Here is a 71,839-nt window from a genome sequence, read left to right as displayed (position 1 = left end):
TGTCATTGTAAAATATGAACATCCTTGGCGCTTGTTGCAAGTGTCATTGTCTCCTACATATACATAATGTCATTCCTTAGTACTTTTTACAAGGGTCATTGTCTCTCGTTATATATACACAACCCATATTTTCCATTTTCTAAATTAGCATTTCATCTTCACAAACACCATCTCAACCCGACAAACCCCCATTTGTATAGGAAAGCTACCTGTAGACGATTTCACCGATGAACACATGGGCGACCACTAGGAACCAACTGGTGACCACCAGTAAACAACTACAGACCAGTAAACGACTACAGACCACCAGCCATTAGTCAAAGACTTTATCGACAATATTTAGAAATGAAACCCTAATCCATTAGAGACTCCCGAAAATCCATCATCACTACCCTAGCACCAAAACTATCTTCATTCCTGACAAGGAGTGCCAGAAGCTTAACCTCCTCACTACCAATTGCTTACAAAGGAATTCTTTTGAACACGAGCAATCCTCTCATCGACATAGCTGTTGTCGTCGATGAAGACTTCTTTCAAAAGTAACTCAATAGTCTCCTTTGTTCTATGATTCATTCTTTTTTCATGATGAAATGCTAAGTTTTGATTTTGTTCTGTTATTGATCCACTATTAACTGCATTTCTCATTATTTTATATTTGGGAGAACAAGAAAATTTTGAATCTCCATGTTTTGTGTTTGTTTATTTTTTGGATCAGGTACTGATTTTAGATACAGTTGAAGTGAGAATAATATGCTGATGGAGAATAGTTTTCGATCCATTAATGTGGCCATCAGAAACTCTTCCAGTGGGGTAGTCAAAGAAGGTTTCCCCATATGGCCAGAAATTTGCCTGATAATCAGTGGTGGTATTGATAAAGTTATTATTTCTAGCATAAAAAAATGAATCACCAAAGATGAAAAGTGCAACATGCTTTTGGGGCTGGCTGCTAGTTGGGATGATAATACATACACAAACAACCGACAAATAGATTATATGAAAGCTTAGACTTGTCATTTAATGTCTGATTCACTTTCTGTAATCATTCTCCCTACTTCTATATAGCCAAGTGAAGACAATTTTGCAAGGTAGATAAAATAGTGAACAAGTTTTCTTTTTTGTTGAACTAGCAGTGCCATTGACCAATATGCAGAGATTGAATTATGTCTGATCATGACTTTGGCAGTCAGAATATGCTCAGCCATGACGTTTTTTCATTGTTCTTATTTGGTAATCAAGAATTTGCTTTTTCTTCTGTGTATATTTTTGGTCAAGATGGACCAATATTGTTTCGTAAAGTTAGTTTTAATTTGTTTCTCATTGCTGCAAGCAGAACACCTATTTGATTGAACTAAAAATAGATTTGCTGAATCTTGCCATTTGATGTCTCGTTCATTTACTGTAATATTTCTCCCTTGTTCCAACTTTTATATACATTCCCATCTGATAAAAATTTTTTATCAGTTCACCAAATGGTCAATAAACCAGAGTCAGTTCAGCCATAACTTCTCTGAATTTTGTTCTTATCTAGTAATAAAAAATTTTCATTTTTCTGTGTGTTTTTGTTTTGGGTCAAGATGATGTAATATTGTTCTATTAGGGTTTCAATTTTAATTTGTTTCTCACTGCAGCTACCAGAGCAATTATTTGATTGAACATTTTTCTGATTCAGCTGGAAACAGAGATCAACTCTACTATACTGAGAATCTACATAGCACAGGTACAATTTTTCCATCCTGAAGAACATGGAAATTGGGTTTGATTGATTTATTAGCAGGAAAAAAAATCAGTGAAATTGCTTCTGTTTTTTGTTTTATTCTAATTTCTATAACAGTAGCTATAAATATTGAGAAAGCTATACTCTTGGGAAGAATAGGTTTTTGAGACTGTAACAGAATCTTCCACATGATCCTGGAAGAGTTCTAACTCTGATTTCCTTTATTGTTAAGTTGCTGAGAAAAGAAAGTTGTAAATCTTTGTGTTTCATGTTTTTGTTCAAGATTGAGTATTCCATAGAGTATTATAGCAGTTGGATGTTGAAAAATATGAGACTTGACATTTTATGGGGAATTTTTTAATCTATCGATGACTCTGCTACTTATTATTTATCTTTGAATCTTTGTGTTTTATGTTTTGTTGTGTGTTTTATATTTTGTTTTATTTTATTTATTTATTTTTTCATGTAGAGATTTGACAAAGGATTGATTTTATTTTTATTAACTATATATATATATCTCATTGTTGTTATTGGTAGTGGTGGTGGCAATGTGTGTGTGTTTTTAAATTTTGAATTTTAAAAATTATTTCTATTTTAAATTTTTTTGTTGATTGGGTCATGTAGTGGAATTGGAACAGTCGGAGTGAAAAATCTGGGACTAGAAATTTGATGGAGAATTGTATCTGATCAGTCAATGGTTGTATATCTCATTTTTTTTCCTTTTTATAATTCACTTACTTTTAAAAGAAAATTTTGAATCTTTGTGTTTTGTGTTATTTGATTGATTTGAGTGACGTGGTAGTATTACAATAGTTGGAGTGGGAAATATGAGAATCGAGATTTGATGAAAGATTGTTTTTTATCCATTAATGACTGTATCCTTCATTGTGTTATTGTCTTTAAAATTAATCTTTAGATTACTTAGTGCATTTGGTTGCTGAAAAGAAAAAAGACAAGGAAATGAAGTTTTTGGATCTTTATGTCTTCTGCTTGTTTTATTAGTCTCAGTTGCAATGAAAAATCTGAGGAAGAAAATTTTTATTTATTTATTTTTCTTTTTTTTTCTCTAAATTTTCCTGGAGACAAACAGACTATTATGTCATGATTAATGTGTTTTGATGTTTGTTTTGTTTGGAAATATAAGATTTGGATGGATTATATATAGATCTCTCAAAGTTATGATTTTCTTATAAGGCTCTGTTTTGATTGTTGAGAAATATATGCAAAGGAGTGAAATCAAAATCTTTAATTGAGTTTAATATATACACCATGCACATACTTGGCTTAGTTGGATTGATATTTCCATTTGATTGAATTTGAAAAAACAGAATTTGTGAGAATCCATTTTGTTCTTTTTTTTTTTTTTTTTATCCTCTATTTTCTTAGCAACCAAACAATGGGTAAAAGAGTAGAAAAAAGAAAAGCAATATAAGTGTTAACTTAATGACTTGAATAATTATTTTTTCAAGCCAATGTGTTGGATTGTTGAAGTGCTTAATAATTTCAGCATTCTGACAACTCTTAAGCTTATTATTCAAGTTGGGACAAAGTATTAATCTATTACACCAATCCAACCAAGAACTAAACTTGAAATTGTTATGAACCATAATAGCATGAGGAATCAATCAAGTGGACCAACCACAACGTACCATAGAAGAAATGTTTAACATGAGACTCACTGCCATAAAAACAGAATTTATTTCTTCTATGTTGTTGAATAAAAAATCAAACTTTTTTAAAATTTAAGTACATTTTTTTTCCTTATTTTGGGGAAAGCATAATATGGTAGTTGAAATTGTAGTTCAGGGTATTTTGTTGATAGAGTACAAATTTATTTATTTAGTTTCAACTCATTAGTCTCCTTAATGAAATGTTTTGTATGTCTAGTTTTACTTTGATGAATTCTTTTATGAGGTCTTTTTTGAAGAGCTTTTTAGAGATGACAATGGAGAGTTTTTTATCTACATTAGAATAATCTGTTATATTTTATTTTGAAAACACTTCATAATATAATTTTTTTTTCATATAATGAATTGAAAGGAGCACAATCCATGTATGTGAGAGGCTAAGGGGATTCATGTAAGCAAACTTGATAACCTAAATTAATTTTGTGAAGGTTATTATTTCGTTTATGCTTATTATTTACTGTATGTATATATAATTTAGATGTTTTCTACTCTTCCTTATTTTTATTTACAGGTTGCAAAGGAAACTTGTTTGCTAAAAGAAGAGAAACCATTGTGTTAAAGAAGACGAAGTCAAAAACCATGAAGATTACATCAGTGAACTCATTAGGAGGTTGAACTATGCTTTTAAATATTATGGTTTATTTTAGTAGTCTTAGTACCAATGTTTGTTCTTATGTTAGAATTAGAAATTCTTATTGAAATATTTTTATATAATTAACAAGTTTATGTGTTATTAATATATATAGGTGGTTACATTCATTGTTTAAACTAGGTTCATGTGTATCAATATTTGGATATATTTTAATTAATAAAATTTTATTTTATTTTATTGGTTGTAATTGTTTTTTAAATTTAATTATATAAGAAATCAATTGTTTTAATAAGGGAATCAAAATATTATTTTTTAATAGAAACTGTTCAAAGATGATGCTTTTATATGCGTCATTGTTAACATGAAACAAAGAAGACATTTTAAAAAGTGTCATTAATAAGATTAAATCAAAGATGGCGTTTGCATAAGTGTCAAGAGTGGTAATTTTATAAAAATTATTTCAATTAAAAATGTTCAAAGATGACGCTTTCACAAGTGTCATTAACACTTCTTAAAACGCTATTGAAAGCATTAATAAAAGATGGCGCTTCTTGGAAGTGTCATTGTTAATTGTAACATTTAATGACAGGGGCGGAGATGACGCTTGGGGGAAGCGTCATCTTTTACCTTTCTTGACGCTTAAAAAGCGTCATTATTTCACTTTTTTCTTGTAGTGACAAATTGAAGTACTTGGCCTTGAGTTCAATTAATAAGTTTGTAAGGTGAGGTTTTGTGCACTATATAATACTCAATAAGGCGTGTACTCATGAATAATAATTATTTGTAAGTTATAGGTATGCCATAAAATGAGTTCCAATGATCATTATTCATAATATTTTGTAAAATACTAGTCATTAGTAGCATTTTCTACTCAACCAATTGACCAAATGTTTAGTCATTTAACTAGTCGTTTGAGATTTATAGGTGATTATTGGAACCAAAATGTCAACTGATTAATCGATAACGCAATTGATTGTGTTCCCCTTAATTAATTGCAAGATTTGTATATACTACTAACCAACATGTTTAACCTTATAGTGAACCGATTGACCACTTTGGTCAATTAGTTGACTACTTTAATTAATCATTCATAGACTATCCATGAAATTAAAAAAAATAAAAATAAAAATTGTTGCACAAGTGATTTTTAATACCTCCAATTGGTTTGATGTGAAAACTTTAGTTGAAAAACCTTTTTTTTTTTAATTTATAAAAATGCATGCCAAAACATGATTTTTTTTTTAATCATATTTTATAATTTATGGCTTTATTGGAACTATATTTTATAATTTTTACTAAAATATTATTATTTTTAATAAAATATAGTATTTATAATTTTTATTATTAATTTTTACTATGTATAATTACATTATTCATGTAAAACTATTATCTCTATTCATTATTTATTTATTTTTATATTTTAATATTCATCATAATATAAATTAACATTTGTGTAATATTTTAAAATATTATAATTCATTGTTATTATTCTATTTTGAGAAAAAATGATTTTAATATTTATTTAAAAACCTAATCATTAAATAATTTTTTGTAAAAGAAAAAGGAAAAAAAAAGTTTATAAAGAAACAAGTGGACAGTTTATTTATTAATTTTATTTTTTTAAAAAAAATAATGTCAAAACATAGTTTTTGTTTCTTATTATTATTATTATTATTATTATTATTAGGGGTTGCTATTCGCAACATCCCTTTTGTTAAACGTAATACTTTTTTGTCATATTTTTTTTCCACATATACCCTTTTAATAAAGAACTCTCTCTAATATCTTCTCAACATATTAAACCTAAATTTTAATTGATTAAAGTTGCGAATCACATACGAAATACAATGAATGACGAAATTCAATTATCTGATGACAATTTTCAGGTAAGATTTATAACTTTCATTTTTTTTTTATAAAGAAATATATATATATATTTATTAAAAAAAAAAATTGGCGATTTGGGTGGGGCTTCGGTGACCTGAGTAGGGCTCCAGCGACCTAGGAGGCGGCAACGGCGGCGGCGGCGATTGGGCTAAAGTTTTTGCTTATAATAATTATAAAAATGGATTTTTTTTTTTATTGTTTATGATAGTTACTAAATTACTTTTTGTTTATAATAGTTAGAAAATTCTTCATGACATATATTTTTGCTTTTAATAATTATAAAATTCTAATTCTTTTATTTGTTTATAATATTTACTAAATTACCAATTTTCTGTAAGAAATAGTAGCCACATAAAATATTATTAATTTAAACAAGATTTGTTTTTGCCAATTTTCACCAATTTTACTAATTTCAATGTTTTAATGAGTCTTTAATTCGTATACACAAATAATTATTACATTGCTCATGCTCTTAATCAATCTCTAGTTATATGCAATTTTTTTTTTGTTACAAAAAAAAAAAATATCATATTGAACACAATAAAAAATATATTTTTTAAAAAACCATTCCAATTAAATATTGTTTATTTTAAAATTTTTATTTAAAAAAATTGAGTTATGAATTTCACATTAAAACATTGAATATAATAAAATCATTTTACATAATATACTTTTGGTGAAAAAAATCATTTTATAATTTATTATTTAAAGAAATTATTTTGTTTTAAAATATAAGAAGAATATGAAAAACTATGGAAAAAAAAATGAAAAAAGAAAACAAAATTTAAGTGGGGTGGGGGGTTGGGTGGGTAGAGATGAAAAGGAAAATAAAAATAAAAGAAAAAGAATGTCAAAATGTGGGGTTGGGGTTGGGAAAAAAAATCAAAAAGGGATGCAATTGGGACGTGGGGTTGAGGATGAGAGAGGGAAAAAAGAATAAGAGAATGGTATTACGAATAGCAATTAGGTTATTATTTTGTAAATTTTTCCTTATACACACATCAGCTTACACCATAACCTCACCTTCTTGTATAAAATTAGGAATATTTATATAACAAATTGAGCACAAATGTAAACACACAGAAAGAAAGAAAAATTTTGAGTGTAATTAAATTGTAAGCAAATTTCTTAGATGGAGTAGAGAAGTCGTAGAAGGCTACCGCCCATACTTCCCATATCCCTCTCCCCTACGAGTCGGCTCCCCTTTTCCTCCTACTTGTGCCCTCTCTCACTTACGAATCTGCCGCACATTTTCTCCAAATTTATATTCATATCACAAGCAAATCTCGCATGAACATGTGGTGATGAAATTCACATGTCATACTAGTAAAAGTTAAGGAAACTATTAGTAACCAGATTCTTTCCCAATAACAAAAATATAAAAGCACAAAATTTTCTCTAGTGAAGTACTTGGTCTCAAGTGTAATTAATATGATTTGTTTAGTGGTCTATGATGATTTGTAATAAATGAGTTCCAATAATCATTCTTTATAATATTTTGTAAGCTATTGTTGGAGGCAAAATCCCAACTAATTGATTGATATATCAATAAATTGTGGTTTCTCTCGAATGACTGTAAGACTTTGTATACATTATTACCAATATTTTCAACCTCATCGTAAATTAATTAGCCACTTTGGACAATTGGTTGACCTATTTTGTTAACCACTAATCAATCATCCTAGAACTATGTTTTATAATTTCTATTAAAAAATTATTATTTTTAATAAAATAAATTATTTATATTTTTATTATTAATATTACTATTTATACTACATTATTCATATACTCAATTTTTTATTTTATAAATTTTCCTTTATACACACGTAAGTTTACACCATAACTTCTACTTCTTGTATGAAATTAGGAATATATACATAATAAATTGAGTACAGATGTAAACGCACACAAAGAAAGAAAAAAAATTAGTGTAATTAATGGTAGGTAAATTTCTTAGATGGAGGACTGTACAGAAAGTCTTAGAAGGCTACCGCCCATGCCTGCCTTCTTTATCAAGTCTCACCTGCCAGTCAGCTCCCCTTTTCCCTCTATTTGCGCCGGCTCTCACTTATGAATATGCCCCCACCTTTTCTTCAAATTTATATTTGAGTTTGGTAATCCAAATTCTACTTGATCTTATCCAAAAAAATTCACGGTGGGACATATATAGTAAAATTATAATTATGATATTTTTTAAAGGGTCTATAATGGTATAAAGGGATCAAACCGATAAAGTGGACCTACTTTGTTATATATATAACCGTTAGCAAATTTTATATCATTTTTTTTTTAGGGAGAATTACCGAAAAGGGTGAGCTGGAAAAAATAATGATTATGAAGGGTCGCTCTTTTAGAGGACAATTTTACCCTTAAATATGTTTTCTATATTATTTATAAATAAATTGATATTATCAATGATGTGGAATCCATACATGATGATAAGTACAGGTTGATAGGCAATCAACCGTATATTTCTCAACTTGAAAAAATTGTTGTCACTTTTGAACAATCAAATGACTTTAAAAATTTGCTATTTTTTTTTTTCAAAAAAAATGATATTTTTTAAAAAACCTTGTAAAAAAAATCATTTTTAATATCTCATAAATAAAAACCATATCCTAAAGTTATTATATCGTTTTATATATAAAACATACAATTAAAAACTTTGTTATCATAATATAATGAATAATTATTTTTTACGAGCACTCATCAATTGAATAATATATAAATATTCAATTGACTAACACACACCTATTAAATGGAATAACTCACAATTATTCATTGGGTAATATAGCACGTGAAAAAATTAAATAAAAATAAATTAAATTATGTTGTAATATATTATAAGATAGTGTATTTATATTGTAAGTATAATGCATTTATATCGTACCTATATTCAATTACAAAAGTAATAATTCTAAAAATGTTTATTCATACCCTATTGGTATTAACACATCGTATTAATATATTAACAAAATTTATTTAGTGTTTTGAAATTATTTAATAATTTTTGTATATATATATAAAAACTACGTGAATTCAAATTAGTATTTCATTTTGTTTCATTTGTTTCAGAAATTATTTATGATATAGGTATGTTATGAAATATGGTATGATCATACAAAATTACCATTTTTATAAAAAAATTTCATAAATTTCTTAATTAGGTTTTATTGTAATGTAAGTGTATTTATATTGTAATTATAACATATTTTTGTTGTGCCTATATTTTATAATAAAAGTAATAATATTGAGAATCACCTTTTATACCTTATTAATATTCAACATATCAAATATATTAACATCATCCACTTGATGCATTGAGAAAAAAAATTTATATGAAAATTTTAAATTAAAAAAAAAAAAAAAAACACTATGCAAAGGAAAAAAAAAATCATATAAATTTTTTAAAATTATTTTATTATAAAAATAAAAAAATGATTAAACCTTCTTTATCATTTTCTTATTCTTTTTAGAGAATCTGAATGAAAAATTAAACATTTTATCTTCCTTAAATTTAATACAAAAACATAATTTATCAATTTAAAATTATAATATATATATATATATATATGAAAAAAACATCATTTTTATTATATAATTATAAAACTTATTTTTTTTTTCTTCATAAAATTAAAAATTAGAATAAAAATAAAAAAAAGGTAAAAAAAAAAAATAATAAATGATATTTTGAAAATATTTTTTAAAATTATTTTTGTTTTAAATAGTAAATTTAAATAACAAATTATATATAATTGTAAGGGTTAAACCCAAAATTTTGATTTAAAATTTAAATATCAATAATTACAATAAATATGGGACCCATGTACCATAAATGTATTGACAAATCAAGTGAAATGCTTTAAATACTTTGAATTTTAAAAGTTTTAGTTAAAGGGCAGTTTTGGTATATTAAGCCTATTAAAGTCATCTTCAAGAATTATTAAAAGATACCACCCTTTCTAGTAATTGTTCTACCCAGTCCACCCTTTTGAGTCATTCTCCTTTTTTTTATATACAATGGTTTTCTTTCTTTTTTACTCGTTGTTTTTCCCCACTTAGAATTTTTCATATAAATCTGTATGTGTTTTTTTTTTTTTTTTTTATTGTCAATTCTTATTATTGCATAACAAAACATATGGTAATGAAACTCAGATGTCATATTTGTAAAAGTTTAGGAAAATATTAGTAAGTAGAATAATAAAACAAGAAAATATTAACTAAATTTAAATAATAAAACCACGAGAAAAATTCAACAACGGCTAGAAGTTGTCAACTTATTTTATTTTTCTTTTTCTTTTTCTTTTTCTTTTTTTCAGTTCAATCTCTTTCTGGGTTTTACTCTTCCACCTATGACCTACCTCTATTATTTTCTTTTCAATTTTCATATATTTGTGTGTCCAACACATAAGTATTAGACGGTATATAGTTTAGGAAAGTTCTCACTAATTTCCTCTACTGAAAATTTTCCCGTCGTCCTGTTTGATCTTCTGATTTGAAGAAGAAGCAGAAGAATACGAATTCTTATTCCCCAGTCATTCAGGGACTGCGATTTGTTTAGAATATTAGGGTTGGAATAGGGTCCAAAGGTCCCAACCCTGCTTGGACTCCAAACCAAAATGGAGTTTATATACTTTTGTTACGTCGTTTTAAACTTCAAAAAGGTGTTTACAGAAGACTTGAATTTGAATCAAAACAGGAATAAAAATCCTTAATAAAGTAGGGTTTGGACCAGATCAACTGCAGTCCTTCTTCCAGCTCACTTCCTAATGGGTAGAATGAAATTCTTTAGCATGGCGAGAAGAACACCCCAAAAAGGGGAAACCATGGAAAAGACGAATTCTTGTTTTGAACAAACCCTTAACCCAACAGAAGGACTGTAGACAAGGAAAATTGATCAAAGTTTGCCCCCCAAGGAAATCTTATGGGTTGGTGAATGTTTTGTGAAGACTAGTTTGTGGGATTCCGTACGGTCAATTTCGGATTCAAACTGACCTTTAACGCGACCTGACCTCTTCCAATTCTCCCTCGGTTTTCTGGTAAATGGTCGTGCCCTCTTGTGTGACTGCCACTCCTTTTTGTTTTCACCTAGAGGCAGTGGAACCAAATATTTTAGTAATAATTTCTATTCATGGTAAGAATATTTCTTGTTCAATTCATATTTCTGATTCTTATACTCCCATTTTATTCATTCTCTCTCGTGCATGGAAACTGCACGCCTTTTTCTTGTAACCAACCTGTCTGAATCCTTGACGAAGGAAAACATTTGTATGTATTTGAGAAAAGAAAATGACACCCACCTCAAGAACTCAAATGTATGTAAATGTCATAAATTTGCATGTGTGGTCGGTAGTGGTAGTTATGATTTTTGGATTTTTATGTTTTTTCTTGCCAAAAATCTGTGCTCCATAAAATTTAAAGGAAAAGGGGTTGACATCACCACCACTTGGACAACCTTATCTTTAACAAACATGTTTGTCGCCTAATCTTTATGCATCAATACAAATGCAATTTTAGTAAATAAATTAATTTTAATTATTTTATTTTTAAATTATGTTTAATTAATTATTAAAAATATAAATAAGTTTTATTTAGTAATTAAAAGCTATTTATATGAATAAACATATTTTTACATACACATGAATCAAAGTTTGGGTGTCTTAAGGCTATGTTTGGTTCCCAGAAAGTACAAAGGAAAGAAAAAAAATGTTAAGGAAAATGATTTTCTCATGTTTAGTTGTCTTATGAAAAATATCAAAGAAAATCAAATATAATTAAAACTAATTATAAACTTATATATTTTTAAATTATTAAATCTTTATATTGATGAGTTAAAATAAATAAAATGAGTTTGAAGTAACAAAAAAAATAATTTATCAACTTTTAATCTATTTTTTTATTTTCCTTCATTTTTTCTTTCCTTCTACTTTTCCTTTGTATTTTCTTTTCCTCGCATTTTCCCTCAAATTTTCCGGAACCAAACATAGCCTAAGTGTTTGTTTAATGAATTAGTCTAAATAAAATAACATTACCCTTAAGTAACCCATGAGGTATATTAATGCTAAGTTCATGTTGGATATACTTTCTATTTTTTATTTTTAAAAAATAAAAATAAGAAAATGAAAATTTTTTATTTCCTTAAATTAAAAAAAATGTTTTGAAATACAAAAATTATCTACCTTTTTATGAAAATTTCTAGGTTTTTTGATAACCTAGCAAATGTACGGAAACAGCACTGTTTTTTTAAAGATCGGCTTTGCCTAAAACATAGGTCTCTCCGAAAAGAAAATGAACAACAATTTCATTTTCATTTTCATTTCCCTTTGTCGAAAACTTGTGAAGATGAATTGCCGCCCCATGTCCTTGGTTCTAAGTACAAATCCGTGTCCAACAGCTGGTTGTCACAGACTGATGAGTGGCCGAGTGCAACCTTCTGCTTTTCACGTATCAATGGAAAAGGAAAATTTCGGACTTAATTGCGAGAATGTGATAGGTAACAAGAAAGAATTAATATTCTTAGCTACCAGAGCAACGCATTTGGATTGAGAATTCATCATTTCTAATCTTATACATCCAAAGTAAAGCAAAGCTTCATGTAGTTTAAGTCATCAGTTGTAATGAGAAAGCATTTTTATTGAATCATCTACAGGTACCATTGTTTACAAGAATCAAATAATGTTTACAAATTATCTAATTTACAATCTTATTATTCTCCCTTCAGAAAGGCAGATGTATATATAGAATGAGTTAGGAAGCAGATCTTTCTGCAGTCTCCTATACAAAGAATCAATCTAACTTGTAGGTCAAAACAATGAACAATATTGAAAAATGAACACTAAAGACGCTTCGTCCTTATTCAGGTCATCATACATAATGTATCATATTTGATATTATTATGTCAGCTCCGCCATGGTCGATTTCCAAAGTCTCAGAGCATTCGGCTTGTCTTTCCATTCTGCACTGGCCATTCTCTTTCTAGTTCCAACAAGTTCTTTATCACTGCATCTGAAGCATTCTTTACAAATTCCGACCAGTCCCTGTAAAAACGATATATTTCATGATCAGTTAACCCGAACATCAAACTACATAAATACATATAATTTACAGGGAAAACGATCATTGCATACCCATGAACCGTGTCGAAAGTTAATCCGACCGTGTATTTGGCTTCTTGAAGCGCCCAGCTGAACCGTTCCACCTCTCTGGGTGGACAAACTCCATTTGTGACCCGAAGCTCCGAGGGTTTCACGTCCACAAATATTGGAATGACCCTTTTCTTGGACTCCATGATGAGAGACAACTCATGGAGACAGAAGTAGGATTCGCAATATCGTGGGGAGAAGACGGCGATCCCCAGTTTGCAGTTCATAATTGCGGAATCGATTTTGTCAAACAGCTTATCCCCAGGCTTCATGCTCTTGTTGTCCAAGAAAGGGCGCAGCTTCATCCTCATTAGATCATCATAGATCAGACCTGCAACATTCTTCTTGGTATCAATTCCTCGATGATTTATGAAAACGTCGCATGGGTTTTGAGGGGTTGGGACTCGTCTTTGGTGCCTGACAAGATGGTGACACAAGTTCTTGGCTAGTGAACGCTGCATGGCTCCTTGGAGAAGCTACCGCTATTTCCAAATCTTTTGATTTAATTTCTTTGTTGTATATTCCTTTTTGTTAATACTTGGGATCCTTACAGGTCGAGCTTTTATAGGAGTTCCCCGACCAATGGGTTTTGAAGGGAGAAATCTATTTTACGTTTTGGAATGGAGTTAAGAAAATACCAGGTATTTGGCCTGACATAACGAGGCAATTGAGTAAAATACTTTGAAATTTTTGACTCTCTGGGCTCTATCTAAGTAGTTGCACCTTCAAACACGCTCATCATTTTTCCCATTCTTTATTTGGAATGGTCTGCTACGGTCTACCTACATCCAATCAAATGGCTTCATTTCTTTGGACCCCGCTGCAAAATTGGCCATACCATTCCACTTTTCTGTTAGTGTTTCAAATTGGCCATACCTACATCAAATCATCCTTTTCTTTTTAAGTTCTTGCCGGAAGCTTTTTGTCCCGGGATTTTTTTAGATGTTCTTAAGAAATATTTGGTTAAAAATAAATATGAAAACACGACACTTTTCACCATTTTCTTTGTTTTTGCATTGAATTCATTTTTTGTATTGAATTCATTTTGTTAAAATATGAGTTCATTTTCTGGTATGAATTCATCTTTTGAATAGTGAGTTTACTTCTTATTTTAAAAGTTTTTATATTAAACCCATCTTTAAAAAAAACCAAATTGGCTTTTATTATAGTGACCTCTTTTTTTAAAAAGTCAAGTTCACATTTTGCATATTGAACTGCTCTTTCAAAAAACAAATTTTACTTGAAATCCAATAAGTGCAACAATTTTAGAATTATTTTTTAGTTAATTGGCTAAAAGCGATAAAATAATTCATAAATTTATGAATCTAATTCTGCAAATGTTTTTATCTTATACCATTTCAAGTATTAGATATCGGTTTTAAAAGGAAAAAGTTGTTTTTATAATAAAATAATAAGGGTATTTTTATTCAAATGAAATTTATAAAAAAAATGTGAATAATTAAATTTCAAAAATGAAATTTTTAATGACCCTTTTAATCAAATAACCGGATACAAACTTTGTTAAAAATATTTCCAAAAAAAAAAAAACACTAATCATGCAAAAAGCCCTTTTGTACGCTTCCTATTTTATTTTAAAGGTCACATTGATCCTTTGCATGGAAACCCAAAATCCAAAAATGTGATACCAACAGTGTTTCTAATCGCATGATGTATAACGCACCAGTTCAAGTTTGTAGGAATTTAAGCTTGTGAATGGCATGGACTGTATATACTATATATATTGCCATCCTTAAGAGAACAACTTCATTCCCATACATAAATTAAGCGGCATTTTTGCGTCACAGATGAAATTTGTTGCGTTGGACAACTCAATCCAATCATTAATGCTGCGTTGGATTCAGTGGCATTTAATAATTTTAACGTGTCAAAAAGGTAGTTACACGTCATTTTCCAAAACCAGCGGCAAAACCAGAATCCTGAAACATAACACAAATGGTGTGAAACTATATAGCGCAAATGGACACGGCTTCGGTCCTTTGTTCTACCTCTCAAATGGACCAAAACCCCCTCTTCCAATTGCGGCGTCCACGCATATACTCCGGTCGCCCATTTAGGAGTCACGTAGGCAGATTAATACTTTTACCTCTTCCAACTGGGGCGTCCACACATGCATATTCTCTGGTCGCCCATTTAGGAGGCACATGGGCAAATTTATACTTTTCCTAACTCAAGAGAGGAAATCTTCCAAGTCCTCCAAACTCTCTGTAGACTAATCTGACACCAAAATTGGGGTTGGTCCTGGTAAAGGCTCAAGGGTACGCAGTGCGGTAGAATGGGTATTTGAGACTTGAGAGTTGCACAAAAGAAACACAAAGCGAAAAACAAATTGGCATATGAAATTATAGCATTAAAACCACGTCTACAAGCATGTGTCGTAGAACCAGATGTGTGACGACTGACAAGCAAGTTAGCAACGGTTAAGAAATTTCAGACGAGGGTGAGTGGGGATGTTAATAATGAGTTCACAAACTAATGAGTCAGAAATAGATCTGAAACAACGAAAAAGGAAAGGGAAAATCATCTGTGAGGCTCTGAAAATAACACCATATTTTCTTGGGAGTTTCTGAAATCACCGCCCGCACCGATCCCTTGTGGCATCGGTGGAGTGTCATCACGTCGTCACGATGTGAAAATGAAAGAAGAAATAAAATGTAAAGTTTAATATAATAAAAATATATATATTTTTTTTAATTAAATTTGGAATTTAAACAAAAAAAAAACTTGTGATGTGTCAAATGCCACTTGGTATATATATCAGTAAGAAAGGCCCATCTGGCTAGTTGATTAATAGCTATTTGAGACATCCCCACCCCTAGGTGCCTAATGCGACCTACAAAGGCTGAGGATATCAAAAATTTCGAGGAATGTTCGACTGTCAGTGATAAGAAATGAAAGGAAGATCAAGGAGAGAATAGATTGGCATTTAGCTGGTGACATTAACAAAATAAAATCACTAAAATACATGAAAAATAACGGAAAGACAACTAGGATTTGGATATTAAGAAACAATTGAACAGCTCTTTCTGGACATGCAAATCAGAGAAACTTCAACAACATGTTGTGACTTCCGCAAACTCTAAAAAAAAATCAGGATTATATTGCAAGAATTTTGAAAGCCGGGAGAAAAGGCAAAGGTTAAGGAATATTTGAGCTTGCAAGCATCAATAAGGATTTGAGGTGATATGCTAGGAAGTATGAAAGTTGTGTTACATCACATATTGTTATAGAAAAACGAGGATAAGCAATATAAAAAAGTTAAATAAAAACATACAGATTTATATGAAAAATCATAGGTAAAAGAGAAGAAAATTCACTATGTCAAAAATTGATATTAAAAAGGAGTGATACGAACTCCTACTATAAAAGCATAATCATCGTTAGCTCTAAAAAAAAAAAAAAAAAATATATATATATATATATATATATATATATATATATATATGTATGTATGTATATTGTGTGTGTGCATGCGTGTGTGGGAAAGTATTATATAGAACAAGTCCATACCATAAGGACAAACCCCAAAAAAAACTCATAAATTTAACTTTACCACATATGTCGTACCATGAATTTTTTAGGTCAAACCAAATAAAATTCGAGTTACCAAACTTTAACACATATGTTAAAAGGATGTGTAGATGTTGGTAAAAGACTTATAAATTATTAGCATTTAGTTTAAGTTAAAATATGTATTCTTCTTTCAAAGTTTGTAGATTTTTGTTAAAGTTGATTCATAAAACCATGATTTTTGTATCTATAGAGATTGAAGTAATCTATGTAGATGTTTTTTACATTGATATAGTGTATTGTATTGATTGAATATTTTTATGATATTAGGATGGTTAATCAAAAGGGAATAATTGATTTAGTTTAATCCTTGTGAAATTAGTGTAAAAGTTTTTAATTGAAAATATCCCATTTGAATATAAAATTTTGTGAAGTAGATATGCATCCCCTCTAAATAGTTCTTTGATCAAGAATATAAGCTCACAATTTGTTTCTAGATTGATTGTAATGAAAGACAAGAACAAAATAAACATGCTTATATTTTACTTTGAATTGAGTTATCAAATCAAAACCTTGTAAATGCTAAAACCAATATAAACATGCTCAAAAAACTTAATAGCATATATTAAATAAAGAAATAAAGGAAGAACCAAAACATACCTATGATCATTGATGGTTTGAGAATTCAAAAATCAAATTTAATATTCAAATGAGTTAAAAAGTGTTTCTAAACCCTTAATCAATCTCAAAACAATGGTGTATATGCGTCTGAATAGAAATTGGAGGCTTAGGAACCTAACCACAAAGACTTTATTTATATTCACTCTACCCATTACAAAGTCAATGTCATAATTTATGGTTGTTAATGACTTAGGAAAATCTAACAAACCTTTTATGCACGATAGAATCCTTATGTTTCTAGCTTCAAAAATACGAAAGATCTTCCACTGTGATGCCCAATCCATATTAATGGAAGGTTATATGCATGGGCAATCAAACCCACAAACAAGAGGAGGGAGAGGAATGGCGGTTTGTAAGCTTCGGCATAGAGATCATGTGCCTCTGAGCCAAAACATGAAGATGCTTATAAATAGTCCATGTTTAGTAAAATTACAATCTTACCATCAATGAATAAAATTATAATCTTGATTTATGAATAATATTACGATCTTATCATTAGTGAACAACATTACGATCTTATCATTAATGAACAACATTACAATCTTACTATTAATGAATAATTAAAGTCATAGTCTACACCCTCATGATGGCACTCTCATCTTTCTATCTCTTAATTTGATATGATGTATAAATAAATTAATGGTTAGGATAGAGACTATCAAGACCATAGAATAAATGAACTCTTGAAAATTTTCTAATAACTCTATAATTAATCTGTATTCCACTTCAATATTCCATGGTAATTAAATTGAAACAAATAACAAATGTTTTATCCAAAACCTTATTCTTCCCTATGAACTGATATTCATAATTTAAATATGATGTAATCACCTACGTTTTCGATTACATCTTAATTTCTTGAGTTATGACTGTGATACCAAGGTTTGGTTAATCTTTATTTTGATGATAACAAAACAAGGTTTAGAATTAATTATTATATTTCAAGTGTGATTAGGCAAGACGATTTCCAAAGTGGCGATCTCAAAGACAAATCAAGTCAAGGAGAAATCATGAAGAAGAAGACAACGTGTTTTTCAAGACCCAAACTTCATAAGATCTCTTTGTAAGGTTGTTGGTGCACTAGGATTTTCATGCATTACATTCTTTACTTATGCACCAAAATCATCCAAGAGTTATTTTGTTTTAAATATTTTAAGAATTGGATGATTTCATGTTTTCAACTAAAACCTTGTGTTAAATGTCTTTCAAACTTGTTTTAAAATGTTTTAAGTTGAAAAAGTTGGTTGTTGAGCCAAAAAACGACCCAACCGGTTGAACCGGGTGAGGAACCGGTCGACCACAAGCTCAACCGATCAAGGTCCGGGTCAACCCCCAACTCAACCGGTCGAGGTTCGGGTCGACCCATAGGTCAACCGGTCGAGGCCCGGGTAGACCCCTAGCTCAACCGGTTGAGGGTGTAAAAAACTTTTTCTTTATTCCAAAATGGTTGTTCAACCGGTCAAGGTTGAACCTCAACCGGTTGAGGTTTGGTCGAGGTCCGATCGAGGTTCGGTTAAGGTCTGGTCGAGGTCCAACGGTTACCTGTCAAGCATTAAATGCTAACGGCTAGTCAACCGGTCAATCCCTAACTCAACCGGTCGAACCCCCAAATGGCTAGTTTGGCTTTTCTCTTCTATAAAAAGGCTTTAATCTTCATTGTTTAAAAAGCTTAACCTTCCCAAACCTTTCTTGATATATATTTGAGCCTTAGAATAATGTTTTTGAGTGCACCATTATTCTAAAACTTGCATATCCTTAGTGCACCTTTCAATCATAGTTTTCTTGTATCATTTGAGCTTAAAGTTCTTGTGTTAAGATTTTTGTGAGATCATTTTATTTGTAAACCTTTGAAAGGAAGTTTCTCAAGAGTGTGGTATCTCTTGAGAAATGTAAAGGGTGCTTGGAGTCAAAAGTCCAAGAGGGTGAATTGGAACCATAATCCAATTGTATTGCTTGAAGGCTTGGTTTGGAAGCCTTGAATTAGTGGAACCTCAAGCTTGGGATTGAAGCTAGAGGAGAATGGATGTAGGTCGGGTTGCTTCGAACCACCATAAACTCTTGTGTTTGCATTCTTTCGTCTCTACTCTTTAATTTATATGCAATTGTCTTTATATTACGTATTATATACTTGTATATAATTGTCTCTTGCATTCACATAGTTTAAATTTGCAAAAAGAAACCATCATCCTATTCACCTCCCCTCTAGGGTGATTACCATAGGTTGGATTAGCCTCATTTTTCTAACAATGACTTCCCATGTATTACATAAAATTGAAGCAAATAAATATCACACATGTATTATCCTTTTTAATAATAATACTATGACATGCTTATTATTTAAAATTTTAATTATATTTTTTTATTATTTATGTGAAACCAAGGTTTGGTTAATCTTGATTTTGATGATAACAAAATAAGGTTTAGAACTAATTATTATATTTCAAGTGTTATTAGGCAAGACGATTTCCAAAGTGGCAATCACAAAGACAATTCAAGTCAAGGAGAAATTATGAAGAAGAAGACCACCTCAAAGAGAAGTGTTTTTCAAGACTCAAGCTTCATAAGATCTCTTTATAAGGTTGTTGGTGCACTAGGATTTTCATGCATTACATTCTTTACTTATGCACAAAAATCATTCAAGAGTTATTTTGTTTTAAATATTTTAAGAATTGGATGATTTCATGTTTTCAACTAAAACCTTGTGTTAAATGTCTTTCAAACTTGTTTTAAAAGGTTTTAAGTTGAAAAAGTCGGTTGTTGAACCAAAAAACGGCTCAACCAGTTGAACTGGGTGAGGAACCGGTCGACCGCAAGCTCAACCGGTCAAGGTCCGGGTCGACCCCCAACTCAACTGGTCGAGGCTCGGGTAGACCCCCAGCTCAACCGGTCAAGGGTGCAAAAAAAATTTTCTTTCTTCCAAAATGGTTGTTCAACCAATCAAGGTTGAACCTCAAACGATTGAGGTCCGGTCAAGGCCCGATTGAGGTCCGGTCAAGGCCCGATTGAGGTCCGATTGAAGTCCGGTTGAGGTCCGATTGAAGTCCAGTCGAGGTCCAACGGTCACCTGTCAAACATTAAATGCTAACGACTAGTCAACCGATCGACCCCTAACTCGACCGGTCAAACCCCCAAACGGCTAGTTTGGCTTTTCTCTTCTATAAAAAGGCTTCAATCTTCATTATTTAAAAAGCTTAACCTTTCCAAACCTTCCTTGATATATATTTGAGCCTTAGAATAATGTTTTTGAGTGCATCATTATTCTAAAACTTGCAAATCCTTAGTGCACCTTTCAATCCTAGTTTTCTTGTATCATTTGAGCTTAAAGTTCTTGTGCTAGGATTTTTGTGAGATCATTTATTTGTAAACCTTTGAAATGAAGTTTCTCAAGAGTGTGGTATCTCTTGAGAAGTGTAAAGGGTGCTTGGAGCCAAAAGTCCAAGAGGGTGAATTGGAACCATAATCAAATTATATTATTTGAAGGCTTGGTTTGGAAGTCTTGAATTAGTGGAACCTCAAGCTTGGAATTGAAGCTAAAGGAGAGTGGATGTAAGTCAGGTTGCGCCGAACCACTATAAACTCTTGTGTTTGCATTCTCTCTTCCCTACTCTTTAATTTATATGCAATTGTCTTTATATTGTTTATTATATACTTGCATATAAATTGTCTCTTACTTCCGCATAGTATCACCCTATTCACACCCCCCCCCCCCCATAGGGTGATTACCGTAAGTTGGATTAGCCTAATTTTTCTAACAATTTATATTAGTGAAAACTCAAATCTAAACAAGACTATACAAATTTTATTTTTCTAAAAACAATTTTTACTCTTTTTTTTTAATTACATTTTCAAGAAAAGAAAAACTAGGAAATGAAACTTTGTTTAGAAAGTAAAAATAGAAAATGAAAACTACAAAAAATTTCCAAACTAAATGCAACCTTAGCATTTACCAAGCTTCAAAAACTACATTTAAAATTGAAATGGTTTTTGAATTAGCACTTCGATTAAGTATCTAGTACCTTCCATATACTATATCAACATGCAATCATGATTCAACCTTCCACTCAAATTATGACACTACGTGTATAAAAATTTTGAGAAATTAAACTAAATATTAATAGAAAATTTTCATGACTTCTTACCTACAACTAAAGTAGAGTTTTTATGCGTATACACGAGTAATTGTGAATCAGCACATAGTTATTCATGATGAATTTTACCCTTTTTTTCCGTAGAGAATTAAATATTATATTTAATTTTTTTTTTCAACTCTTATAAATAAGATACTTGGGTTAATGAAATACACATATTTAAAAGTTCTTTCGATAACTTTATTTCTTCTTATTCATTATTTCTTTTATTTATAATACATTATTAGTATTAAAAATTAAAAATGAGACAAAGAATGACATGACACATGTTGTAAATAATAAGGCAGATGCAAAAAATCAAACACATAATGATAAAAATCCACTTCAATTAATATTTTCATAAATCAAGAACTATAAAATATTAATAACATTTTATTCTCTTAATTTAAGAAATTTTTTTAATTTTAGGATGTTTATCATTCCTTTCTTTGTATAATTTACAACACATTCTTGTATAAATGTTTGGAAATAAATAACAAAGTTCAACTCCCGCTTCCATTGCCAAATTATCACTCTTTATGTATCAGAGTTAAGAGAGAACATCTAAACTTGGGTTTTTCCCAAAAGCAGTTGAATATCATAAAAGACTCAACCTACACTCACAAATTATGTCTATAAGGAAATTGGATTACTTCATCTCCTATCCTTGGATCGCATAAAGTGCATACAAACTATCCTAAGCTTCTTTAAATTTATCAAAGCAGAAACATTTGGCTACAAAAACCATATTAAGATAAAGATCTAGAGATCGATATATTACTCATACCTAGGTATAGATATTCCTAGATCAATTCCTAGCAGTGAAGAACATGTTTGAAGTTCTTGTACACTCAAGATATTTTGCTCAATGACTAGGACCATGATCTTAGTACTTCAAAGTGTGAGCTTTAGAAAAAAAGAATCATAGTCTCTCTCTCTAGAGATGGAAGACAACTGATTGTCTCTCAAAAGTGATAGAAACTCTAACCCCTAAGAGGGTGTTTATAGAGTTTTCCTAGTTGGCTTAAGTGACTTAAGTCTACCAAGGTTTAGGTCACTTAATTTAATCTAAAGTAGGTTCTAATTGGTTAATTAATCACATAGGGTCATTTAATTTATCAATTAGTCCAATCCAGAGAACTTGTTCACTATCGCCTATGCAACCTTGCCTAATTACCAAAACACCCTTATGTACAATAGTGGACCTAGAGTCAATCCAACCGTCATAAATTGCATGATCATGGTATATAAGCTCAAAAAATGGACCATTATGACCCATATGAGTATTGAATGCCTCAAAATCCAATTATAAAATTGATACAATATTCCATTAAAGAGAGCCAACTATACTCCAATACCCTATATAAATAACAACGAAATGAAGCTTAGATCTATGACCTATTATCCACTGTATGCAAACTCCTTATGAATTAGTATTCGTAATTTAACAAAGTAGTGTTATCACCTATCAAGATTACCTCTCTAATCCTTAAGTTATAGATCTCACTTGTTATGTGATCAAATGACATACTTTAACTCATAAATAGCATACATTAAATTCCACTTAAGGAATTACTATGATACCATCCATAGATTTCATGATTACATGTTCCTTGGATCACCCAAGAGACACTATTTTAATCTCATAAGATAGCATGGTGTCTTGATTTGAATACATGTTGCCACCAATCTCTATCAACAATAACTCAATCCATAGGGATATATAACCACTTTAGGATCACGCTCACAAGTCAAAGTTTCCTGTTGATTTTGGCATAAGCTCAATATCCTCTCAAGGTCAAGTTCATGTAATATGATGCTTAGTGAATCATAACAATTAATAATTTTGTGTCATAATTCACTGTATGTCCTGACTAGTATGCATCACATGCACTAGTGCACTCACCATAGGAAACTCATCCCAATGATCAAGACAAGTCATCCCTCAAGTTAGGAGGTAGTGTACTATAATTTCTATTAGATTGTTCAAATCTATAAACTGATTGTGGATAACTTATCTATCTACAAGGAATTTATAGCTTGTATTTTTTATGCAACTCTCAATGCACCCAAGTCATGTACAATGTAAAATATATGAGTTGAATACTCAAATCAATGTCAATGCATAAAAGTGATAGAAATGAGATAGTTAAGTCTGACTTTATTATAATATGTCTTGTTTTTAGGGATTCAATCCCAACAATGTCTTCCTCTTAAAAAATGACCTTAATATTCAAACCTTCCATCTATGTTTTAGTTTCATTTCAATCGAGTTAAATACCACAAATTTTCTACTATAGTGAAATCAAATCCTCTCCTTAGTTCATGGCTTCGATGTTCTCCATCATCTCTTAAGTGGATAAAAAACTTGCTAAAGAAATTAATAATGATGAGAGAAGTAAAAGTGTTATCTTAGTTTGATTTTAATTAAGTTAAATAGCACAAATTTTCTAGTGTGACAAAATCAAATCATCCATTTAATTTATGACACTAATGTTCTCCATTATCTCTTAAATGGAGAAAAACCTGTTGAAGAAATTAGAATGATGAGAAAAACCTCCAATACTAGTTATAAATTGACAATGACAAAATTTTCATTTCACAAGTTCTTAAAACCATGAAAGAAGATGTTTTCAACATGAATTTTTGTATTAACATGGAATATGAGGCAAGAACTTCTCTTAAAGAATAATTGTTTCATGTTACTATTGAAAAGAAAAAATTTGAAAAAATATGTTGATGGCTCAAATAAAAAGTCATGATCTTTTGAAGAATATTTAAAAGACTTCAAAATATAAAAATTAATTTCAAACCAAGATAAAGTTCGCTAATTCGCTCATGACTTATAATAAAAGTATGAAAAAAAAATTTCCCACTTACTATGCTCTTTTAGTCAATTCATGGTAGCTCTTTTAAGAATATAAGTCATCACTCACCAACCAAAAATGAGGAAAGAAAAGTTCTTAGAGTATGCATAATTTTTTATTTGAACAACACAATCATGGTTGAAATGGTTGAGGAAGTAAAAATTTCAATTTAGGGATAAGGGGTTTCATCCTTCCTATGTGTTACAATTCTAAATAAATAAATAATTTGATATTTTTATCAAGCCTTCACCAAAGGATGTCTTCACCATGTTTCAAGATAAGTTGAGCATCCATATTTATTCCTACTCTAACTTAAAAGGGCATATTAAGGGAAAGAAAAAAAAAAAAGAGACAATAAAATGATAGGACAAAGAATGACAAGACACATAATGAAAATAATAAAGAAAATGCACATAATCAAATATATAATGATAAGAATTCACCTCAATCAAGATTTCCTTAAATAAGAGTACTGAAATATTGATAATTTTATATTCTCTTAATTTAAGAAATAATTTTTTTTTCTTAATTTTAGGATATTTATTATTCCTTTCTTTGTATAATTCACAATACATTCTTATATAAATTTTTGAAAAAAAATAATAATAAAACTCAATTGTTTCTATTACTAAATTATCAAATTCTTTAATCAGGAAAAGTTTCTACAAAAGAAAACTCTTGTGAGCTCTTATAGAAGATTGAAACATCAAAAGGAATTCCAGAGAATGTTCTCTATTTCACATAAAAGATATGTGATAAAATTTTACTTTTTTTAAATTTATCTTATTTAAATGAAAAACATATGCAAATACTATGTAGAAAATTTTTCTTTATATAGCCAAATATTATGAAAAAAAAAATCATAACTAGAAGTTATATAAAATATGTTAAATCACCATAACTTGAAATTATAAAGTTACAAAAATATAACCAAACGTTATGCAAGTAATCTCTAATTCTTTTTAATTATATTGTATAATTGAAAGTTATACAAAACAAATTTATAAAACCATAAGCTATATAATGAATATTTCATAGTCTGAAGTTATATACTTGCACATTTTTTTGTTATGATAAAATATGTCGAAATAATTAATAACTAGAAGTTATGAAAACTATTAGTTTTCAATTTTTATTTCGTTTAATACTAGTTAATGTTCATACATTTTTTTAACCATATTTATAACGATATTATAGTATAAAGTAAGGCAAAATCTTAAATCATTATATTTTTACCAACAAATATTATTTGATAAAATATTGTTAAATAATTTTATTCATTTATTTATAATTTATTTTAATAAATTGAAATAATATTTTGATTAACTTATTCCATATATAGTTTTCAAGAAGTCTCATCTACTACAACATTAAAGAAGTTCATAAATCAAATTGAAATGTATCAATTCAAATATCTTAACATTAAGTCATTAAAGACAATATAGTCATGTTATTATGAGATAGAGCATTATCAGAGGATGTTAGCATATTGTACTTTTTTTTTCATTTAAGTTTTGTTCCATTAGGTCTTATGAGTAAGATTGTTAACAAGGGAGTTTGTCTACTAGTAGCAATGTTCATTTAACAGGGAAGTCATTTACCCACGATGACTTTTTCTTTTCCCTTTTAAAATTAAATATTACATTTATTCTAATATTTCTCAATTCCTATAAATAGGATACTTAAATTAATGAAATACACACTCTCGAATTCTTTCATAATTTTATTCTTTATTTCTCCTTCTTCTTCGTTGTTTCTTTTATTTATAATAGTATTGACATTCCCTCTTTTTGTCTTTAGTTCTTTTTTTTTTTCCTTTTTATATGTCAATAATGTTTTATCTTAATACTTTTCGTTAAATATTTTCAATTATTTCATTTTGATAAAATTATTGGATTCATAAAGGCATACAATGATTTTTAATAGATAAATTAATATTAGTTCAAGAAAATTACAAATACAAATAAACAAATACTAAAATGAATTTTAAAATATTTTTTAAAAGGGTTCACTTATAGAAAAATTATTTTTATTATTTTTAAACTTTAAAATATTCAACAAGTAAAAATCCATATGATATAAGTTAAATAGAAAGGTGTACCCATATTAGTGGGTTGATATAGTACACAAATTTTTATTATGTTGGATATAATTCCAGTTTTTTAGGTTTTATTGAGGCCCGATTCAAATATGGCCTAAACCACACTGCAACAAGGGCCCACCCACCAGATCTTTTCCCTTGCCAACACGCTTCCATTGGACATAAATTAATTCCAGGAGAAATAGAATAAAAATATTTTAATTTTCATGCATGTGCATGTGTGTAGCTGCTGTCAACCTAATAAAAATTAATTTATTTTCTAATAATTTAATTTTTCAATATAATACCATAATTTCCTTCTTTGTATATTGATCTTCCACCATGCAAATAAATAAATAAATAAATAAAAATTATAATAATGGTGCATGTGCTTAACCATTGACTTGAGTTGGAGCAAGCAAGAATAATTTAACAGATAGGAAGCTGCATAGTTCCGCTCTGATTCCGATATCTTTTCCATGTACTGCAAAGTCATTTTCTCGGCAACCAAGCAAAGAATATCTCACATTAATGTTAGCTCAAGCAACATCTATTCCTACACTCAAAACCCAAGATGTAGATTTTCATTCCATAGTACAGAACTTTACATGGAAGGTGGACAGATATTGGAATTTTCTAGGGAAACTTTTACAATGGGGATGAGAAAATAAAAGGAGTGCGGGGGCACATTTTGGCTTCTATATATGGATGATAACCCCACACGTATTATTTTTTAATTCATAGAATAGAGAGGTGAGTGGTCATAATTAAAGAATGTCTTTATTTCCAGCTAAGGAACATAGCTGTCTCATGGTTGGCTTGGCATCCAACTAATTATATGCGTACATCAGAAGAAGTGGTAGAGACAGATGGAGGAGGCTTTCATTGCCCTTTAATATGTACAATGTATGGGAAAATACTAGAATACCAAATTCCTAAATGTTAGGAAGTGTCCTAAATTCCTAATTAGTATAGATTCATTTTTGTAAAGAATATTATATAGAATATTTATAAGTTGATATATTATTATAATATTAGACTTCTTTATAGAATAAGAAAGGTTGTTGGAAATATCTCTATAAATATTCTAGGTCATGAGAGGAAAAAGTTATGAGATGGAGATGGATCTGTAGAGACTATACGAAGTGGATAGAGATGTAAGAAAGAACGGGAGGTACCCGGTGGAGCGAGAAGGCTCATAGTAGGGTATAGATATAAGGAGTGGGGAAACATGGGATGTTTCGGGAACCCAATAATTGTATTTGATTCTATTCTCTATTGTATAGTGGAATCATTATTTCTCATCCGTTGATGTAAGCATGATTGACCGAACCACGTTAAAACTCCATGTACCGTATGTGTGATTGTTTTATCTTTGTGTTCTTGAACTAACATTATTGACATCAAAGCTTTCGTTGGCACACCAACAACTTACAATCTCGACCATCGAAAATATAGTAGTAAAATTTGAATCTTTAGAAAAAGATACCAAAAATATGACCAAGGTATAAAAGAATAAAATTAAGATTGAAATTGAAACTAAGTATAAATAATAAGGCTAAAATATAAGAGAATGAAATTGGAATTTATGTGTCAAAAAATGAGATAGTTTAAGTATAAAACAATAAGATAAACTTTGATCCAGAACAATAAAACTTAATTATATATATGATATAATATGATGGATCCCATATTTTGATATGTACCGATTTAATACGAGAATAAGACCCCAATGTATATATAAACATTTCAAAGAGAAAAATTAATATATGATTGTCTTATTATGATGAATTAATCAAAATGTTACATATGATTGTCTTATTATGATGAATTAATCAAAATGTTAATAGCGTAACTCTTTGACCAATACAGTTCTCAATCCATGGGAAGATGGGGCCATCAAAACTAATAGCTTTTGTAAAAGTATTAGATCTTCTTGATTATGGTAGGTAAGACATCCTCATCATGACTTAATTAATAGGAAGTGCATCACTTGGATTATGATGAATCCACAAAGTGTATGAGGTGAGGAGAGGATGTGGGTGACCCAAAAGTGAGAGACCCATAACTTCAAAAGCTTAATCAAGGTAACAAGAGAACAAGCTTTCTCACCACTTTTTACCTACCTTCATAAATAAAAAGCCATTGCAACTAGCCTACTACCACATTTCCTTTTCTTTATGTGATTTTTTTCTCTGTCACATGTGATGGAGATGGAGCATTGAATGAAGCAAATGGTACTAGGCTAGTAAAAAACAAACTAGAATGAGAAGAAACTAGTATATTATTAAATAATAATTAACAAATAAATAAAGATAAATAAAGTTACCATTGCAAAAATTTAAAACCCAAATTTTTAGAGATATTTGGGATGGGTGTAAGAAAGTCATTCCTCTTGGATGGGAACTCAAAAACAAATCCGAGAATGAATATAATATTAAATGTTTTGATTTTTTTTTATATTAATTAATTTTAAAATAAAATAATTCCATAAAACCTTTATAACCCAAATTAAAAGCTCCAAGCAAGAAAATAATTCTTAATTTAAAAATATTATTTTAATTATATCTTTACATGTTTTACATGTAATAATCCTATATAAAGCACTAATCAATAGTTATGAAAAATAATATTTTTTAAATACAGTATAAAATATTCATATTCATGTACTTGTGATTTAATAATTCATATTTACATAATTAAAAAGAGTTTATATATATAGTGTTAAGAAATTTCTTCATCATCATCTAATATGAACATATAATTTTAGCACACAATAAAGTAAATTGAAAATATAAAAACAACATATTTTTTTATTAACTTTCTCTAATATATTATTATGCATGCTCTATGAATCTAATTTGTAAAAATTATAATTTTAGATTTTACTAAAAGATTTTAGTGATGGTTGGGAATTATTAGTGGGGCCCACATTCAAAACTATCCAATGCCAAAGAACATGTGCTCTCTCTCTCTCTCTCACTCATATACAGTTCACATGTACACTGGAATATGTCTCTCCCACTTGTTGCAGAGAGCAACATGATCTTCCACTTCCCATATTCTCATTCGCTCAATCTCTGAATCTCTCTTCTCTCCCACCTATGGACTCCAGAACCCATCTAGATTATGCGCTCTTTCAGCTAACTCCAACCAGAACCAGGTAATTTTGCTGTTTCTTATCAGCTCCTGTGGATGTCGGTATGCTCTGTTTTGACTTTTGCCTTTTGCATTTGAAGATGTGATCTGGTTATCTTTTCTGGAGCCATTACGGAGAAACTGGCTTCTGGGCTGCTGGAGCCCTTCATTTCTCACCTGAAATTTGCCAAGGATCAGATTTCCAAAGGTGGGTATTCCATTAAGCTTCTCCCACCGGCCACTGATGCATCCTGGTTCACTAAAGCTACATTTGAGAGGTAAATTCCGCAATTTTTTTTCTTTTTTGAAATTCTGACATAACCCATCTGAATTGTTCTTGAAGTATTCCCATTTTTATCTTCTTCTTTTTTTCGTGCAACAACAATACCCAGATCTTGTATTTTTGAATTGTTTCGAAAATTATGTAAAATAATTCATGAATTGTTTCTTGAATTTAGTACATATTCTTGGTAGTAATGAAATGGGCATAGTCATGCTTCTTATGTTCTTAACATGCATTAAAAATTTTAATTGCAATTTGCAAATTCCTTCTTGTATGCCTTTTGGGTTCTTGCCAATATGTTCTTGAATAACAGCAAGTTGGGAGTTGTTTTTAGACTGGTGATTTCTGAATTCTGGATATGTTGCCATGTGTGTGAATCAATTGATTGGTTCGGCATTGAGCTTAGGGATCAAGTCTCTCTCAGATCTTGAGTTTTAAATTCATACCATAATTTCATTATGATTTCTTGGTTCACTCATTTGCATAGATATTTAGCGGATGAAAGCTCATTGAGACTGAAACTATTGATGATTTTGGGCCCGGATATGGGCTTTAATTTTTCTATTTGGCAGATTTGTCCGATTTGTTAGCACACCAGAAGTTCTTGAAAGGTTTGTCAGTATAGAGAAGGAGATCTCACACATTGAAAGTTCAGTTCAATCTAATGAATTGGCAAACACCCATGGAGCAGAGCAAACTGAGGAAGGTAAGCTGGGAACTAAACTTTTATTAACAAATTTGGCCCTTGGTCTTTGATGCTTGTTCATTTTTTCTCAGAGTTAAAAATGATATATATTTTTTCCTGAATGTGTTCATTTGACTCAAAATATGCTTATGCTCTTGCTGCAATCTGGTGTGGTGATTTGTTGGTGAGAGCTAATCATATCTGATTAATGATCATGTTCTTCCTGATTATTGATGTTGGCAATTTCCTTCCTCCTATTATTGGATCACCTATGAGTTCATTAGATATATTAATAAAGTTGGGTGGATTTATTTTATATACCCTTATTATTGCAAGTTGAAAGGTTCTACAAGTTGAGCAGTCTAGCTCCAGAAGTCAAAAAAGGGAAACTCAGCAAAACCTTCCTTTCTTCCCAAAATACATCTTTTTAGTCCTGGAAAAAATTTTCTTGTGCATAATAATGGAATTTTATTATATTTGTTCGCAATCCTTAAGCACAGACAAATGCATCACAGATTCTGATTTATCTACTAATTAACCTGACTTTAGCAGGAAGTCAGTCAGCAGCAAATGGTAATACAAGGAAACCTGATGATTCCTCTAAGGTAATGTTATACATCTAAAATTTTCTATAAGGCCATTGGTTCTCATAATTTCTCATGCCTTTGAATGCATCTTTGATGGTCCCTCTCAGTTGAAAGCTGATGTTGAAGGAACAGATGATGTACAAGAAGAAAATTCCAAGTAACCATCTTATCAATTAAATGGCTTAATTTTGGTGAATTTATGGTCTCATCCTTGGCATGCCAGATATCTCCATATTGATTCATTTAGTTCTTGTCATGAAAAGGATTCGCCTTCAACGACTTATGGAGACTCGGAAAGCCTTACTCCGTAGAGAGCAAGCAATGGCTTATGCACGCGCATTTGTTGCTGGATTTCAAATAGACAACATAGACGATCTTATATCCTTTGCTGATGCTTTTGGAGCTTCACGTTTAAGGTATGAATTGGACCAAATACGAAATTTGCCAAGTGCATTTGTGATCCAAAACTAACTAATGCAGTCAAATGTTATAGTATCCACACTCATGACTGCTCCTTGGAAAAAGACACTTTCTGTGGAATTCTAGATGCTTTGGGTCACAAAAAAGTTTATATCATTTGATTTATTGCAAATGTGCTTTGTATGTCCCTCCTCATCTCATTTCTGACGGATAAATTCTGCATATTTTTTCCCAAAAGGTTGAACTTGGATGTGTCTAAGTCAAAATTTTGGTTGTATGTAGGGAGGCATGCATTAATTTCAAGGAATTATGCAAGAAAAAGCACGCAGATGGTCTTTGGATGGATGAATTAGCAGCAGTGAAGGCATGCTCCCCATCAGAACTGTCCTACATGGGAGCACCTGCAGTTATACTCACAAGCGAAAATGGTGCCTCTGGTCAGAATATCACATTAAATTTCCCAACTCCTTCTGCTAGCATGACAAATGGCTCTTTGGATGCATCAAAATCTGACACAACCACAAGCCATGCGAGTTCTGATGGCAATAGAGGTTTTTTTTATTATTATTACTTTTTAAATACCCTTTTTTTCCATAATTAAGAGACCAGAAAAATTTTCTGAAAAATGATGATTTAACTACCCTGCATACCAACAACACATGAGACCTGGTGCACTCATTTTCAAGTATTATCTCAGCAGTCCACCTCACTAGAAATGTCTTTTTTAGCTTATATAAACATGTAGACTGAAGCTAGAGATTGCTTATTTTGTATGGAAGAATGCAAACATGGATATTAAGAAGCAATGTCTGTCTATAACTGGCGTTATATTTACCTACAACCTTTTCTGCTCAAGCGCTTCAAAAAGTTTCCATCATTCAAGTTATTTTACCTGGTTCATATTTATATCTATATTTTCTCTGTTTTAAATGTCATTAAAAACCACAAGGCTCTTTTTGGATCTCAAAAAGAAAGAGGGAAGGAAAGGAAATGGAAAAAACAGTTTGAGAAAGGAATTCATTTTTAAGCAATTTTCAGTATTTCCTTTTTCTCATCCACATTATATTTGAAATCCAAACAAAGCCTTAAAGAAAAGGGAAAGGGAAAAAAGTAGTTTAACAGTCTCAAAAAATAAAACAATAGTTTGAATGGTTAGAAAGCAACAATTGTGCTTAATATAAACTTCTATTGAGGTAAGAAGGCCTAATTAGTGCTGCCATTGACAAAAACATATTCAGAGGTCATGATTCATAAAAAATCAAACTTACATAGACATAAATTGCTGACTTTAAGATTGAATTTGCCATGATATTCAGAAAACAAAATAGCTTGTGCTGCTGCCAATTTGAGCTTATGATTCTGAAAACAGCTACGGTTTTACAGTAATATCCTGGTTAACATTATTTGTATGAAATTAAATTATACAAGATGTAATATCTACACATATATATTTATAACTGAAACTGGCTCTTCTTGATGTTTAAGTATTTTATCTGCAGATAATAACTCACCTGCTTCAGATCAGACACCGTCAACTACTGCAAAAGTTCAGGTGCCAATGCCATGGACAAACCAGATTCCTCAGTATATGTACAATTTTCAAGGCCCTATCCAACAAATGCCTCCATATCAAGGGTATCCTTTTCCTGGTATGCAGCCTATTCCTCCTTACTATCCAGCAAATATGCAATGGCCTCCAAACGTGGATGAATCTGGTCGTCCTCTTGTTCGGGAACCCGATCATCGCCAGAATCAGAAATCTTCTTCAGGAAAAAAAGAGAGAGCTTCTAATGGAAAGGGACGTGGAACCCCAGACGAAGACAGAGCAGAGTCCACTGATTCTGACTCCAAAAGTGATTCAGATGCAGATATACAGCAGGACAGCAAGCATTCTTCAACAGACAGCTCATACAAAAAAAAACATAGGAGAAAGTCCTCGAGGACTGTTGTTATCCGCAATATCAACTATATCACTTCTAAAAGGAGGGATGGAGAAAAGGACGGAGTTTCTGGAGAATCTTCTTCGGATGAGGATGAGGTCATTGATGGAGATGCCCTCAAACAAAAGGTAGATGAGGCAGTTGGATCATTGGAGAAACTCCACAAACCAAACTCACGCCATCATAAGAAAAGGGGAGGAGATAAGAACCATCTCACTGGTGACAAAGATCTGGCTGCAGATGCATCAGAGGTAGAGAAAAGGAATGACAACTGGGATGCTTTCCAGAACCTTCTGACTATTGATGACGAGTCAACTACTAATGGGTTCAGAAAGCAGCATTCTGCAGATGTCCAGGATGAACAATTTATGATCAAGACCTCTGAAGATACCATTCCATTTGCAGTTAAACATGCTGTAGAATTGGAATCTGAGAAATTCACAGTGCAACAGAGAGTTGCATCAGATTCCTTTGTTGTGACAGAGAAGGATGGAGGAAATGAAGTTAGTAATAATTTGAAAGATTTTCAAAATGATGAGAATTTCCATCCAAGCATGAAGAGAAGGGATTTTGAAAATGAGGAGTTCTTATTCCCACAGAGATTGAAAGAATCGGGAACTGATGTCCCAAGCAGCCTTGCTGATTGCACCAGTGAGTCATCCATAATCAAGAAAGGAAGCAGTGAAGATTGGTTTGTTGCCAAGCACTCTGGGGAATCAAAAAACCACAATGCAACCTCCGAGCACAGAATCTTTGATGGAGATTACTCTTCATCGGTAGTAGATGTTTGCTCCTACTCTGAGAAAAGTAGAAAAGATGCACTTATTGATGATTCTTTCATGGTACAGGCTCGATCATCAGCTGATGATCAGTATTATTCTCAGTGGAGAACAGACTTGAGCATGGACTCAGATCTTATTGTTGCTGCCCAGACTGAGAATATTAATCCAGATACATCACCGGATAAGCTTGGAGTATCTGGTGCCTATGAACCCGATGACCTTTGCATGGTGCTCGAACGAGATTCTGAATTGGAGTCTGGTGGGGTATCTTACACTCCTGAAATTGATTACGGAATTGACATTTCCTTCTCAGAGACTGATAAAAAGTGCCCAGCCATTGAAATAAATAATCATGAGGATGAGAAGTCTCCTTTGAGCAGCAACAATAAGAACACTGCAGATCTTGGTGCAAAGAATCCAGGTAAAGAAGCAAGATCTAAAGTTCGTGGACCCCTTGGGAAGAGCAAACCTGAGTTAATTTATAAGAGCAAGAAACCATCAACTATAAGTAGGCCCATAGTCCAAAAAAGCAAACTGGAGAAGGTATTGATGACAATCTTGTTTCATAATTCCTTAATGCTGTTTGATTGCTCTTGTACCATTTCCCCCCTTTTTACCACTAATCAATCATCTTTTATAAACAGGAAGAAGAGAATCGGAAGAAAACGGAAGAATTGTTGATTCAACGACAAAAGAGAATTGCTGAAAGAACTGCTGCTTCTGGTTCTACTCATGTGGCCTCCAAGAAAGTCCCAACAGATTGTAAAACAGCAAATGCTTCCCCAAAGCAAAATAAGCATCCAAGTCAATCCACAACCAGAGAGACAAATAGATTAAATTCACATAAACCCAGCATTACAAGTTCTGCCATGGATCAGACTGTATCTGGACAGATCAAACACAAGGAAGGCTCTGCTCTTCTAAAATCAGCCCAACTTAAAAATCCAAGTCAGAAGATGAATGGTGTTGTGGCTTAGATGCTCTGTCAACAACACTTGACAAAGCATGAAGGATAAGTCTGTAAATTTGAAGAGGATGGTGCAACAATTGGTGAGACCTATTTTCAGCAGACATTTTAGAGAGAAATCCTCCAACAATGGAATGAGCATGGAACAAGTTCACTCAGAGAAAGGAATGGAACTACCTGTAAGTACTCTCATCCAGTTACATAAGTGTTCAAGAAACCTCTTCTATATGATAGGAAGAGCCTCAACACTCCCTGTTAATCAAATGCGCCCTTTCAATTCTGGTTGGTGAGAAACTTACATCCTACACAGAGAATAATCCAAAATCTGGAGCCAAAGCCAGCTTCCACCTAATCAATGGATGCATTTCATGTGCTTTCATGGACCGGTGATTCTCAGGTATTGCATTAGGTAATAAGGCCTTAAATTATTGTTGCCATTTGTGCTATATGTGTGATTTTGATGATAAAGAGTACTTTTGTGATATACTTATATGTAATTTTCGGTCTCAAATTGTCTTAAGGGGGAAGTGGGCATTCCAGTGGCATTTCATGAGGATGGCCAGAGATGCCACTGGGTGCTGTGTGGATCTCTATCTTCCCTTCGGAAGTAACAGTGTTCTGGTTTGTAAACGTATGTTGTATCGGAAAACATTATAGACATTCTTTGTAATGGTGAGCTATTCTTTCATTCTAGATTGGTTACTGATTGTGAAACCCTTGTCCTGTTTGTGTTGAATGGTTCATCTATTAATGCCCAGTCGGATATCACTCTAGGTCCAATGGGAGCTCACGACTTCAAAACATGTCTACATGTTTAAGAGAAATTCACACACACACACACACACACACACACATATATACATGACCTGGATGCTAGCATTGACACCCATTCTGCTGGGCTTAGACCAACGGTGTAGTCACCATTCTTCCAACCCCTCCATGTTGGCCACTGCCACCACTCCTAATGCCTGAGTGGTAGAGATTTCAACAGATTACCAGGGTCAGTAGCCATTTAACTTCTTAATGAGAATATGATATGACTGAACAAATTGAGAAATAGACTTGGCAATGCGCAAGCCTCCGCCCAAAACCGGCGCAATCATAGTGGGTTTGCGAAGCACAAACAATGAAACAGGATCTCTCAGTTTTTAGGCCCACCCATCAGCTTGCTTGTATAAAGTTGGACTCGATCCAATTGTGTTAGGGCTAATTAGGCCAATGGAATCAACATGGGCCCTAACAATGACCCGTTTAATGCGGGTGGCATGGTAGGAGTGGGACCAAGGTAGAACTTTGCTGGAGCCAATATGCTGTGTCTTCAACCATGAATGAAACCAAATCTTTTTTCCTTTTTCTGTTTCTCTTCTCTTTTTTTTTTGGTCGGGTCTAAATAAGATAAAATTCCCTCACCATAAACAAATTTGTGTTTCTATGACCCACCAAAAAATATATATATCATCCCAACACTTTCATATTGGCTTTGCATTACCAAACATTCAAATGCCAATTATAAAGTGTTTAATCTTTATCTTGATCCAATTTGTTTGTATTATCATCATCCAATCGTCGTAGATTTCATTATACATATTCGATGATTGGGACGAGAAGTTTACAGTGGCCCAATACCTTAATATTTTCTCTTTTATTAATACTCTTTATAAAACTAATTATAATTCCAAATTTGTGTTATATCCCATGATCTAAAAATACAATCAAAGCTAAACTACATCCACATACCCCTTTTTCCCTTCCATGCCATCTACCTAAAAATTTCCCTTTCCATATCAGTTGTCACAATCTAAAAACAGAATTGAAACTAACAGCTCCTACACCATATCCATGAAGCCTTTTTCCCTTCTGTGCCCTTTACCTAAAATCAAACACCCACCTCATCGTTCCTCAAATTTAAGATCCATCTCATATTTACACAACCGAGGGCCTGGCATCCTATGGGCTCATAGCCGAGACCCACTGGACCCCATAAGGCCAACACCAGACCCTTCATTTAAGGGGTGGATTAGTTAGCCGTTGCCCAATTAACATTATCATAATGGCAAAAAACCAAACTCATTTGCGCCACATTACAAGTAAGCGACAGGTACGCTCACGCGGCCGTGTCCTAAAAAATTGCGACCCTTCCCCTCGGCCTTTCTCTCAGTTCCACACCCCAAAAAAAAAAAAAAAAAAATTGTTTCTCAGCCAAAGAAACAGTGGCTCGCACGTAATCATTCTTTTCTTTTTTTCTTTTTTTTTTTTATTACACCACCATTTGAATTTTGAATGTTCTTGGTCACATAAGTGCCAAGAACATTCTCTTCTCGGTGTTAATCATAATTCTCTCTTTTTTTTTTCTTCTCTCTTTAATTAACCTGGGTTTGGGTGACCAGGTATGGTGACTCAAGGAATTTGATCGTCATCATTACCATCTTCTTTGTGAAGAGGTCCTTACTCCTTATAAAAGTTGGGCTCGGTGACCAGCTATGGCTTCTGGGTCATGCTTGCCATTGCTCTTTCGCAGAAAGACAATGACCTTCGAGGTACGTTCTTAAATTGGCATCCTTCATATGCTTTTTCTTCCTTGGTTATATTTCCCGTCTTGATAATTTTGTGATGTAGTTTGTTTGAGAAACTCGTTCAGTTTTGTATAATTTTCTTGTTTAATCTATGATGATATTTTTTTTCCTTGAGTTTTTCAATGATTTTCTGCTTTCAATTCCTCTGGATTCATTGATTTGATGTAGTTCTGAAAACTTTTTCCTGAACTCTGAAAACATGCAAGGATTTCTAAAGCTGCATTTTGTTTATAATTGTAATTGTTACAATTGTTTATGAGTAAGATTTTGTAGAAATGAAGATAATTCAAAGTGATTTAAATTTCAAAAGAATGGCAGCTAGCTCTCTGCAAATCAAAACGATTTCCCGTCTCGTAAGTGTGTGTCATATCTTTGTAAACTCTCTTCATATGAATCCTTTTAGGCCCTCTGATCAATTGAACAAACACAAGTTACCCATGCAGGCAACCAAAGTCTCTAACATATCCAAAAATCAAAAGCCAGCACAAAGCTTGAAGACAGAGATGTCATATGGAAAAACCGGCAACTTCATTTTGATCATGGAGCTCCGGAAGAAGATCATGACCTTCCGAGACCTCATTGACCTACCTCCATGTGATGGCTCTGCTTCCATTGATGAGGTGGTCTTCTTCTTCTTTTTTTTTTCTTTTTTTTTGCCAGAAACTCATAGGAAGTCAGAAAAGGCCCCTTCTCTTCAGTTTCATCATTCATGATTCTTGAATTTTCATGCCCTTTATATTCTTCCAGCTTGTGATATGGACAACGGAGGAGCTTCATAAGATGTACCCTGAAGTTGTACCTGGTATTCCAGTCTCGGCAACCATGGGAATAGCATCCATGGATCAGGTTCGACACTCAGTTGCCTGAGTTTTATCCTTGGAAAAAGCAATTAATGGATGTGTTCTCCATAATTCAACAACTGGACCATAAGACTAATCAGTACATGTCCAAACAGGGGCTTGTCTACCTTTGCAGGGCTTTGAAATCTGTTGGAGACTTGTGGATGAAGAACACAGAGTGGATGGGCAATATCAAATATGATGCTCATGGAAATTTAGAGCAACTGGGTATGTCAATTCTTTCTCCAGGATCTGGTTGCAACTCGCAATTTTCTTCCCTCACTTTACTCTTTAGTTAGTTTCTTGGTTGAACCCGGAATATTTATTGTGTTGGAATAGGGTTAGCACTACTTGATTGCATGATTAAGGTTGCAAAAGACAAATTTGATATGATGGAAGAGGAAGATGCGGGGAAAGATAATAGTCCAGGACCAGAGACAAGTACCTTTATGAGATCGTATTCGTTCAATAAAACTGCCTCTCCATGCCTTTCTCCAGTTACTCCAACTTCAGTCCTTCCAGAGCTTACCAACTATCCTTCCAAAGTTGGAGACTTTGCATATGCTTCTTCTTCCCCACCCTTTCTCTGGCCTCTGAGAATGCAAGCTGTGGGGAAATTGAATCCCATTGATGTAAAACATCTCTCTTTTCACATGTTCCCTCGTGTGATACCCCAAGATTCCACCTCTAATTTTACCCAAAAGAAGAGCACAGTTAAGGAACCAGAGCAAGAGATGGAAGCAAAGAGCGATTCTGAAATGACAGTAGCAGGTGCCTTTGAGGAAGCAAAAGATGACAAAAGTATTGAGGAAACACCAGATGTTGTGGTGGCTGATTTGAACGATATGAGCAGCAACGAAGGGGGAGATAACAAAATCAGTGAAGCTGAAAACCTGAGTATATCCCCAATGCCGTCTTCTGCGTCGTTTGAAAGAGAAGACAGGGAGGTGTTCGGACCACCACCAGCTCCACCATCACCACCAGCACCACCCCAGCTCTCTTTAAATGCAGAAAGAGTGTCACTACCACCACCCATGTTGCAGCCAAAAATAGCAGCACCTCCGCCGCAGCCACCACCACCACCACAACCACTACCTTTGGTGACTTCAAGAGTATCAGTGCCACCACCCCCACTACCACCAATGCCACTTACTAATGAAGTTGCTCCACCTCCACTGCCACCTTTGATGCCTTCAAAAGGATCTGTGCCATCACCACCAGCACCACCAATTCCACTTACAACTGGGGCTGCTCCACCACCACCTCCACCTATGCCTCTTTCAAATGGAGCTGCTCCGCCATCACCGCCACCCATGCCTCTTTCAAGTGGAGCTGCTCCCCCGCCACCACCTTTCATGCCTTTAAAAGGAACAGGGCCATTACCACCCCCACCACCCATGCTACTTACAAAAGGAGGTGCTCCTCCACCTCCTCCGCCAGGTGGAGCCAAAAACCTACGTCCTAGGAAAGCAGCTACTAAATTAAAGAGATCAACTCAAATGGGTAATTTATATCGGGTTCTCAAGGGAAAGGTGGAAGGATCAAGCCTACAAGGTCAATCATCAAATGGGAGAAAAGGCCTGGCTGGGAGCTCAGCTGGTGGAAAACAGGGAATGGCTGATGCATTAGCAGAGATGACAAAGAGGTTGCTTTTCATCAAACCTATAAAGAGGAATGAACCTGTTTGGATTATGTTAGATTTCAAAAGAATTAGAAAAAAAAAAAATTAATGACTTCTCTGTTTCCCTTTCTCTTTCCAATTTCTAGGTCTGCCTACTTCCAACAAATTGAAGAAGATGTTCAAAAACACGCAAAATCAATCATGGAGCTGAAAGCTGCAATTAGTTCTTTCCAAACAAAGGACATGAATGAGATGCTTAAGTTCCACAAACATGTGGAATCCTGTCTTGAGGAGCTCACTGATGAAAGCCAGGTCAACAAATATGAGTTTGTCCAGATTTAATTCTACTATTATCTACCCTTGTCAGCTTGCATCTTTTCACTTCACGATAATTATCCCCATGATTCTCTAATATACAGGTGCTAGCAAGGTTTGAAGGTTTCCCCACAAAGAAGCTAGAAGCATTAAGGATGGCAGCAGCATTATACTTGAAACTAGATGCAATAGTTGCTAACCTGCAAAATTGGAAGCCAGTGGCTCCCTTGGGCCAACTCCTTGACAAGGCTGAGCATCACTTCAGTAAGGTAACTTTAAGGATCACAGTTTCCATAAACTCCTTTGTGAGACTCCCATTACCTCTACCTCTTCATCAATCACTAACCAAAAACAATTGCATGATATAGATCAAAGGAGAGATCGATGCCCTGGAACGAACCAAAGATGAAGAATCCAAGAAATTTCAAAGTCATAACATCCATTTTGACTTCGGTATCCTTGTCCGTATTAAGGAATCAGCAGTCGATGTTTCCTCAAGTTGCATGGAGTTTGCACTTAAGGTAAGCTGATGAACAAAACTCACAGGGTCATTTTGAAGGCTTGATTAATTGACTTATATAGTTTTTTTGTCTGATCTTGCAGGAGAGGAGAGAAGCAAAGGGGATGGAGAACCAAGGCAGAGCTGGGTCGAAAACCGAAGGACCAACAAAGGGATGTGGCAAAATGCTTTGGAGGGCTTTTCAGTTTGCATTCCGGGTGTACACCTTTGCTGGTGGACATGATGATCGTGCAGAGGAGCTAACTAGAGAATTGGCTCAAGAAATAGAATCTGATCCTCGGCATGTATGATAAACTTTTCATCACAAAATATAGTACTATATATTCAAATATATTTGAAAACAAAAATAAATAAATAAATCATGAGGCAATCGATCGTATTAAAGCGTTTTCTGTTAAGGATCTGGTCTGAGTTATGTTATGAACAATCTAGGTTTCAGTTTTACTTTAAGAGCATCAACACCAAAACTCTTGGAGAATATTAAGAGAAACTATAGCTCTACTACTCTTGTGTGTAACATCAATTCTTGTGTTCTATTGAAGCTACTGGTTTTCCGGGTTTTACATATTTTCTCTGCTCATCTAATGGGCCTAGTTTGTAGAAGACATTCAAGTTTTTAGCGTAAAAATCTTATTATATGGATTGATAATGACGATCTGTCATGAAGAAGCAGGGTGTCTAGTTGGGATGGTGGTTCCCATGCTGAGATTGTCTTCCTAGTGAATGCCTAGAGAAAGACACCCTGAAACTTTTGAAAATTGCCAATTTTTTTAAATAATGTAAAAGTGCAGATTTGGGTTATACACCTAAACAAAATTGGGACAAGATACTGGTATGAATATAAGTCAATGATTCAGAAAAGTCCTGCCGAATCTAACCATATATTTGACAAGTCAGGGATTCCAATATTTTGGTTAAGAAAGTCAGCAGTCATTAAAAACAAAAAAAAAAACAAAAAAAAAATTGAAATAAAATAAAAATCATCCAAATTGACTTGAGCAATTTGGACCAAGTTTTGATTGAATTGGACAAGCCTCTGAATTTTCCAGAATTCATAACTTAACCAACAAGCAAAAGCTAGAAGCAAAGAGCAATTACAAGGAAGGGGCAGGTAGCAGACAATTAAAGGGACGAAACTTCCTGACCAAGAATGCCTCATATGTAATTAGCAGTAGCACCATCGCGGCCGCAATCGCCCCCAGCCAAGTTGCGGCCGGAGATGGCAGCATCTTCCCTAGCATCGTCGCCTATATTGGCATCAAATATAGCAGTGCCACCACCACCGCCACCCCCGCCTCCACCACCTTTACCTATGATGCCTTCTAAAGGATCAGTGCCTGCGCCACCACCAACCAAGCCACTCAAAAATGGAGCTGCTCCACCCCCACCACCACCACCACCACCTTTGCCTATGATGCCTTTAAAAGGATCAGTGCCTCCACCACCACCACCCAAGCCACTCAAAAATGGAGCTGCTCCACCACCACCTTTACCTATGATGCCCTTAAAAGGATCAGTGCCTGCGCCGCCCCCACCCGTGCCACTCAAAAATGGAGCTGCTCCACCACTACCGCCACCTCTATTTGGTGCAGCAAAAAACTTAGGTCCGAAAAGACCAACTACCAGATTAAAGAGATCGGCCCAGATGGGTAATTTATATCGAGTTCTCAAGAAAAAGATGGAAGGAACAAATCAAGAAGGACCGATTCCAGAAGGTAGATCATCTCAAGCGAGAAGAGGCCTGACTGGGAATTCTAATGGTGGAAAGCAAGGAATGGCTGATACCATAGCAGAGATAACAAAAAAGTACTACTTTTCATTGAACTCTCAAGTCACAACAGGTCATACACATGGGGGAAAAAATGACCCCTTTGTTGCTGTTTCCGTTTTTTCAGGTCTTCATACTTTCAACAAATTGAAAAAGACGTTAAAAAACATGCAAAATCAATCATGGAGGTGAAAGGTGCCATTACTAATTTCCAGACCAAGGACATGACTGAGCTGCTTAAGTTCCACAAATACGTCGAATCCCATCTTGAGGACCTCATTGATGAAGGCCAGGTGAACTGATACGAGCTTGTCCAAGTTAATTCTATTGTTCATTACCATAAGCATCCCTTCTTTCCCTTGATGATGATGATTGAAGACACCATTCTTCTTCAAGGTACAGGTGTTAGCAAGGTTTGAAGGTTTCCCCACAAAGAAGTTGGAAACACTAAGGACAGCCGCAGCACTATACTTGAAATTAGATGCTATAGTCACCAACCTGAAAATTTGGAAGGTAGTGGCTCCTTTGAGCCAACTCCTTGATAGGATTGAGCATTACTTCAATAAGGTATACATACTGTTATATTCTATTCTCAACATGTCTTAAATTTCTTAGAAACAAGCTTATCTTTCATGGATCGATCCATCACAAACAAAAAACAATTGCATGACATAGATCAAAGGAGAAGTGGAAGCATTCGAACGAACCAAAGACGAAGAAGCCAAGAAATTCCAGACTCATAGTATCAATTTCGACTTCAATATCATTATTAGAATCAAGGAATCAATGGTGGATGTTTCCTCAAGTTGCATGGAGTTGGCACTGCAGGTAGTTCAAGCAATAACTCTGTTGCTTAAAAAATCTATATATGAACAACCCAAGGATCATTTTGCAGGAGTCATTGATTATTGTTGTTGAAGCAGGAGAGAAGAGAAATGAAAGCAGTAGAGAATAAAAAGACTCCTGGTTCCAAAACTGAAAGACCAACCAAGGATTGTACTACTAAACTGCTTTGGAAGACTTTCCATTTTGCTTTCCGGGTATATACCTTTGCTGGTGGACAGGATGATCGTGCGGAGCAGCTAACAAGAGAATTGGCGCTCCAAATAGAGTCCAATCTTCAACATCAATAACCAAATTTTCCCTATAGAGAAACTATCGGATTGCAGAACAGAAATAGAACACCATGTATATACTGAACATATAATCTAGAAAACTGAAGGCATTTTTATTACAACTAAGCATTTTCTGCAATTAAGGGCATTTTTACCCCTATATGTTATTCACCTTTTAAACTCGTATTTGTATATAGCACACCTTGTACTCTTCACCAATTTTTTTCCCAGATTATTTAAATTATTAGAATTGTTTTTATAATTTCTTTTATCAAATTAATTTTTAATTTAAAACTTATATTTCATAGAATATTTAAAATTTTATTTTTATTAGATTTTTAGATACGTTTGTAGCTTTTTACAAATTTTAAAATTAAAAAAAATATTGAAGCGTAAATGTGATTAAAAATAAAGTTATAAATATAGTGATAAAATCATAAAATTTTAGATCAAAATAGCCATTAGGTATTAGGGTGTGTTTTGTCCTGCTTTTAATTTAAAATTTGGACATTTAAAAAAAAATGTTGATTAAGGGCATGTTTGATAATTATTTTTAAAATAATTCTAAAAAAACGTTTTTGAAAATAATTTTTAAAAATTATTCTTTAATGCTTTGTAATCTTAAAGATTTTTATATATTTAAATATTTTTAATATTTTTATATCTAGTATTTTATTTTTAATTATTTTAATATAATTATTTTTTAAAACAATCCTTAAAATCCAATAAAAATTAGTGAAAATAACTAAAAGATGTTTTCTTAAAATACTAAGAAAATATTTTATTTTTTATTTATAAAAATAAAATAAAAAATAATTTTTGATTGTCAATCATATTTTTTTGATATTTTATTCTAGAAAACAAAAAATTATTTTAAAAAACATTTATCAAAACAACCCTAAACATGCTATAGCTCATCTAAGCTTCCTTGCTTATATTAACTTTTCGTTAAATATGTACTAAAAAATTGTTCCATAAATAAAATAATTTATTCATCAAATAGGAAATTTACCCTTTAATACACACAACAAAATAATAATAATAATAAAGGCAGACCTCTGGTTACAACCCGGATGATAGAGACCATCTAGACAATAGGGTTTGACTTTGTGGCCACCTTAGCCATGAAGCAAGGATCGTGACTTGGTCAGAAAAAATGTTCGACTTTTGGGCATGATGTAAAGACGCGATTTGAATTACACGCAAACAACGTAGGCTAACTGTTCATCGTTTGACAAAATTAAAAATTTAATAAAAATCAAGTGTGAAACTCGAAAAAATTTCACATTCGACAAAAATTGAAAATTCAACTGGACAAAACGTGAGGACCACTGGCGCTACTAACCATAACTTAAATAATTAATTTATTCGTCCTGTTGCCAAATATTTAATCTAATTATCCATTCGACTGGCATCATGGCATGCACCATTGTGGGACTTAGAATATTTGATGCTCGTTTGCCAAGAAGCCAGTTGATATTTATATATTTATTAATTAAACAGCTTAATCCATGATCAAACCAGGCGATTGACCTTCGCCTATCAAATATTTGTGAGTCACTTTATAAGTTTATACCTTTCATTAATTTCTTCAGATTTTATATGTAGTTGGTGACTCGGTCGGTTACTGGTTACCACCGAACACGCTTTCAAATTCTACGGGTCATATTATAAAAAAGACTCATTAAAAAAATACAAAATATGTGAGAATACAGTCAGCACTTTTGATAAATGCCCATCTCAAATCTTCCAATCTTAATTACAATTAAAATATAAATTTAATTTGTAACCTCCACGTGACAAAAACCATTATAATATCTATTAATTTTCTAACTAATCTTCTGGATAAGAGTAATTAATGAGGCGCTGAGACCAACCCCCTTGACTTTGTCTCGTTAATGGTGTGATCGCAGATCTCTATGAAGCAATGGATCAGTAATGGCGCCATGCCAGAGGCAACCTCACGAATAGAGAAAAAAGATAAGGAAAGTGAGAGAAAGGTGAAAGCAATTTTCTCAGCGACTGTTCTTGAGTGAAATGAAAGCAATTAACCAAAGTCATTAAAATTACCATCGTTATGATAGAAATGTTGAATGATACCTACCAACATTCCACGGATCATGCATTATTCATAAAGCTAAAAGCTGCTTCATGATTGAATGTTACCAGATATGAAGTGATTCAGAAGTAATCGAGCGGTCCGACCATAAAAAGTTATTGTAAGTCCTTTAAATAAATGGTCATCTGAATGCAATCTTTAATAAAGTGGGTACACTTTAATTATATATGGTTTATGGTTGTTGAAAATTTGACAGTGACAAACAATCAAACCATCCTGAAATATTTTTTGCAAGTATTTAATTTCTCTAAAATGTTGGCAAAATACTTGAATACTTTCAAGTATTGATAGTATGTTTTAAATTTTCTCAGTCACTGAATTACCAGAGAGAGTGAATACACAAAGTGCAGAAGCATGGCTATCGAATTAAGCATACTAATGTTCCATACATACGTAGAATTTATTCATCCCCCATTACATCATGTCCCAGTGGATCAAAGAAATCCATAGTTCAAATCCAAAAATGGGGTATTACAGACATTCCAATCACATAAATGGAGGAAGTGTCGACGAAATTCGATTTGATGCGCACACAAAAAGAGCTGGAAATTATTGCAATCCTGGATGGAAATCAGGGCGCCATTATTCTGATGAAGAGTAGTGAGGTGATCAAGAGGCAAGCTCGATTTCAATTCCGCCAATGGTGATAACATCGGCCCCATAACGAGGGACCAAAGTCACCACCACACTGTCATCATCTTCGGCGTCCAAATCCTCCAACAATTCACTAATCCCTATCCTGAGGGTTGTGTTCTTCTTTTTCCCATGGGAGTGTTGGTGTGGCACGTTCACAAAGCTTCCGGCAAACTCCGTGTTGTCAGGCCTGCTGACTGGATCGTCTTCGTCGTTGATGAATATGTCAAACTTCACGAACTTATCCCTTTCTAGCTCTATTCCTTTGATCACCAGCACTTCTTCTTCATCCTCCTTCTCCTTCTTACTCCTTGATTTCCTTGGCCTTGGAACATCAACTCTCAACGTTGAGTCCAATTTTACGGGGAAGACGATGCTGCTGCTACTTGGAATTTCGGCGGCATTCGCTACTCCAGACTTGTGCTTCAATTTATTGACGACCTTCTTCAATATTTGACGGGGCTTTGGACGGGATTTCAGCCATGGAATATCAACCTCCTGATAGGCATACCTGAGTTTGGAATAGTCGAGACAGTCGCGGACCTTCACGCGAACAAGTTGGGCATTCTCGTCGTAGAAGACGAACGCAGCGTCTAGCCAATCTGCGTCAGTGAAGTCCTTTCTCTTGCCTCCTAACCCTTTCCACACCGTCCACATGCGGTCCACATTAGAATGGTGAGAGAAGAAGATTGGGTCTCTGGCCGCAGAGTAGAAGTTGCCCATGTCCTCAATATTCGGCTGGGTGCGGTCACCAGTCCATATGTGGACTGGACCATGTGGGATGTTCTCAAGGGTACCCTGGCCGGGGTCAGGTTCGTCGCCGGCACGATAAGCGGCTCCCATGAAAAGACTAGTAGTCTTGGCACTCGATACAATTTGCCGGTACATAATGGAGAGATTGCTGGAAATTTGTTGCTCATTGGTATCATTGCTGTCGGTGAGGTTGTAGTCGAGATCGATCAGCTTTGGCGGCTGGTGTTTGGCGTCGCGAAGCTTGTCGTAGAGTGGTGAGTTAGGGTCAGCAAACATGGCAGGCATTTGCATGCCAGCAGGAGCATCCCAGTTCCAATACGGCAAAGCGAAGGTGGGATCATTAATCAACTTTCCCAGGATTTTCTCGTAGAAGTAAAGATAGTAACGGTGGAATGGGAGGAAGAGCCATGAATTGTGGACTTGGAGGTCTAAATCGGGAAACCCAACTTGGTGGTAGGCCCCATTGCAGTAGGCGCAATGAACATCGGCCTGTTGCATGAAGCTCCGTGGATCATCATCAGGAAGAGCTTTCATGAGCTCAATGGCCTTTTTATACTTGGCTATGTACTCTTTGCTGGCCAAGTGAGCCGCCGGCCTAATGCGCAATGGGGAATTCTTAGGAGGCAGCTTGAAATCTATGATCTTGCTGCTCACTGGCGGGCAACAATTGGTGGGCTTCGCACCAGCAGGCAAGTCTGCAGCCCCACACTCGCTTAGATCCGGTGGAGATATCGGGGCGGCAAAGGCGAATGGATCAGCGGCACCAAGACCGGAGACACCATAAAGCCCTCCCAAGCCAAGAAGCACATTCCTCCTATCAAGCTTTCCTAGTGGAGATTCCCCACTTTTGGAGCTAGAGGTTGACCTTTCGTCACCATTTGTAGCGTTACACGATACTACTCTACGCACAAATCTAGGATTTCGCTTTCCAACTAGGGAGACTTGAGAAGCTTTGTGAAACAAGGGAGAAGGTTGCAGGGAGGAGATGTTGGTAGTGGTGGTGGTGGCCGGAGGAGAAAGAGAAGCCATGGTGCTGACCAGGCGATATGGATATGAAAAAGGCCTAGGACCCTCCCTCCTTTTATAATGAACTGACATTTACTTTTCATCCTTCAATGCACCTCCACCCAATTCCACTTACACACAATAAAAAAAATATAGAAAGATAAACATCATGTGCCTTGTTGGAATCAATTTCCTACTAAACCGGGTCACGGAAACTTCATATCATTTTCCCTTGAAAACGTGCCTGGTTTTGCCCCACTTTTTTTTTTTTTTTTTTTTTCTGATGCAAGTTTTGAAAAAGAAAGTAGTCAAAAGGCGATTGCGTCTCCTGCAAAATTTCCTGGAAAAAGTGCTGCAGTGAATATTGAAAAAAGAAAAAAAAAAAACATGTGGACAAGAATTTCTAGGCCTGCGGCTTACAAGAAAATTCATTTCTCGGAATTTTGTTTAAATCGACACAAGACTTTTCTGTCCTCTTTTTCTCGGGTAAATCATCAACCAAAACTCACAGCCTAGCTAGCTAGCTGGTTGGAAAAGTCTACTTTCCTTCGCGTGGAAAGTTTCTTCCTTTTTCTCTTATTCAAAGTAGCTCCAGCTCTTAAATGTATGAAGGTGGATGATAATCATGTCTAGAATACTGCTTCACCATATATTTATGCATCAAGTGGGTATGCAATGCATCAAGTGGGCGTCATTGTGATCAAACTACACTATTTCCCTTATGAAATTCATATTTAATTCATTATTTTATAGGAATGGACTTTCATTTCCTTTATTTTTTTCAACCAAAAAAAAAAAAAAACCCACTTGACTTTATTTATCTTGAGATATGTATTTTGAATCATTCATAGAGTTAGTGGATTTTTCATTTAAAAAAAGAAAAGTAATATTAAGATATTATTATAGATTAAAATTATATGAATTGCACTTTTTTCATTTCATTAAATTCCATTCAATTTAAAATTTATTTTTAGGTTTTCAATTTAAAATTTATTGTTTAACTTTTTGCTTAAATATTAAAATTATTCAATAAAATTTAACTTATTTTTATCAAATTAACATATATTTACCTCATTAATGTTAACTAACATTCATCCTCATTAATTTCAAGAATATTATTGATATATAAAATACTTATTATAAAATATGAGTAATGAACGTGAAGTCATAGATATAAAAGAAATTCTTATTAAATATAGATAAATAAGGTAAAATATATTTAAATTTTAAAATCATTAATTATTTAAAAGGTATTTGATAAAACTCAATATTTATCACTTAATAATTTAAGTTAAGTTATACTTAAAATTATTGACTTAAAACATATTACTTAATTTTTATTTTAAATATTAAGATTATTTGATAAAATTAACTTAAAATATATTATAAATTATAAAATTGGTATATTTATCCTCATAAATTATAATTATGACCAAAGTGGTTGAGTAATAGTGGAGTTTGGAGAGTAATAAAAAAAATCGTAAAGAGAACTAAGGTAAATAAGAATAAAAAGATAAAATGAAGATGTAAACTTAAAAATAAATTAATTATTTTTACTTATTACTTAAAATTATTTTTTACTTTAAGTCATACAATTAAATTATTTTATTAAAAATGTTTAATTTACTTAATAACTTAAATTAAATTAATTTATCAAACACCCACTTAGACTTAATACTTATAATTATTTTAAATTTTAAATTTTAACATTAGGCTATTTTATATTAATTTATTTAATAATTTAAATTAAATTATTACATCCTATTAAATTGATTTATTAAACATGCTAAAAATTATGTTAATTGACATACAATATTTGAATCAATCAACTTCAATTCTATCTTAAACGAGGTTACATATCTTAACGTTCATGAACCATAATCATCATTCTGTCTTGTTGGCGCAATGCAGGATTTATTATATTTAAAAGCATCGATCGCCTAGCTCGAGGAACCATTCATCCATGGCACATGCTTCACTAACTTAGATAATTGTATACGATTTTTAAATTCCGCACTTGTATTATAAAAGGCAAACAAAAGAGGTGGATTTCCACTACATTCAACAAAACTGGCGTACAGAATTTAATCATGCAGGTCGACATGATCAAAATACATCAACTACTCCTTGAAAAAGTTGAGCACATGAGGCCACCAATGAGGAAACAAATCCACATTCACTTTATTTTTCAAATTAGTAATGCCAAAAATGCTTTCTCCGACAATGCAAGGAATTCGAGTATATCATGTAACCCATTTGAGTCATTTAATAATCAGATAATTTTATTTAATAATGAGATTTTGTGTGTTAAATTCATATGAATAATATCTTAATCAAACATGTTTGTAATTTAATTAATCAATTTATTTAAAATGAATCAAATATATATTAAATAATTTAAAGTTATAATTAGGTTAGAACTTTGATTCCAACTTATATAAAATGGGTAATAAATTATTAAATAAATCAAATCAAATCAAATTCATAATATGTGGATAACATAAATTGGATCGAAAATCAATTAAATCGTTTGAATCGGTGGTTTGACGAACCAATCGGTTCCCTATAGACCCAACAGTTCATTTTCCTTCCACACCCATGTGATTGGTACCCCTACTGTCACCTGGAGCGTTGTCCAGCCGCATTGTTGGCTAAAGCATCATTTCGCCAGCAGTACTCAGCGCAAATCCCTTCACTCCATCCCTAGTGGCGGACTAGAAAACTCCCCCCTCCCCCCGCAACGGTAAAGAGCCCTCCCACTAGAAGTTCCCCCTCCTCTCTCTCTCTCTCTCTCTCTCTCTCTCTCTCTCTCTCTCTCTCTCTCTCTCTCTCTCTCTCTCTCTCTCTCTCTCTCTCTCTCTCTCTCTCTCTCAATTGGAAAAGTTGCCTTCCATTTCAATTTTTAATTCCCAATTGAAAAAGTCTTGCCTTCCATTTTAATTTTTTATTTTTGTTTTATTTATTACATATTGACATTTTTATTTATTAAAATTATTGAGTTAATTGACAACTATAGATAAAAAATTTTGTGAAAAAAATCAATAAATATGATAGATACTATCAAAATTTAGATAGAATTTATTATTTTTATTTATTAATTTTTTAAAAAATTTAATAATATATAAAAATATATATTAATGACAATTCGACCACTTATCTGACCAATAAATCATGAATCGATAATTTTTTCGATTCGATGATCAGTCCGATTCTGAAAATATTGCATGAATTAATCCAAAAACTATCAATTTATTAAATATATTATGTAAATCAATACGAATTTAATTCAAACCCAATTAAATTTTAACTCAAGTCCGTAAAAATGTGTCGAATTCGAGTCGTATAGGTGAATGTTATATCAAATATGTATTATTTATATAATCATCTTTAGTCAAACATGATATTCTACTTATATTTCCATGTAATCATATTTATGCCAAATTCCAAATAAGAAACTTTTTCTTTTACACACAATCATCTTTATGTAAATACGAAGTTATAGTTCTAGTCGGACAAACTTTCTTACGAGATTGAATGATAAAGGCTCACGTCATCGAGAATCCAGTTTTATATTATTTATAAATATTTGATGTGATGTTACATTGGATAGAGGAAACTATTTTTTAACAATTTAGTAGGTACTAGTGTTTGATTGCCATGAATCTCTTTGATGCTACAAATTCAAAAGATAGGACAAATTTCGTAGGTATCCTGCATAAGCACCGACGTGATGTCCACTTAAGTTTCCTCGGCAGTTCGGCATGTCCTGTGGCTTGCTCCCCAAATGTATGTCGGCCTTTTCACCTAGTCAACTGAACTTTCATCTCATCTGTCCCCACCTCAGCGTTTTCTCTATGCCACCACTGCTAGCCACGTTTTACACTTATCAGAAACCGTAGAAGACATACATTTTCTAACATTAAAAAAAGACCTATATAACCTAGTCAAGCAAGGAATCATTTCTAGTAAACAATGGGCCCCCCATACCGACACTCTCCGCCTATGAAACCACACATTTTCGAAGAGCAGTTGTGGAAGCAATGAAGATGATCCAAAAGGTCAACAGAAAGAGCGCACCGTAGAGGATTACTACGGCAGCAGGGAGGAAAACTTGTAGCCGCCTTTGTCTTACTTCTACTAATTCAATCACATTTATTTGCACTGCTCCAAGATTTAAAAGTGAGCCACTAACATCGGGCAGATTTGAGGTCCTTGTCGAGCAATTTCGAATGGAAATGGTCTCCTGTTTTTCGTATCAGTTATCATCACCACCTTTGCCACCCGGAGCAGGAAAGTGAAAGATTCAATACAAACTTATCCGATGTAAATTCATACATAAAAATAATATATTGCTTTCAGTCAATGAACGTGTTTTGATCAACTATACTTATATAAATCTCTGCATTCTAAATCATGAATTTTATTATTTAATGGGTGTTTTTTTGTTTTTTTCCCGTATTTCTATTCAATCGCATATATTTTTTATAAACTTGTCTTCATATCAACCTTTTTTTTTCCTCGTGATATAAAAACTTATAGACATATTCCTAAAAAAAATATTTTATGAAAAATCTAATTATAATATTGTATATAAATTTAAAAATAGCTCAAAAATAATATATTTTAATAATTACTTTTTTAAATTATTATATTTTTTTTCAAAAAAGGTCCCACGTCCAAGCACACAGTGTTGGACCACATTAAGGTAAAAGATAAAATCATTGCTTATGAGACTTGCTACATTTGCCATGAAGACGACCGGCCCAAAGTTGGATAGGCCCAGCCCAAATGTGGTCTACATTCATATAAAGGTATTCCAAGTGTTTCAAACTCCCAACCAATTTTTGTATAAATTAAAACAAAAAATCTCACCATAATTAACGATTGCTTTATTGTAAACAAGTGATTTTTCTATTTATTAATTTGTTTATAGATGATATGCTGATTTTTATATATTTCTTCAAACCCATTTCATTTATTTTTTTCTATATAAATGTTAAATAATTTAAAAATATATAAATTTTAAATTGATTTTAATTATGTAACGTGTTTTTAATTATATTTCAAACCTAAGCTACCTCTATTTAGTGACAAACGTCCATATATGCCTTTTTAAAAGTTTTAAAAGCATCATTATTTCCCTTATCCTTTATACTGTGGAGAGTCATTTCACGTGCCTTTAGTCAAAACAATGTGAAAGTTGGTGATGTTGTTATTAAAAAATTAAGTGATTTGAGTTGCTTTTTTGATGATATAGTTGATCCACTATTTTAATTATGGTTGCTCCGTACAAGTATTAGGATCCTCATTGAAAAGGTTAAAAACTAATCCTACCTTAATCCAACAATTGAAAAAATCTACACAATCTCATAAAAAGGTTGACGTAGGCATGAGAATAATTAGAAATCATTATTTCCAAGCTTGTAAAGGTGCTAACCTACAAAAAGGAAGAAGACTCGTGAAAGCAAAAGAACCGCACTAAAAATCCATGAAGAAAAACCCATAAATACCTCCCCCAATTAAGGGAATGACAAGTCTTCCTCTTCCATTAAGTCTCTCTTAGTATAAACTAACATTATTAATAAACATTCATCATTGATAGTGATTATCGTCTTCCCTCATGTTAACCCAAATGCATACACAGACAAAAATATCGAAAATTATAGATTTTAACATGTTTGGCAATTAATGTGATTCTTATGTCCATAAAGTACACCAATGTTAAAAAATTTATCATTCAAACGAAAAATAATAATAATGCAAACTCTCCTACTCTTTTTCAAAACAATTATAGATGATTTTTATTTAAAATAAAACTCTAAATGATAAGAAGATTAAAAAATAATAAGAATAAACTCATCATTTAATAAATAAAATAAATGTCCAAGAGGTGTTACTTTTTTAACAAAAAGCTCGACTTTCAACATAAATGTCCAAGGGGTGTTACTTTTTTAACGAAAAGCTCGACTTTCAACATCTCGTGTAATGTAATAGGACCACTTCAAGTTTTAAAATCCCACAAGCTCGTTGAGAAATTTATTGAGGCAATTGGAAAGCCCAATGACACATCTTTTGATGGGCAAGCTTGATCTGAGCACTTGGATTTCAAGAGATATCAGTGCAAAATGTTTTCCTAGTGTATAATATTAATGCGTTATGAACTCCTTGATCAAGAAGCCATAGTTTACCTTAGTGCAATTTAATTCAGTCGTTGTATGTATAACAAACATCGATACTGCTTTTAACTTATTTTGATTTTTGACCCACTATCAGCCTTGGCTGATTGTTCATGAATTTCCGTGTATGAGATGGTGCATGTGCATGTTACACGTACAATATCAAACAAGGTCTTATTGGAGAATTAACATTTTCTTAGGAGAAAGAGAAGTCATGGGGCTGATTAGGACCCTCCTTAGCTTAGGACCCTCCCTCGTCAGCTTTTACTTTTCATGGGGCTGGTTAGGAGAAAAAGGCTTACGACCCTCCTCAGCTTTTACTTTTCATGGGGCTGGTTAGGAGAAAAAGGCTTAGGACTCTCCTCAGCTTTTACTTTTCATGGTGTAATGCATCACAGCATCAGGACCAAATTCCACTTAGACAAAAATAAAATAAAATACAACAAAAAGAAAAACCCACTGTGCACTGTTGGAATCGATTTCCCCTTACATGGCTCTTGGAAATTTCCTATTTTCCATAGAAAACTTGCCTAATTTTTCAGCATATGTATGTTTTTGTTGGTTCTAGAAGCTCGAAAACTTGAAATTAAATGAAAAATAAATCAAAGCTCAGAACACAACGAATAGAAAACTTAAAAAATGGGGTAAAGAACGTACCAGATTGTTTGACTGAGGTGTAACATAACACTATTCTTAACGTGGATCCACCCTCGGATTATCAATCTTAGTGTAGTAGGCAGCCAACATCCTAGAGGACTTAGGTGCACATAGACTCGCATGTGCACGAGGGGGTCCCCAGAGTAGGATGCACTTACCTATCTACAAACCTATGAGACTAAATAAATGGAAATGTGTTTAAACCTAAAAAATGTGTCATCCCTTTCCAACATAGAATTTACACCTGGTGATTTTTTTCACTTTAAAACACTCTCTCTTCTATCACTTTTTTATTCGATATTTTTCCCATCCTGGTAAATTACAAGAGAATTAATTTTCCCGAAAATTAATTTTTGTTTATATTGGCATGAGACTTTTATTGGTTCTCCTTCTCTTGCGCAAATCATCTACCTAATTGGAAAAGCCTACTCTCCTTTAAGTGGAAAGCTTCTTTGCTATGTCTCCCATTCAAACCACCTCCAGCTCTTAAATGCATAAAGGTGGATGGTGGTCGGATCATTGCTCGCTTATATAAATTTTTCATTCCCTTAATTTCCACTTAACCTTTCCCAAAATTCCTCACATTTATGTGCACACACATGCAAAAAAACCCGAGATAGAAAAGGATAATTGAAGCATAAGAGGATATCTGATAGAACTTACGACTTTAAATTAACTTTAGGTTTAATTATTCTTAAATTTTTAACTTAGAAGTTACTATTTAATATTTATTTTAGATATTAAGATTGTTTCAACAAACTACTATAAAGGAGAGGATATTTGATGTAGATAGTTTTTCTAGTAACACCTTTGATTTTGTTTTGAGTTCATATATTTAGGAAGTATACCACATTCACTGGCCTTGTAATGGGCTCCACAGCCGTGGAAACATCACATTCCTCAAATTTTCAGGCCATTGGCCTTGATTGAGCATTTAGCTTTGGAAGTTACAAGGCCTGAGAAGGAGGGGCCAGATGGCTTTGGGAAAATGATGGAGGGGCTCCTTATTTTCCTGGGTTGGAATCAGGTTTAGGTTGGAACACGGGCCTCATGGTAGATCTTCTCTAATCATTTCTCATATTATAGTTGGACTTTGTTGACTGTCCCATGAACAGCTTGCCCTGTTATTCACACGGTATGAATAGAGAGGTCAAGTTTAAGGACAAAATCCGTTTATCATATCATGGAAGGTCTTCCCATTCATGGAAAGCTAAGAAACATGCATACGCTTTCAAATGGAATGACAATGTAAAATTATCATGCAACATTTTGTTTAGTTTTGTTGGGTCCGCCTCTTCATTGTGGGCTAGACCAATGGAGCGCTTTTGGCCCAAAAGAATTTTTTTTTTTTTTTTTTTTAAAGGTGGCAAAACGTGAAAAGTGATGTAGTGAGGAGTTTGGAGAAAATATAAGAGAGAAAGAAATAGAGAGAGAAAGAAAGGGTTCTTGGGGCATTTGATTGAATATCAAAATGCTAACTTTGTCCTTTTTGACTCAAATTTCATGTGGTGAATCCTTGTAATAAGCTTTATAAATTTAATGCTTCAGATCTTGATTTATCCTCTCTATGGTGATTTCTTGAAAAACCCCCTTTGGTGAGATCTTGACTTTTCTTTGTTGAAATCCATCTAGTAGATGATGATATAGATGTTGGTTAGCCAAAAAATCCTATTCTTGATGTTGTTGTGAGCCTCTAGTTATTGTAAAGAGAATTACTGTGAACCTATTATTATTATTGATGATAGTGGAAGTTTGACTATGGTCTCGTGGTTTTTTCTCTCACTAGGTTTCCACGTAAAAATTCTTGGTGTTCTCTTGGATTGTTTTATTGCTTGTGGTGTTTTCAATGATATTTATTTTATTGCTCTTATTGGATATTTGATGTGAATCCTATTTTAGGCACACAAAGAAGTGAAAATAATTATTTGTTGTGTGTTGTTTTTCCGATTTTTCCCAACAGACTGGTATTAGAGCATTCAGTTGTTTGGAGTTATTTACTTGTATGTTAAAATGAATGAATGAGATGACATGATAAAATTGAACTCATCAAATTATTCCACTTGGAAGCGTATGATGGAAGATTTGCTTTATTGTAAAGATTTATACAAGCCCATTAGATTGAAAGAAAAACCATCTGATATGGATAATGAGAATTGGAATGTCTAACACATAAAAGTCATTGTTTATATTAGACAGTGGATGGATATAAATCTACATGAGCAAATTTATGATGAAACCAAAGTTGATGTTGTTTGGAAAAAACTTGAAAACCTCTTCGCGAAAAAAAAAATCAAGAAATAGAACTATTCTGATTAGAAGACTTGTCAATTTGAAATACAAATATGGGAGCAATATGGTTGAGCATAATAGTTCATTTCAGGGTATAGTAAACAAGTTGGTTGTCATGAAAATGAACATTGATGATGAGATGCAAGCATCATTACTTCTTAGCTCTTTGCCTAATAGTTGGAAGACATTGGTGGTAACAGTTAGTAATTCCACTTCAAATGGGATTCTAACAATGGAGATTGTTAAAGATAGTTTGTTGAATGAAGAAGCTAGAAGAAAGGAAAAAAGTGAATCTTTTTCTGGAGTACTTGTTACTAAAAAACAAGAGAGGCATGAAAAACAAGAAAGACATGGGAGAAGTCAAAGAAGAAATTCCCATGGTTCTAGAGGAAGATCCAAATCCAAAAAAAAAAAAATATCAAGTGTTATCACTATAACAAGCCTGGCCACATGAAGAAAGAATGCAAGATTTTGAAAAGAGAACAAAATGAATGGAAGAAAAATAACCAAGAGACTAATACAATTGTCGCTGAAGGTGATATTGTGATTGTTTGTGATGATTGATGGTTGAATCAGTCTTGCATCCCAAGATAGTAACTGGGTGATTGATTCTAGTGCCTCATTCCATGTCACTTCCCATAGTATTTTTTTATTTCTTACAAAATTGGTGATTTTAGTAATGTTAGAATGGGAAGCAATGGTGCATCCAAGATTGTAGGTATTGGAGATATTTTCTTAGAGACTAGTATTGGGAATAAACTAGTACTCAAGGATGTTAGGTATGTTCCAAATATTCGCCTCAACTTGATATCCATAGGCCGACTTGATGATGAGGGATTCACAAATTTTTTTGGTGAAAGCAAATGGAAACTCACCAAAGGTTCTCTAATAGTGGCAAGTGGAAATACATTGAACACTCTTTATGTCATGGAAGCTAAGCTACACAAAGGAGAGATCAATGCAATTCAGAAATATGCAAGTATTAACCTTTGGCATAGGAGGCTTGGCCACATCAGTGAGAAAAGACTTCAAACTCTTGCTAGAAAACAATTCTTGCCAAATTTGCAAAGTATGCCTCTTAAAACTTGTGATCATTGTTTAGCTAGAAAAACTAGAGTTGCATTTCACACATATCCCCTCATCTAGAAGGCCAAATATTATTAATTTAATTCATACTGATGTTTGTACCATGCAAACTAAAACTATTTGTAGTGCACTTTATTTTGTGACTCTTATTGATGACCATTCAAGAAAAGTTTGGGTTTTTTCTTTAAAGACTAAAGACCAGGTGTTAGACGCCTTTAAAAAACTCTATGCCAAAATAAAAAGAGAAACATGAAGAAAGTTGAAGGCCATTAGAGTAGATAATGGTGGTGAATACAGGGGTCCATTTGAAAGCTACTGCAAACTTCATGGCATCAAACTTGAGAAAACTGTACCTAAGACCCTTCAGTAGAATGGGTAACAAAGAGGATGAACAGAACCATTAAAGAAATTATTAGGTGTATGTTTCTCATTCCAAGCTACCTAAGTCCTTTTGGGGAAAGGCTATGAAAACAATAGTTGATTTGATAAACCTTTCTCCTTTAGTTCCTTTAAAAGGTGATGTACCTGGGAGAGTGTGGACAAGGAAAGATGTCTCATATGATCACCTGAGAGTATTTGGATGCAAAACATTTGTTCATGTTCCCAAAGATGAGAAGTCTAAGCTTGATGTCAAGGAAAAATCGTTTATTTTCTTAAGGTATGGTCATGAAGAGTTTGGGTACAGGTTATGGGACCCAATGAACAAAAAGTTAATCCAAAGAAGAGTTATGGTGTTTCTTGAAGATCAATTGCTTAATGATATTGATAAAGTCAAAAAGTATAAATCCTCTGTTAATATTCCTTTTACTGTGGATCCAATTCCTCCACCTATTGTACAAGATGATCATGGGAGAGTTGAACAAGAAGCACATAGTGAGAATGTCAATGATGAAGTTCCTATAGTTGAACAAGAAGAACATGGTGAGAATGTCAGTAATGAAGCCTCTACAATTAATGATGTTAAGCTAACTGAACAAGTAGAGCAAGCATCTTCATCACCACCAATTGAGATTTCATTGAGAAGATCTATAAGAGAGAGTCAGCCTGTTACAAGATATCCTCCTAATGAATATGTAATGTTTATTGATAGAGAATAGCCAAAAACTTACCAAGAAGCTGTTTTACATGAGAATAAGAAAGAGTGGGGTAAAGTCATGCAAGAAGAGATGAGATACTTGCTTGAGAACCATACCTATGACTTAGTAAAGTTACCTAAAGGCAAGAAAACTCTTAAGAACAAATGGGTTTATAAACTGAAAAATGGAAACAATAGCTCACAAAAAAAAAAAAAATACAAGAAGTAGTTAGTTGTGAAAGGATTTGGTCAGAAAAAAGGTGTTGACTTTGAAGAAATATTTTCTCCAATAGTGAAAATATCCTCTATAAGAGTTGTTCTTGGGCTAGCTACCCGTTTGAATTTGGAAATTGAACAACTTGATGTGAAAACTGCATTTCTTCATGGTGATTTGGAAGAATAAATTTATATGGAACAACCAGAGGAATTCAAAGTCAAGAGTAAGGAGAATTTTGTTTGCAAGCTTAGAAAAAGCTTATATGGGCTCAAATAGACACCTAGACAATGGTATAAGAAATTTGATTCTTTTATGATTAGTCATGGGTACAACAGAACCACTTCAGGTCATTGTGTGTTTACAAAAAGGTTTTCAAATGATGATTTCATTATTCTTCTGTTTTATGTTGATGACATGTTGATCATTGACCATGCTGCTAGCAAAATAGAAAAGCTAAAGAGAGAACTAAGCAAGTCTTTTTCAATGAAAGACTTAGGATTTGCTAAACAAATACTTGGCATGAAGATATCCCGTGATAGGAAGAATGGGAAGCTTTGGCTATCTCAAAAAGCTTACATTGAAAAGATTCTTGAAAGATTTAATATGAGCAAAGCTAAAACAATTAGTTATCCACTTGCAAGTCATTTCAAGCTTTCTTCCAAGCAATGTCCAACAAGTGAGAAAAAAGAAGAAGAAGAAATGAGCAAAGTGTCTTATTCGTCTATTATTGGCAATTTGGTGTATGCAATGGTTTGTACAAGACCAAATATTGCTTATGCAATTGGGGTTGTCAATTGATTTCTCTTTAATCCTAGGAAGGAACATTGGGCAACTGTGAAATGGATATTGAGATATCTAAGAAGTATTTCTAGGATGTGCTTGTGTTTTGACAGCGATGAACCTATTTTAGAAGGGTATTCAAATGCAGACATGGCTGGTGATCTTGATTCTAGGAAGTCTACTTTAGGATTCTTGATGACTTTTGCAGGAGGGGTAGTTTCTTGGCAATCCAAGTTACAAAAATGTGTTGTTTTGTCAACCACAAAGGCAGAATATATAGTAGTAACATAAGCATGCAAAGAAGCTTTGTGGATGAAAAAATTCTTATAAGAATTTGGTCTACAACAAAAAAATATATATTATTCATGTGACAATCAAAGTATTATTCACCTCTCCAAGAACTCAACATTTCATTCAAGATCCAAGCATATAGATGCCAAATATCACTGGATTGGTGATGTGCTTGAGTTGAAAGAATTGCACTTAGAAAAGGTGCATACTAGTGAGAATGGATCAAATATGTTCACAAAGTCTTTGCCTAAAGAGAAGCTTGAAGCTTGTAGGTGAAGAATGGGCTTACTAAAGCGCACCATATGAAGCGGAGGAGGAGATTTGTTGGGTCCGCTTCGTCATTGTGGATTGGACTAATGAAGGGCCTTTGGCCCAAAAAAAAAGTAACAGAACGTGAAAAATGATGCAGTGAGGAGTTTGGAGAAAAGATAAAAGAAAAAGCAATATAGAAAGAAAGAAAGGGTTTTGGGGGCATTTGACTGAAGATCAAAAGGAAAACTTTGTCCATTTTGGCTCAAATTTCATGTGGTGAATCCTTGCAACAAGCTCTATAAATTCAATGGTTCATACCTTGATTTATCATCTCTATGGTGCTTTCTTGAAAAGCCCACTTTGGTGAGATTTAGACTTTTTTTTGTTGAAATTCATCTAGTAGATGATGATATAGATGTTGGTTAGCCAAAAAATCCTATTCTTGATGTTGTTGTGAGCCTCTAGTTATTATAAAGAGAATTATTGTGAACTCATTATTATTATTGGTGATAGTAGAAGTTTGATTACGGTCCCATGGTTTTTTCCCACATTGGGTTTCCACGTCAAAATTCTTAGTGTTCTCTTAGATTGTTTTATTGTTTGTGGTGCTTTCGTTGATATTTATTTTATTGCTCTAATTGGATATTTGATGAGAATCCTATTTTAGGCATACAAAGAAAGGAAAAGAATTATTTGTTGTGTGTTGTTTTTCTGGTTTTTCCCAACAAATTTGAGCATCTCCATCAAAGTCATGAACAACTTTGGGATTTTTATCAATAAAGACTATGAAAATGGTAATTTATATAACTATATTCAATAGTTGTCTTCACCAAAACCCAAGAAAGCCTACTTTGTCAAAGTCTCCGGGGAGAAACTAAAGATAGATTTAGTAGAGTATGTGCTATGTAAGGCTGTAAGGCTATATTTGGTTCTCAATAAATTTGAGAAAAAATACGAAAGAAAGAAAAATTGAAGGAAAATAAAAAATAGGTTTAAATTTAATAAATTATTTTTATACATTTTTTCAAACTCATTTTATTTATTTCTCTTTATTTTAGTAAGATTAAACAATTTCAAAATACATAAAATTCAAATTAATTATAATTATATTTTCTTTTTTTTTCTTTTATATTTTCGATAGTAAAATCAAATATGAGAAAACCATTTTCCTTAATAATTTTTTTTCTTTATTTAGTATTTTCTGAAACCAAACATAGCTTAAGAATAAATAGGACTGGGCTATGTTTCTTATAAGATAAAAGAGAATCACATTTTTAAGTTTTTATTTATTTATTTGCTTATTTTGATAAATAAAAGAATGTAACAAAAATGCAACTAATGTGCAGGAAAGTACACACAATGAGCCTCGAAAGGTAAAACAAAAAACTACTCTTTCCTAGCACAAAAACCCAAACAATCTATAAAATTAATTAAAGAAATAGTGTTTCCATTTATGTACACATTTTTAAGTTTTTGAAGGTAGAACTATCTCGAAAATTGTCCACTCGGTTAATTGTCCTATAATTACGGTTTGCATGTATACATATATCTATTAGATTAATTTTGTTTAAAAAACTTATAACTTTAAAAATAAAATAACATGGAACTTATATGGAGGGGAAGGTAGAAAGAAATTTCACATTTTCCATTAGTCACATACTGATGTGATTTACATGATCCATTATGCGTAGAAATGACCTTCGTTAATTTTGAAACACACATGACCAGATATATATATAATGGATAATAATCGAAAGGTGGGATCAATCGAAAACAAACTCGATCTCAATTCCACCCATCGGTCCCAGCACGAGGGACTATAGTCACGATCACACTCTCATCATCTTCAGCCCCCAAGTCCTCTAGTAATTCATTTATCGCTAACCTCAGGCTGGTCTTCGTCTTCATTCTCTGCATATGTTTGTGTGGTATGTTGGAAATCAAGCCCACGTCGCCTTCCTGCCTGTGTATGTTCCTCCCCATATTTAGCATCCTCTGTTTACTTCCCTGAATTAGTGTAATGTACAGCCTTTATTATAATTGATTTAGGAGTAATTCTAGCAAGGTAGTTTATTCACTTTCCATGTAAGAGTTTATTCACTTTCCGTGTAAAGGAAATTCCGTCCGGTGATAGTGTACCATTCCGGAATTGTCTCATATCTGTAGGCTATTTATTTATGCTTTCATTCATTGTAAAAAAAAGTATCACAGAATTGAGTCTGTGTTCCTCCATAGTTTATCTTCAAATTCTTCATATTTTAGTCTTCAAATACTTCATGGTACGTTCACAAAGCTTCCTGCGAACTCACTATTGCTAGGCTTACTCACTGAATAATCTTCGTCGTTGATGTACACATCAAACTTCACGAAATCATCTCTATCTAGCTCTATTCCTTTTATCAGCAACACCTCTTCTTCATCCTCTTTCTCCTTTTTGCTTCTTGATTTCTTTGGCCTCGGAACTTCCACTCTTATTACTGAGTTAAGAGGTTTTGGGAAGCCTCCACTGCTGCTGATCGTCGTCTTTGGGAGTTCCGCCGCTTTCGCTACTCCCGACTTGGAACTTTTGGTGGTCGTCTTCGCTTTGGGCTGCGTACTTTTTTTTAGCCATGGAATAGGAATATCCTGATATTTGTATCTCAGCTTGAGATGGTCGAGGCAGTCTCGGACCTTGACGCGAACAAGTTGGGCGTTCTCGTCGTAGAAGACGAACCCGGCGTTTAGCCAATCTGGGTCCGTGAATTCCGTTCTATTTTTACCTCCTATAGCTTTCCATAGCGTCCACATACGGTCGACGTTGGAGTGGTGACCGAAAAATATGGGTCTCTGCCGGCAGTATAGAAGTTTCACATGTCCTCATGAGGCTCGTCAAAAAGTCCAGTCCATATGTGGACTGGACCATGTGGGACGTTCTCAATGGTACCCGGTCCGGGGTCAGGCTGATCGCCGGCACGGTATGGGGCACCAAAGAATAGCTTAGCAGTTGTGGCACCCGACACAACTTGCCGGTACATGATTGACAGGTTGTTGGCAACTAATTCCGAAACTGGGATTGTGGGTTCGGTGAAATCGTAGTCGAGATCGATTACAGTCGGAGGCAGGTGGTTGGCGTTGCGCTTCGCGTCGTAGAGTGTTGATGTGGAATCACCATAGATGCCCGGCATTTGCATGCCAGGAGGAGGGGAATCCCAGCTCCAATAGGGCAAAGCGAAGGTGGGATCGTTAATCAGTTTTGCAAGAATTCTCTCATGACAGTAGCAATAGAAACGGTGGAAAGGGAAGAAAAGCCATGAAAAATGAACCTGGAGCTCTAGGTCCGGAAACCCAACCTGATCATAAGCCCCATCGCAATAGGCGCAATGGACATTGGCCTGCTGCATGAAGCTCCGTGGATCATCATCAGGAAGAGCTTTCATTAGCTCAATGGCCTTTTTATACTTGGCTATGTACTCTTTGCTGACCAAGTGAGCAGCTGGCCTAATGCGCATGGGGGAATCTGGGGAAGGTAGCTGGAAATCTATAATCTTTGTGGTGGCTGGCGGGCAACAATTTGTGGGCGTTACACCCTCAGGCACGGTGGCGGCACCACACTTGGTTACATCCGGTGCCTGGATGGGAGCCCCAAAGGCTAATGGCTCAGTGGCGCCGAGGCCGCCAGCGGCACCATACAGCCCTCCTATGCCAAGAAGCACATTCCTCCTATCTAACTTCCCTGGGGAAGTTTCTCGAATGTCGGAGGTAGAATCCGAGTTTGGATCACCATTTGTAGAATTGCACGACACTTTACTAGGAGCAGATCTGTGGTTTCGATTTCTGACTATGGACCCCCGAGAAACCCTATGAAACAAGGGAGAAGGTGACAAGGCCGAAATGTTGGAGGTGGTGACGGTGGCGGTGGCGGTGGAGGTTGTGAGCTGCCAAGGCAAAGAAGCCATAGCTTTAGAGGAGTTACGGGTGATAAGTGAGACCGCTCTATGGCCTCAGTCTCTGTACAGAATGAACTGGGGAAGGTAGTACGTATTCTTACCTTAGGGAAATTGAGAAAACACTTGCCGTAGAAAAGTAAATAAATAAAAAGCTGAAAAGGACAAGGAAAACTGATTTTCTGCACTGTATAGGCCCCCCATGGAATTCTCCCATTATCCATTTGGAATCATCCTATTCCTTGCTTTATCTTCAATATTGATAAATGCTGCTTCTTCATGGAGTTAACAGCAACGAAAAATAGTTCCTTAATTAATTATTTGTCGAGATTAAGAACAGACACTTCGATTTTCCTCAAACAAAACACCATGCACGTATCTCTTTGTTGGAAACTTACACTTTTAGCTTCGCCATTGATAACACAAACACCCACTGCCTGCATCTTCATTTATCACGTAACTGCATAAATGCTTATTTAAATTACATGAATATATAATTTTAATCTCAAAAAAAAATGCAGCAACTCCCCACATGATTTTTTTTTCCCTTTTTTGTTTTTTTCTCTTGATATTTAGAGATAAAGGCAGCTAAGATTCGCCACGTTATATTCCTCTACGATAGAGAAACCTTTGTCACTCCTCTCACCGGGTCAACAGTAGATATCATCTTTGTCGTCCATAAACAACTTGACATTTGGATTATTAGTCTGTATTTTTATGAGTCTTCCGTGCATCAATTTTTTTGGTATTTTAGATAATGGTAGATTTTGAGGAAGAGAAAGACAACATGGCATTTAATTCTTGTTTTATACTACAAACTTGTGCTAGATATTATAAGAAGGGTTTTGAGTATGATCAACCTAAGTGTTTCCTAATTAAAAAATATTTTTCTTTACCAAAAATAGAACTTAAAAACCATTTTTAAAAGTTTAAAACATGACTAATTTTATTAATTTAATAAATATTTCTGATAAAAATTATTTTTTTAGTTATTTAATATATTATCAAAAGCACCTAAATTATGTACAATGGAAGTCATATAAGTTAAATGATCATATTAATGTCAATACATAAAAAGGGGTAACAAATAAAATATCATAAATAAAACTTTGTTACTTTATGTTTTATTTGTAGGGACTCAATCCCAATAGTTATAACAAGTATAAATTGTTTTCTATTATTTTTTTACTTTAATAATCATGGATGTCCGACCCAGCTTATACACCCCTCAACTAATCCCACGGGAAGCAAACCCAATACCAGACCAACTGAGCTACCCCTCAGGCCTATTGTTTTGCATTATTTTTACATCATATAATTATATAACAAGTAGTCATCAAATGTATTACAAATAGTTATTGATATTAAATCTAAAAAAAGAAGGGTATTTAAATTGGCATTTGCTATGTAAATAGCATAAAAGAAATTAGGAAAAGTAGGAAGAAGAAAAATAGTATACTTCCAATTATTGATTTGAAAATCTAGCCCATGATCTTGGATATCCCATAATATATTTAGCAACTTCTTGAATCCTGTTAAAGAAACCAAAAACTCTTTTCTAAATCTAATATATTTGTTTAATTTTGTTTAAAGAACTTATAATTAAAAAAATAACATAAAAATGAGATAAATATTATTTCTTATAAAAAAAATATTTTAAATTGTACAAAAAGTTGTTTGATTTTTTATGAATTATTTATAACCCCCCATATTATCTTATAAAAGTTGTAAATTTAACTTCAATTTCCACTTCAATCTAAAGCAAATAAAAGGCACAGGAAACTAACACCAATTAAAAACCCCTTAAATTTAAACCAAACAGCTCTAAATTAATAAAAGACTTGACGGGAGAGTACAGAGAGGTCTCACATTTTCCATTAGTCACATAAAGATGTGACTTACCTGATACATACATATAATGGAAAATCATTGAAAGGTGGGATCAATCGGAAACAAACTCGATCTCAATTCCACCAATGGTGACATCATCGCCCCCAGCACGAGGGACTATAGTCACGATCACACTCTCATCATCTTCGGCTCCCAAGTCCTCTAACAGCTCATTTATCGCCAACCTCAGATTGGTCTTCGTCTTCATTTCTTTCATATGCTTGTGTGGTACGTTCACAAAGCTTCCTGCAAACTCGCTATTCCTAGGCTTACTCACTGAATAATCTTCGTCGTTGATGTACACATCAAACTTCACGAAATTCTCTCTATCTAGCTCTATTCCTTTTATCAGTAACACCTCTTCCTCATTCTCTTTCTCCTTCTTGCTTCTTGATTTCTTTGGCCTTGGAACTTCTACTCTTATCACTGAGTTAAGAGCTTTTGGGAAGTCTCCAATGCTGCTGATCGTCGTCTTTGGGAGCTCGGCCGCTTTCGCCACTCCCGACTTGGAACTTTTGGTGGTCGTCTTCGCTTTGGCCTTCGTATTTTTTGGTAGCCATGGAATAGGAATATCCTGATATTGGTATCTCAGCTTGGAAGTGTCGACACAGTCCGAGACCTTGACTTTAACAAGTTGTTTGTTCTCGTCGTAGAAGACGAACGTGGCGTCAAGCCAATCCGTATCCGTGAAATCCTTTCTATTTTTACCTCCTATAGTTTTCCATATATTCCACATCCGATCGACATTGGCGTGGTGACCGAAGAATATGGGGTCTCTGCCGGCAGTATAGAAGTTTCCCATGTCCTCACTAGGCTTATCAGCAAGACCAGTCCATTTGTGGACTATATTATGTGGGACGTGCTCAAGGGTACCCGCTCCAGGGTCAATCGCATCGCCGGCGCGGTATGGGTAACCAAGGAAAAGCTTAGGAGTCGTGGCACCCGACACAATTTGTTTGTACATGATTGCCAGATTGTCGGTTTTTAGTTCGTCATCAGGGATTGTGGGTTCGGTGCCATCGTAGTCGAGATCGATCACAGTCGGAGGCAGGTGCTTGGCGTTGCGCTTCTCGTCGTAGAGTGATGATGGGGAACTAGCATAGATGGTCGGCATATACATGCCATCAGGGTTATCCCAAGCCCAATAGGGCAAAGCGAAGGTGGGATCGTCGATCAACTTTGCAAGAATTCTCTCATTGAAGTAGAGATAGTAACGGTGGAAAGGGAGGAAAAGCCATGAAGCATGAACCTGGAGTTCTAGGTCGGTATACCCAACCTGATCATAAGCCCCTTGGCAATAGGTGCAATGGACATTAGCCTGTTGCTTGAAACTACGCGGATCATCATCAGGAAGAGCTTTCTGCAGCTCAATGGCCTTTTTATACTTGGCTAAGTACTCTTTGGTGACCAAGTGAGCAGCTGGCCTGGTACGCATGGGGGAATCTGAGGAAGGTAGCTGGAAATCTATAATCTTTGTGGTGACTGGCGGGCAACAATTTGTGGGCGTTACACCAGCAGGCACGGTGGCGGTACCACACTTGGTTATATCCGGTGCCTGGATAGGAGCCCCAAAGGCTAATGGCTTAGTGGCGCCGAGACCGCCAGCAGCACCATACAGCCCTCCTATGCCAAGAAGAACATTCCTCCTATCTAACTTCCCTGAGGAAGTTTCTCGAACGTCGGAGGTAGAATCCGAGTTTGGATCACCATTCGCAGAATTGCACGACACCTTACTAGGAGCAAATCTGCGGCTTCGGTTTCTGGCTACGGGGACATGAGAAGCCCTTTGAAACAAGGGAGAAGGTGGGAAGGCTGAAATGTTGGTGGTGTTGGCGATGGCGGTGGAGGTTGTGAGCGACCAAGGCAAAGAAGCCATAGCTTCAGAGGAGGAGTGATGAGTGATAACGCGCTAAGGCCTCGGTCTCCATATATAATGAAGAGGGGTAGGCATTTTTACCTTGGAGAATCGAGATGCCGGGAAAATGCTTGTCGTAGAAAAGTCGATGAATAAAAAGATGAGAAGGACAAGGAAAATCGATTTTCTGCCGCTGCGTGGGCCCCGGAAATCTCCCACTATCCATTTGTAGTCAGCCTTGCCTTTGCTACATGCTTTATCTTCACTATTGACGGTAAATGCTGCTTCTTCAGGGAGTTAATTAGGTCAAACATACGTCCGGCCATTAAAATTGATCACAGAATGGAAAACCGTTCCTCCATTTTTTATTTTTTTTTGTGTCTCTCTCTTGGCATCTGAGATTTGCAGGATGATGCATTACTACCTAAAACCAGGCCGAGTAACTTCTGTCATTCATCTCACTCACTGGATTAGTAGTACGCGTCATCTTTGTCGTGCATTTCAATTGTCGGTCCGTATTTATGAGCCTTGCCTCTCTTGTTCCATCAATTTTTTGGAATCTTTCAGTGTTAGATAAAAAAGAGAAGGCAACATTCCATATCATGCTTGTCTTCTTGTAAAAAATTTATTCTAATCAGGAGGTGGTTCCACGTGATTTTAATTAACAGTTTTAATATTTTTAATATTTAAAAGAGCATTCTTATTTATTCTAATAAAAAGTAGTTTGGAACACGTGACTTTGGCACGTGTGAAGTATGACGTCCTCCGTTCATGACCCTGAGGTCCCAGACGCATTTCTGATAACGTCGAAATTCCTAAGACATGTGCTCAAGTGCATTATTTTAAATTTCTCTCTAAAGGTCCACCTAGGCTGAATTATTGCTGCCACCCTTCTTTACTAGCTCCAGCCGCCGTCGTCTTCTTCCTGTCCCCTTCTTGCTAGCTGGTTGGCATTTATGTCCTCCACTTGCGATAGATAATTAGTGGAAAATAGATCTTTTCAGCCAATTCAAGTTTGAGTCATCTTTTTTCGAATAAAATTGAATTTTTAAATTTAAATTCTATATTTGCTTTTATTAAAATTTAAAGTTGTAAAAAAAATTATTATGTTTCTTTTATTTAATTTATATAATTAGAAGATGATATTTCAAAAAATAAAATCATACTAATTAAAATATATATTTTATGTAATATTTATTACAATAATAAATCATGGAGGAACGATAACGATGTGAACGCAGGTGAGTCCAGAGAAAAAAGAGGTGGATTTTGGATTTATGTTTGTGGTTTATTAGACGACGTCGTATGGATTATAAATTTATAAGTGCGAATTTTATAAGTTCAAGATTTCAGACACGTGTTGTGAGTGCAGAGAAAAAAGAGGGGTGGATTTTGGATTTATGTTTGTGGTTTATTAGACTACGTCATATGGATCATAAGTGCGAATTTTATAAGTTTAAGATTTCAGACACGTGTTGATTGGTTGGTAATCATAAGATTCCGCACCTTTCTTAATAAAATGATTTTTTTAATATGTGTTTTGTTTATTTATGGGCTAAGCTCAATAGGAATTTTTGTGTGCCCAGCAATTAGGTTATTTTTGTTCCCAAGAAAAATATGAAAGAAAATTAGAATGAAAAAAATAAAAATAAATTTAAAATGAATAAATGATTTTTATATGTTATTTTTATTGGATTGTGAAGTGTAAATTAGTTTTATTATATTTCATTCGAGACATTAAAATTAAGTTGCCCGATCAGCTCATAAGGGTTGAATGAGATAGTATCCCTTAAAAAAAAAAAAAATTGTGTTGATAAATGAATTTATCTTTTTTATATATTTAATGATTTTGCTTTTTTATTAAAAATATAATCACAATTAAAAGGTTTTTTTCAAAAAGTTTCACCATAATAACTTTTTTTATTCATTTTGATTGGTCGATCATTGAGTATTGATGCACTCCGTGACTTAAGGATCACTTTCATCATTGAATTATATTCTTTTCTTTTATATAAAATATTAAATAATTTAAATTTTAAATTTTGAACAAATTTTAATTTTATTTTATTTGTATTCTTTTTTAATAAAAAAATAAACATATTTTGTTTTTTTATAAATAAAATAACATGGTCTAAATGGGTACTGTCACACCCTCGATTTTGGCCTAAATTTTTCACCTTGGATGTGCGGTGCTAAGGTCCGTCCTTAGCCAACCTTCCTTCCCAGCACGCTTTGAACCCAAAGCAACACCAAGCAAACAAATGAGGAACTAGGCAACAGCAAAGAACCACAACAGGGACAACACAGATACGGGAACCTTCCCAACTTGTATTAACTCTCAATTACAAGATTACAAAATTGTTCTCCCTGAGTCAGAGAGCAAGCTTACACCCCTAAGCTTTCAGAGAACCCAACTCACAATTCTCTCCTTCCCTCTCTCTGCTCTTCTCAAGGATGCAGGTGCCCTTTTAAAAGAGACACTGCTGCAGTTACAATTCGAATTTCAAAAATTCAAGCTTGGAGCCATTTTGGGTGGTTATGCAACTGGCTGGAACCGCCCTGAACCGCCTTGCACAACCACCCACCCTCCAGGTCGTGGCCTGCTCGTGGACCACCTCCATGCATCAAGCCTTCAGCACCTCAGCCAACTGCTGCCTGTTGACCTGGTCCCCTGCTGCTCCAGCTAGCTGCCACTGACTAGCTGACCATCTACCTTGTCTTGAGCCCATCTCCTCAGCTGCTGGTGAGTCCTCCTAACAAGCTGCTGCCTTCCCCCAAAGGTGCCGCTTGTGACCGAGTGCTTCACCAACGTGCCTTGATCAAGGCTCTTTGAACTAGGCAGCATGCGCGGACCAGCTTGACCAGGTCTGGTGCTTCAATGCAACGAGCCATGGCATTGCGCCCATGGCTGATCCCGTCTTGGTGCACAGGGCATTGCGCCCCTGTGCTGTGAGTTGGCATGTCATGTTGCGAGTCAGC

At 33.8% G+C, this 71,839-nt stretch overlaps 6 protein-coding genes and 1 pseudogene across 12 annotated transcripts; 3 read left to right on the top strand and 4 right to left on the bottom strand.

The window, feature by feature from the left end:
* Positions 1-12,809: 12,809 nt before the first annotated feature.
* Positions 12,810-13,484, bottom strand: LOC117923161 (disease resistance-like protein CSA1). The gene is made up of 2 exons (XM_034841399.1): positions 13,009-13,484; positions 12,810-12,918 (listed from the first exon to the last, which is right to left on the bottom strand). The coding sequence occupies exons 1-2, from the start codon at positions 13,482-13,484 to the stop codon at positions 12,810-12,812; spliced, it is 585 nt and encodes a 194-aa protein (XP_034697290.1).
* Positions 13,485-29,301: 15,817 nt separating this feature from the next.
* Positions 29,302-35,822, top strand: LOC117923622 (COP1-interacting protein 7). 2 transcript variants are annotated; one of them, XM_034842009.1, is made up of 9 exons: positions 29,302-29,469; positions 29,546-29,722; positions 30,300-30,433; positions 30,962-31,017; positions 31,107-31,156; positions 31,263-31,415; positions 31,702-31,970; positions 32,919-34,684; positions 34,786-35,822. In XM_034842009.1, the coding sequence occupies exons 1-9, from the start codon at positions 29,411-29,413 to the stop codon at positions 35,116-35,118; spliced, it is 2,997 nt and encodes a 998-aa protein (XP_034697900.1). In that variant the 5' UTR covers positions 29,302-29,410; the 3' UTR covers positions 35,119-35,822. The 2 variants fall into 2 exon arrangements, with proteins under 2 accessions (XP_034697900.1, XP_034697901.1); XM_034842010.1 differs by having other exon boundaries at positions 29,303-29,469; positions 30,965-31,017.
* Positions 35,823-37,466: 1,644 nt separating this feature from the next.
* On the top strand, positions 37,467-41,593 carry LOC117923442 (uncharacterized protein At4g04980-like). Of its 2 annotated transcripts, none has more exons than XM_034841727.1 (9): positions 37,467-37,645; positions 38,125-38,301; positions 38,429-38,527; positions 38,637-38,748; positions 38,860-40,165; positions 40,288-40,453; positions 40,561-40,725; positions 40,825-40,977; positions 41,060-41,592. In XM_034841727.1, exons 1-9 carry the CDS (start codon positions 37,589-37,591, stop codon positions 41,264-41,266), a joined length of 2,442 nt encoding a protein of 813 aa, XP_034697618.1. In that variant the 5' UTR covers positions 37,467-37,588; the 3' UTR covers positions 41,267-41,592. The 2 variants fall into 2 exon arrangements, with proteins under 2 accessions (XP_034697618.1, XP_034697619.1); XM_034841728.1 differs by lacking the exon at positions 37,467-37,645 and adding an exon at positions 37,971-38,034 and having other exon boundaries at positions 41,060-41,593.
* Positions 41,594-42,066: 473 nt separating this feature from the next.
* On the top strand, positions 42,067-44,045 carry LOC117923465 (uncharacterized protein At4g04980-like). Of its 5 annotated transcripts, none has more exons than XM_034841764.1 (5): positions 42,067-42,782; positions 42,872-43,037; positions 43,141-43,311; positions 43,420-43,572; positions 43,640-43,784. In XM_034841764.1, exons 1-5 carry the CDS (start codon positions 42,196-42,198, stop codon positions 43,697-43,699), a joined length of 1,137 nt encoding a protein of 378 aa, XP_034697655.1. In that variant the 5' UTR covers positions 42,067-42,195; the 3' UTR covers positions 43,700-43,784. The 5 variants fall into 5 exon arrangements, with proteins under 5 accessions (XP_034697655.1, XP_034697650.1, XP_034697653.1 ...); XM_034841759.1 differs by having other exon boundaries at positions 42,068-42,782; positions 43,665-44,045; XM_034841762.1 differs by having other exon boundaries at positions 42,069-42,782; positions 43,147-43,311; positions 43,665-44,045.
* A 2,265-nt stretch (positions 44,046-46,310) lies between these two features.
* LOC117923832 (polyphenol oxidase, chloroplastic-like) lies at positions 46,311-48,408 on the bottom strand. Its single transcript, XM_034842306.1, has one exon. It carries the CDS (start codon positions 48,391-48,393, stop codon positions 46,588-46,590), a length of 1,806 nt encoding a protein of 601 aa, XP_034698197.1. The 5' UTR covers positions 48,394-48,408; the 3' UTR covers positions 46,311-46,587.
* Positions 48,409-62,955: 14,547 nt separating this feature from the next.
* On the bottom strand, positions 62,956-65,151 carry LOC117923494 (annotated as a pseudogene).
* Positions 65,152-66,898: 1,747 nt separating this feature from the next.
* LOC117923999 (polyphenol oxidase, chloroplastic) lies at positions 66,899-68,935 on the bottom strand. The gene has a single exon (XM_034842540.1). It carries the CDS (start codon positions 68,879-68,881, stop codon positions 67,058-67,060), a length of 1,824 nt encoding a protein of 607 aa, XP_034698431.1. The 5' UTR covers positions 68,882-68,935; the 3' UTR covers positions 66,899-67,057.
* Between the last annotated feature and the right edge of the window lie 2,904 nt (positions 68,936-71,839).

This window comes from Vitis riparia, chromosome 10, assembly GCF_004353265.1.
Source record: "Vitis riparia cultivar Riparia Gloire de Montpellier isolate 1030 chromosome 10, EGFV_Vit.rip_1.0, whole genome shotgun sequence".
NCBI lineage: Eukaryota > Viridiplantae > Streptophyta > Magnoliopsida > Vitales > Vitaceae > Vitis > Vitis riparia.
This window is presented reverse-complemented; position numbering and strand designations above follow the sequence as displayed.

Bases quoted from the DNA above. Each gene is read 5' to 3' on its own strand.
- LOC117923465 (XM_034841759.1), top strand. From the start codon at position 42,196: ATGGCAGCATCTTCCCTAGCATCGTCGCCTATATTGGCATCAAATATA. The intron at 42,783-42,871 runs GTACTACTTTTC...CCGTTTTTTCAG, and splicing joins ATAGCAGAGATAACAAAAAA to GTCTTCATACTTTCAACAAA. The intron at 43,038-43,140 runs GTGAACTGATAC...TTCTTCTTCAAG, and splicing joins ACCTCATTGATGAAGGCCAG to GTACAGGTGTTAGCAAGGTT.
- LOC117923832 (XM_034842306.1), bottom strand. From the start codon at position 48,393: ATGGCTTCTCTTTCTCCTCCGGCCACCACCACCACTACCAACATCTCC.
- LOC117923622 (XM_034842009.1), top strand. From the start codon at position 29,411: ATGGACTCCAGAACCCATCTAGATTATGCGCTCTTTCAGCTAACTCCA. The intron at 29,470-29,545 runs GTAATTTTGCTG...TTGCATTTGAAG, and splicing joins CTAACTCCAACCAGAACCAG to ATGTGATCTGGTTATCTTTT. The intron at 31,971-32,918 runs GTTTTTTTTATT...TTTTATCTGCAG, and splicing joins GAGTTCTGATGGCAATAGAG to ATAATAACTCACCTGCTTCA.
- LOC117923999 (XM_034842540.1), bottom strand. From the start codon at position 68,881: ATGGCTTCTTTGCCTTGGTCGCTCACAACCTCCACCGCCATCGCCAAC.
- LOC117923442 (XM_034841727.1), top strand. From the start codon at position 37,589: ATGGCTTCTGGGTCATGCTTGCCATTGCTCTTTCGCAGAAAGACAATG. The intron at 40,166-40,287 runs GTTGCTTTTCAT...TCCAATTTCTAG, and splicing joins TTAGCAGAGATGACAAAGAG to GTCTGCCTACTTCCAACAAA. The intron at 40,726-40,824 runs GTAACTTTAAGG...TGCATGATATAG, and splicing joins CTGAGCATCACTTCAGTAAG to ATCAAAGGAGAGATCGATGC.
- LOC117923161 (XM_034841399.1), bottom strand. From the start codon at position 13,484: ATGCAGCGTTCACTAGCCAAGAACTTGTGTCACCATCTTGTCAGGCAC. The intron at 12,919-13,008 runs GTATGCAATGAT...TCGTTTTTACAG, and splicing joins ACTTTCGACACGGTTCATGG to GGACTGGTCGGAATTTGTAA.